The sequence below is a fragment of the Hibiscus syriacus genome, unplaced genomic scaffold, assembly GCF_006381635.1.
Source record: "Hibiscus syriacus cultivar Baekdansim isolate YM2019G1 unplaced genomic scaffold, ASM638163v2 tig00110596_pilon, whole genome shotgun sequence".
NCBI lineage: Eukaryota > Viridiplantae > Streptophyta > Magnoliopsida > Malvales > Malvaceae > Hibiscus > Hibiscus syriacus.
The window spans coordinates 427,269-499,357 of NW_024062794.1; the positions used below are offsets into that span (position 1 = coordinate 427,269).

At 33.4% G+C, this 72,089-nt stretch overlaps 4 protein-coding genes and 1 pseudogene across 4 annotated transcripts; 1 reads left to right on the plus strand and 4 right to left on the minus strand.

The window, feature by feature from the left end:
- The first annotated feature begins 1,201 nt into the window (after positions 1–1,201).
- On the plus strand, positions 1,202–11,390 carry LOC120133787 (annotated as a pseudogene).
- Positions 11,391–22,752: 11,362 nt separating this feature from the next.
- Positions 22,753–23,894, minus strand: LOC120133786 (protein SOMBRERO-like). Its single transcript, XM_039150303.1, has 3 exons — positions 23,726–23,894; positions 23,359–23,630; positions 22,753–23,256 (listed from the first exon to the last, which is right to left on the minus strand). Exons 1-3 carry the CDS (start codon positions 23,892–23,894, stop codon positions 22,753–22,755), a joined length of 945 nt encoding a protein of 314 aa, XP_039006234.1.
- A 23,324-nt stretch (positions 23,895–47,218) lies between these two features.
- On the minus strand, positions 47,219–53,913 carry LOC120133807 (E3 ubiquitin-protein ligase RGLG4-like). The gene is made up of 11 exons (XM_039150325.1): positions 53,649–53,913; positions 51,019–51,103; positions 50,813–50,953; positions 50,606–50,719; positions 50,423–50,520; positions 50,261–50,340; positions 50,075–50,180; positions 49,664–49,791; positions 49,455–49,584; positions 47,467–47,523; positions 47,219–47,378 (listed from the first exon to the last, which is right to left on the minus strand). The coding sequence occupies exons 1-11, from the start codon at positions 53,817–53,819 to the stop codon at positions 47,295–47,297; spliced, it is 1,194 nt and encodes a 397-aa protein (XP_039006256.1). The 5' UTR covers positions 53,820–53,913; the 3' UTR covers positions 47,219–47,294.
- A 7,227-nt stretch (positions 53,914–61,140) lies between these two features.
- On the minus strand, positions 61,141–62,509 carry LOC120133810 (extensin-like). The gene is made up of 2 exons (XM_039150330.1): positions 62,187–62,509; positions 61,141–61,983 (listed from the first exon to the last, which is right to left on the minus strand). The coding sequence occupies exons 1-2, from the start codon at positions 62,472–62,474 to the stop codon at positions 61,246–61,248; spliced, it is 1,026 nt and encodes a 341-aa protein (XP_039006261.1). The 5' UTR covers positions 62,475–62,509; the 3' UTR covers positions 61,141–61,245.
- Positions 62,510–65,737: 3,228 nt separating this feature from the next.
- LOC120133808 (myb family transcription factor IPN2-like) lies at positions 65,738–67,365 on the minus strand. Its single transcript, XM_039150326.1, has 5 exons — positions 67,151–67,365; positions 66,985–67,061; positions 66,749–66,806; positions 66,576–66,630; positions 65,738–66,468 (listed from the first exon to the last, which is right to left on the minus strand). Exons 1-5 carry the CDS (start codon positions 67,317–67,319, stop codon positions 65,823–65,825), a joined length of 1,005 nt encoding a protein of 334 aa, XP_039006257.1. The 5' UTR covers positions 67,320–67,365; the 3' UTR covers positions 65,738–65,822.
- Between the last annotated feature and the right edge of the window lie 4,724 nt (positions 67,366–72,089).

Consider the following 72,089-nt stretch of genomic DNA (forward strand, 5'->3'; position numbering starts at 1 on the left):
TTTCCCTTATTACTATTGAAGATTTCTTGGAACTTAGGTAAATTATTAGTACAAGAATATAGTTGAGGAAGTAAAGTCTAAGATGAACTAATCATTATAAACAAAATAGGATATTATATATTATATGATTAGTTACTAGAAGTTTGGTTTTCCATTTGGCTTAAGTCGGATTATTTGATTATTAAGCTAATATCCGTTAATCATACAATTTGGAAAGTATTTTAAATTATATTAAAATTGTTTAAATTTAATTTCACTATTGAATTGAAAAAATAATAAATATTTATCTCACATCATAGTAAATATTACTTTAATACTATCGATTATATTAAATTCAATCGACCGTATTTCACAAAGTCTAAAAATTGGTGGGCCGTATATGATGTAAAATATTATATCATATGCTTTTCTTCAATGTTTTGAATCAATATATATATATATATATATATATATATATATATATATATATAATATTATCAATAATTACAATTTTTTAATGTATATTATCTTAAATTATTTAAAAAAATTAAATTCATTTGAAGAAGATATTATACATCTTAGTAGAAGTGAAATAAGATATTATATGTATTAGCAGAAGAGTTAAACTGTTTTTAAAATAAAAATATTAATTAAAACATTAATTTTTAATATATTGACGTTATAATTTAATTTATTTTATATTAATATATCATTGACATATAGTAAAGAAGATCATTAGATTATATTATACTGACTTAAAAGGAAATTTTAATATGCGAATTGAGTTTGTGATATAATAATAAAAACGGTTTATGTGATAATATTAAAATTTTAATTTAAATATTATTGATTTGATCCATTTTCCTCCCCTTATCAAAAAAAGTCTTAATGCTTAGGATGATTATGTTTTAAGAACAAATAAAGAGTGAGGAACAAGTGAAGTAAGGAGTGTCAATATCGCCAAAAGAAAAAAGAGAGAGGTACAAGTGACCCAGTTTTATACTCCAAACATCGTTTCGGGTTTAATATATCAACGAGGTGGGGCCTTGTGAGAACCTTACTCATGTCATCATCAACAGAGTCCAAATCCGTAGACCTTTCCAAGCTTCAGAGGACCTTTTCTCATATACCTTTCCACATTACAAATCTCCTTCTCTCTATGAGAAAAGGTGTCCCTTTAAATAGTAATCGGAACGCTCTTCATTGGAGTGCAAGGCTGATGAGCTGAGTTTTTAGGCAAAAGTTATGGGCCATCGCTGCTGCATCAAACTCAAGGTTAAAAGAGGTTTATGGTCTCCTGAAGAAGACGACAAGCTCGTCAAACATATCACTCAACATGGCCATGGAAGTTGGAGCTCTGTGCCTAAACTAGCTGGTATATATTTTTCTCAAGGAATCATTGAAATTTTACCATGTGAGACTGGTTGTCATGCGACTTTTAGGTGTTGTGTTATGTTGCAGGCTTGCACAGGTGTGGGAAGAGCTGCCGATTGAGATGGATTAACTACTTGCGACCAGACTTGAAGAGGGTCTCCTTCACTGCTGAAGAGAACAGATAATCATTCATGTTCATAGAATTTTAGGCAAAAGTGGCTTATTGCGGTGTTTTTTTTTACTTCTAGCGGCGTTTTTAAACGCCGCTAAAAGCGCCGCTAAAAATAGCGCCGCTAAAGTTTGCGGCGTTTTTGAACAAAAAACGCCGCAATAGGTTACAACATATAGCGGCGATTGTTCAACAAACGCCGCAAAAGGTATTGATATTTAGCGGCGTTTATCATTAAAACGCCGCAATAGGTGTTGATATTTAACGGCATTTGGCATACAAACGCCGCAATAGTCGTTGATGTTTAGCGGCGTTTTCTACAAAAACGCCGCAGTATATTTTTATTTTTACCGGCGTTTTCTTACAAACGCTGCGAATATGTATTGAGATTTTGCGGCGTTTTTATCAAAAACGCCGCTAACTGTATGGTATATTGCAGCATTTTTGTTACAAACGCCGCTAAATAACACAGAATTTAACAATTCTAAAAATTATACTTAATACCCCAAATCTGTTTTTTCAACCTGTTCCATTATCTAACAAACAAAACAGCAATAACATCAAATCCAATATAATAAATAAAAGTTTTCATTAACGTAATATAGGTTAAGTTAAACACGGTTCAGTAACATTAACATAATGCTCATAACATAAATGAGGCTACGATGGTGGATTCTGAGGTTGCGTTTTTTGTATCATCAGCATCATATCATTGAGTCGTTTTTCAAATTCTTTACATCTTTGCTGATATATTACTTCTCTCTGTTCTGCCGCTGCCTCTCTCTGTGCTGCCGCTGCTTCTCTCTCTGCTTCCGCTGCTGCTCTAGCTGCTTCCGCTGCTGCTCTCTGTTTCCCTTGCTTCATTTTCCGCTTTCAAGTTAGCCATTTGTTGATCCATCTCAGCCAACTTTTCTTTTAAACGACCAACTTCTAATTGGGAAGATCGAGACTGTGATGACATGTACTGTGATGAACTGGATCCAAAATATTTGGTGGGAGTAACGAATGATCCTTGACAGCGCACCCGACCATATCTTTCAGGACCCAAAACGTCATTAATAGCTTGGTTTTCAATGTCATCATCATTAACAATACCTTGACTCGAAGCAGTAGCATGATACTCTGCCCTTTTCTCCCTCAATTTTTCCTAATAATAAAGTGAATAATTAATTAAAATAAAAAATGTCATGGTACTCCTATAAATAAAGTCAGGTAAATTTAAAACATCTACCCAATAAACGTACCATAATTTCTGCAGCGTCAGCAGTCATAGGAGTGCCATCCTTCTTCGTATGTGTCATGTCGAAGAGTTGGATTCGACCAACTTTAGAACCGGATGTATTTTCCTACAATGTACCATAATGTAATTACTATGAGTTAGTATGTACATGGAATACAAAAAAAATATTTCAATAATCTATAATACCTCCTCATGAGCTATACAAGCAAAGCTCTTCGATCCAGCCGTGTGCGTAAACTTTTGTTGTTGCCTACTAGCAACACCAACATGCTCTCGGTCCTACAATGTCAAACAACCACTTATAATGATGATTTAAATTTTGTTACAAGTATTTATGAAAAATACATCATACCTGTCCTTTTTGAGAACTCCAAAATCTGACTGCATCTTCCCATTGGTACCTGAGCATTCCTGGTGGGACTGTTTGCAACTTCTCTTCAAGGCTGAGATCATTCTTGAAGTATTTCTTCTTTAAGGAGCTCTTGTGATCCCTCCATCTCTTCCCTAACGCTTGCTTCACATAATCGTCAGAGACCTCTAAAACAAATTTCTCCTATACAACAAATAAGTGTGCACCGTAAGTATAAATTAGTATTGAATTTATATAGAGTATCTATTATAATGACATTATTACCTTAACAAAATCCAACGCTTGATTTTTGTTACTATTAGGCATTTTGCGCCATGACTCATAATTGATCGGTAACAGATTCGCATTACGTCCAACTATGCCTAAGTAACCTGCTAGAAGACGTGATTCTGGGCCAATAGGTTGACCGGCATCGTTTCTTGAAACTTTGACACGATGCCCAGGAGGAAGTTGGTATAATTCCTTTAAAGTTGTACGTCCTCGAGTCTTGCGCGTTCCAGCATTTTCAACTATATAAGAAATTATTAAATGTCAGTTTTGAAAATGAACAAAGTAGTAAATAAAGTTTCGAAGATTACCTTGAATTTCTACTTCTTCAACAGTTTCAGGAACTTCGGAAGACTCAGGTGCATTCGTTTCCTCGTTATTTCTTTCTACATGGTCTTCAGAAGCTCGAACAACCCGCAAATCAGATATTTTTCTCCTCGGCATTATATCTGTAATAAACAAACATGAGTAATAAAAAATGATTTAATTAATGAATACATTGAAAGACAACATATTAAGGGTTATAACATTATAAATAAATAAATGAAGATATAAAATCGTACAACAGTCTTATGTAATGTCAGTTGTCATAAATATCTTCATCAACGTCCTCCCGAACCCATTGGATCGTGGCAATAAAATACTTGTTTCACTTGAGAGGAAAATACATATGGTTCATCCATCAAACGTTGACCCGTGTGAATTAATCGAGAGAAATTCACCATTGAAAACCCGAATTTATCTCTTTTTATACATCTGTTTACATCAACCCAGTCACACCGAAACAACACAACCTTTCGTTTTCCATAATAATCTAACTCAATAATGTCCGTAAGATTTCCATAATAATCGACCTCTCCATCCTGCGAATTATTGTCCCTTACAGTAGCATAACTTGTAGTTGATGAAGTAACTACGAGTCCACAATTTTGTGTCCTCCTTAATCTTTCACGAGATTTTGTGTGAAACCTGAACCCATTAATGAGGAAGGCATTATATCTTTTAACTATTCTATTCGGACCTTGAGAAAGCCATTTAACTTCTTCACTAACTTCTCTCCCACTCCAAACCTATTACACATGAATGGTGAATTAATTTGCATTGATGTCGATATAAAAAGCAAGACATATATTATTTATAAGTGTTCCGTAAGATTTAGTTGCTTACCGTCTGGCCTAACCATTCATGAAAAGTTTCTGTGAATAACTTATGTAGCTCTCGCTGATTTAATCTTCGGGAGCGTGCTCGAGATCTCAATACTTCTTTAAACTCACTATAAAGAATATTATGTCGTTAAAAATTGATAAATATAAAAGATAAAGAGATTTCATTAGCATTGGGTCCGAAAGACTTACGTGCGAAAGTGATCTATTGAATCGTGATGGAAAAGAACATATCGGTGTGCTTGTACCCAAGACGTGTCATCTAAATGTGCAATTTCAACTTTCCCTAATGGTTGACCATAACTTCCAAACAAATAATGTTGAGTTAAGTCATCAGTACCTAACTCATCATTTCGATTTGGTCTATTCCATCTTGTTTCAACATGTTCCAAATATCTAGAGCAAAATGTCATACATTCCTCTGCCAAATACCCTTCAGCAATTGATCCTTCCGGATAACGCTTATTACGACAATAAGACTTCAACTTGCCCAAGAACCTATACAGAAAACAACATACTACGTAAATACATTTTATTCAAATGTATAAATAGTAGTAATTTGAAACGTGTAATTCAATTAACACCTCTCTATAGGGTACATCCATCGATAGAAAATGGGACCACCAACCCTTGCTTCGTGAGGAAGATGAATTAACAGATGCATCATAATTGTGAAGAATGAAGGCGGAAATATCTTCTCCAAGTTGCATAAAGTCAAGGCAACTCGATCTTGTAGTTTATCAAGTTCTTCAACCATTAGAACTTTCCCACATATGGCTTTCATTATATTAGAAAGTTCAATGATACAAGACGTCACCTTACTCGACATGCAACCGCGAACAGCTACTGGTAGTAAATCTTGCATTAATATGTGATAATCATGAGACTTTAAACCATAAAGTCTTCGATCTTTAACACTAACACATCGAGAAATGTTTGATGCATACCCATCTGGGACCTTTATATCCTTCAACACCGTGCAAAACACTTCTTTTTCTTTCTTCGAAAGAGAAAAAATAGAAGGCGGCAAGAAATTTCTTCCATTCGGACGTAATTGCGGATGAAGATCATGTCGAATTCCCATGTCCACTAAGTCAAGTCGACTCTTAAGATTATCTTTAGATTTTCTGCCATCATTCAAAATGGTCCCGATAATATTCTCACAGACATTCTTCTCAATATGCATTACATCAAGATTATGTCTCAAAATCTGCTTTTTCCAATAAGGCAACTCGAAGAATATACTCCTCTTTTTCCACAAGTCTACCTCATTTGGATCATCCTCTTCATCATACTCATCATCAGTTTGTTCATCAACTTCAAGCTCTTCATTGACCTGTTTTGCCTTTTTCTTTGATCGTGTACTAGTTGGTTGATTCATCTTTCCATAAGTAAAATTGATATTTTTCAACATTCTGAATATTTCAGAGCCGGTTGTTTGGTCAGGAGCATTTCGAAACTCTTCATCACCATCAAACATATTCTTTTGACATCTAAATCTATGATTATCAGGTAACCACCGACGATGTCCCATATAAGAGAACTTTTTTCCATTAACCAACCACTTCGAACATGTTTGTGCAGCACAACAAGGACAAGCATAACGACCTTTGGTACTCCAACCAGATAAATTTGCATACGCAGGAAAATCATTAATTGTCCATAATAAAGTAGCGCGTAAATTAAAGTTCTCCTTTGTCAACACATCGTACGTTTCGACCCCTTCCCATAACTGTTTCAACTCTGCAATTAGCGGCTGCATGTAAATATCAATATCATTTCCGGGGCCTTTCTCGCCGGGGATTATCATGGATAAGATGAAAGATGATTGTTTCATGCAAATCCAGGGAGGCAAATTGTATGGAACAAGTACAACAGGCCAAGTACTATACGAAGTACTCATGAGTTTGAAAGGATTAAACCCATCAGTTGCAAGACCGAGCCTGACATTTCGAGGATCTCTCGCAAAACTTGGATACTTGTTGTCAAATGACTTCCAAGCTAAAGAATCTGCAGGATGCCGTAATAATCCATCATCGGTTCTGCCATCATGATGCCACCTCATAGACTCAGCAATCTTGGAGGACATAAACAATCTTTGTAGCCTAGGTATGAGAGGAAAATATCGCAGAATCTTGATCGGTTTCTTTCTTGATCGTGCTTGAGCTTCATCCTCAGTAACATTTTCTGCCTCTCTAGTAATCCATCGAGATTTTCCGCATACATGACAAGACTCCTGATTTTTTTGATCACCCCAATATAACATACAATCATTCGGACAACTATGAATTTTGTCATATCCAAGACCCAAATCTTTGATCATTTTCTTCATATCTTTGCATGATTGAGGGATTTTTGCAAAAGGAAACACTTCTCCTAGTAACTCCAACAATTGCGTAAAGGAGTTACCAGTCCACCCTCCCAGGCATTTTAAGTGGAAAAGACGAATGCAGAAAGAAAGCTTTGAAAACTTTGATCCCTCATAAAGTTGTTCATTCATTTCATTCAGCAACTTGTAAAACTTTGCCGCTTCTCCATTTGGCTCTTCATCACATCCACTTCTTCCAATCTCAGTGAAATCATTAACATCATCCTGACAATAATTTTCTGTATCATACGACTGATGATTGTGCATATTAAATGCATCTCGTAACATCCCTTCCATGTCATCTTCTCTAAAAGTTGGATGGGGAGAAGGAGCACGATAAGTCGAGTAACTCGTGGAAGCAGATCTATCTGATACAATCTCTCCATGAAAGATCCATTTTCTATACCCCCGAACAAATCCAAAAATTACTAGATGCTCGTACACAACTTCACGAATGTGCCAATTAATGTTCACACAATTCTTACAAGGGCAAAGAATCATATTTTCTTGGCTTGCATTCAGAAAAGCTAAATTTAGAAAGTTTTCGACTCCATTTCGATATTCGACGCTTACCCTTGAGAAATCCATCCAACTCTTATCCATTTCGTATTTCTGGAGTTTCAATTTCAAATGTTAATTGCTAATAATATAGATAAAATTAGAACCTAAACAGAAGCATTAAATTATCATATTTAGTGCATAATAATATTTGCATAGTATAAAACTAATCACTCATAAATTATACAACTTTTAAATTGATAAAATTGTATGGGAGCAAATGTATCTCAGTTAATTTATAAAAATTATAACGAGAATTATATACAACTGCATACTATATAACTAAATACTTACACATGTTTCATCGAAATGTAGCATTTACATCTAAACAGACTCATGTTTCATTGTTACAGAGAGAGGCATTAAGAACTTAGAACGAAATATAAACCCTTCCCACAACCGTGTTAAGATCTATAAAACTTTTTACTTACATTTTGAGCAAACAAAGTTTATCATGCAACCAAAAAATCTTTGTTAACAACAATGCAACAATAAAATAATTAGACTTTCCAGTTTTCCATGAAACATTAGCTTATTAGCAGCAAAATCCGAAAAGAAGGATGTGTTATGTAGTTTTCAAGCCTACCTTTGCTTACACCAAAAGTCACTCAACAAACGAGCAGCAAAAGCTCATGTACATACTGTTCCCCTATCAGATTTCTATGGTGAAAGGTGGCCTGCCCACTTGCAAAAGTTTTCAAGCCTACCTTTGCATCAAATAAAAATAAAACATTTAATCTTTTATTAAATGAAATAAACTATTTAATATTTACATTCAATGTGATAAAACGTTTGAAGAAAGGAGACGGTAACATCTTACCAAACTTTTGTTTCTATTGTTTTTTTTTAAAAGAGATTCCCAATTATAGCCTTAAATAAAATTAAAAAAAGAAATGGCAATTAGAGAGAAATAAAATCAACTGTTAGAGCAGACAATAGAATGAAATACAACTTGAAAGGAAGAATGAAGAAGACCCAGCTCCAACACTGTAGTTTAAATGAGCCACTGGATTTAAATGGGTCTACACCAAACATTGCTTTGGAGTATCTTTTCGGAAAATTTCTTAACCGATTAATAGCATATTATAAATTGTAGATGGTAAACAAAATTAAATTTATTGTTAATAACTAAATAGTTTAGGCATCATATAACTCTTATCTCTAATAATTAAGTATATTAGATATTCTATAACCCTTATCTCTTAATATGATAGAATTCTATCTGACATGTATTTAATCTATTTAAAGGAAACTTGTAATTTTATTTTTCAATAAGAGAATTATCACGTAGAATCAACTTGATCTTTGTAGCAAACACTTAATTTTACATATATATATATATATATATCCTATAAATACAGTTACTTGAATCTGGATATTTTAAAAAAATGGCACTTAATCAACCTTTCCTCACACTAATCATTACTTTATTATAACCAAGGAAAATGGCATCTTTTGGATGGTACACCCAGTCCTAATTCATGCACAGCCACTATTTTGGATGTACACACCAAAATATATCAGACATTCATTCTGCTATCCCATTTTTCCCCTTTACAAAATCATATGGCTTTACGGTTGTTAGTTCAAGATAATGACCGAGAACTAGACAAAAATAGTATAAAAATACTTCCACCACACATCACCAATTTTATGTGTTTTTTAAATATCTTGAATTTTTTTATAAAAATAAATAAATATATCCCACACAAAACATCAAAATCTGAACAACATAAAGAAAACAATCACATGTAAAGTTCGACATTTATTTAAGTAAAAAAATAAATGTAATTTCATCACTTGGATTAATTACTTGACACCCAATTTTGTTTCTTTTGTAATGGTGGGATCAGTTAAAAGCTCCCAAAAGTGTCGGCTCTCATCTCTCCCTATTCAAAAGCCTGCCATTGTTAACTATCTTTAATTTTATTGTGTTATCTCCTACCATAAAATATTAAACCAAAGCAAATCAATAGCTTCAATGCAGAGACCAATTTGCCAATTGACCATTGGTTTGATGCAAAGGGTTTTACTCAAGGGAAATAAAGAGGGAGTGTGATAAATAAAAAAAGGGGAAGATGCTGATAAAGAAGGCTTGGGATGGAAGCCCTTTGAATGGAACCTTTTTTCTGCCATTGCTTGGATTAGAACCAAAGTCAGGAAATACTTACAGAGACCCTCCAGAGAGAGATATAGAGCTAACTTTCACGTCAACTATCTAACAAAAAAAAAATTCAAACTCCATTTATATTGCAAGCAAGACTAGACTCCCCAACCTACCCAACTTTGAAAGAACTCTCCCGACTAAAAGAGAAGAAGAAGGAGAAGAAAAAACATTCATATTCCTAGAGTAATGAGCAAAACATAAATGCAAAGAAAATTCCATCGTTATTCTAGCTCAAAGAGAGTTGAAGAGTGGTACCTTGTTTGCATTCCAATACCAAGCATGACAAAGAGATCAGATTTTGCCCAGAAGCTGTTAGATGATTTTTCGGTTGCGGAAGAAGCGGATGGCTGCCTCTCAGAACTCAAGGGGTTCAAATCCAAAGGTTGCAGGTGAGAGTTTCCTTAAACTGCAATGGTTGGTCTTCTCCAACCGCAAACAAATGCCTGTAACTCAGTTTCCCTGACCCAGCACCGACTTCCAAAGAACGAGAATCAAAATGGGAAAAGGAAATCTAGAAAGAAAAATAAACAAGTGATAGATCAACTAACCGTTTGTTCACAAAATTATAAATTCGTAATGAATAGATATGGAGAATCAAAATGAAGAGAAGCTGTTGTATATACTAATCGTTTGTTCTCGCACTGCTAATTCGAGGAAGAAGATTTGGGGATAAAACAAATAAGGGGTTCGGGCTGAGCAATTAGGGATATTTGATAAATTAAAGGACAATTGTGGCGTTTATATTAAAAACGCCGCAAAATAACTACTCTATTGCTGCGTTTTTTACTAAAACGCCACTAAGGAACTATTATATTGCGGCGTTTTAGGAACAAACGCCACTTTATGTGTAATATATTGCGGCGTTTTTTGTAAAAACGCCGCCAATTTACCGCTCTATTGCGGCGTTTTTACTCAATCGCTGCAAAATTTATATTCTATTGTGGCGTTTGTGGTAAAAACGCTGCCAGTTTACCACTATATTGCGGCGTTTTGGCTAAATCGCCGCAAAATTTATAATCTATTGAAGCGTTTGTGATATAAACGCCGCTAATTTATCACCCTATTGCGGCGTTTTTATAAAAACGCCGCAATATGTCAATTATATTGCAGCGTTTTTACTAAAAACGCCGCTAAAGTATCAATTAGTGGCGCTACGATTGTAAACGCTGCTATATGTTTAACTTTTGTGGCATTTTCTCTCCAAACGCCGCTAAAAACGACGCTACATATCAGTTTTGCTGTAGTGAGGTACCTACGGATTCAATTTAAGTATTCATTTATGCCTTTGAATACGTCAAATTTTGCATTGGATGTTGTGAACAGATGGGCTCAGATAGCCAAGCATCTTCCTGGAAGAACAGACAATGAAGTGAAGAACTTTTGGAACTCTTGCGTTAAGAAAAAGCTGCTCTCCCAAGGGTTGGACCCCAAAACACACAATCTGCTCTCTTTACGTCAAAGAGCCTCTAACAAAGTTGCATACAAATATCCATCATCATCGCAATCACAACAAAGTTCCTTCACCGTTTTCAACATCAATTCGCAGGCTAGAGATACCAACAACACGGTGATGATGAACGTACATGTTGTTACATTTCCTGATAATCAGACCATGGCAATGCAGATTCCAAGCTTTGAACCCCAAAACCCTAATGCTTCTTACGCTCAAAATCTTAATGAATCCGCCATGTACCCATATGGTTCATCTTTGGACTCTATATTTGTTTCTCCTTAATCTCCTTCGTCCATTCATCAATTACCTGGTCTTGGTAACATGTATGAAAATCCTTGCGTTTGGGATGCTAAAGCTGTCGTTGAAACATTTGAAGAATCAAGAGTTGAAGATCTACAACCACCGCAACAGCAACAACAAAAGAAGGAGAAGATTTGCGAGATAGAAAACGATATGGATGTTTCATTGGTGAGTGATAGCTTACACCTTGGCCTTCTTGAGTCCACTCTCATGTCTGCAGCAATGCATCGTGATTTGAGCGCCATGGATGATTTCGGATGGAACTTTTAGGCCTACTTTATGTGCATATTGTTAAATACCCTTGCATCTTTCCAAGGTTACGCATTCCAGATATTTTGTGGAACTTTTACTACTCACGTTTATAAAATTTATTGGATTAACTGCGGTCATTTTGCTTTTCATCTAAATTAGATTGTGTGTGTATAGTCTGATAAGTTTGTTGCATTTTTAGAGAGTAATGTTGTGAATGTTTACAGAGTTTCAATATCTTTCTATTTAAATGTGAAGAGAGATCTAAGTAATTTAGGTAAAAGATCTTCATACTTTCTATAGATTATTTTGGGATATATTATTTTGGGCAGGGTTGTTTTCTGAACCTGTATATACTCTCTGTTAAGGATTCTCGCCACTTTCCTTTGCCTAGGTTTGTAGTCTTAGACCTATTATTTATATTAATTTTCAGAGAAGTTAGATAGGCAATTTTTTTGTGTCTATATATCATGTGAAGGTGATTGTCTATATATTACGTGAAGGTGACATCGTCTCGATGCTTCGGGATATTTTTTGAAATTCAATTACTAACGGAGTTACCTCCAAACCCCTATGTATGCCCTATAGAGGATTCTCAACACTTATGCTGGGAATTATTTTTCACATTCTCTAGGAGTCAAGGATAAATTTCTTTGATCTTAGCGGAGACATCTATCTCTACTCCATTTGGTCGGTGAGAAAATCATAGTGCAATCAATTCCTTAGGTATCTCAACACCTTTGCCATAGAGGAGGCAACTCGACACCCTCAAAAAAGTTTGATTGATGGGAGGAGGCTTCTTTGTCATGGTAGAAGCAACGAGAAGATATTTGTCCCTCCTTACTAGGGAAAAGGCATCTCTACGCTTAAGTAGCAAGAAAGAAATTCATGCTGCTGAGCGGAAGCATCCCAACACTTTTTTGGAAGATACGTAGAGCTATGTCAGCTAGAGTTTGAGGTGACTAGACCTGGTATAATATCTCGAGTTATGTGAAGGCATCTCAATGCTTTCGACTGAAGGCTTGTTGACGTCTCATAAAATGGAAATGGACTTAATTCCAACTATTAGGACAGGGACGTCTTAACTCTTCTGGTCGGTGTTGGTACGAAAAAACAGAAACAAAGGAATTCCAACCTTCTCCACCAGTAGAAAAGGTAAATTTGACACCCTCGAAGAAGTCTGATCGATAGACAAGGGCATCTTTGCCTTGGTTGGAGTAGTGGGGAGTTCTCTATCCCCTTTTCTAGTGCAAAGAAGTCTCTATACTCGTAGTAGTAACAGAGAAATTCATGTTGCTGAGTGAAGGCGTCCCATACTCTTTGGAGGATTTTCTAAGCTACGACAACCAGAGTATGAGGCAACTTCCCTAAGTACAAAACCAAAAGTTATGTGAAGGCATGTCAACGCTTTCGGGTGGAATCTTCTCTACCTCTTGTGAAATGACAATGAATTGGTCCCTATTTCTAGGACGGAGGTATCCCAATTTTATCGATTGGTATTAGGAAGAGTATACAAAATAGTGGAGGCATCTCAACACTTTTGGTCGGTTAGATGGGGAACCCACTTTGCAGTAATGCACTACAAGTATTGCAAAGGCATCTCCACGCTTTAAGAAAATTGTGTAGGTGTGACTGAGGTATATATATTTTTCTTAGTAGAAACAAAGCATTGGAATACCTCTCATTAGGTCAAAAGACATCTCGATGTTTGTTAAGGAACAATGAAATCAATCATATTCCTAGATGTTAGGAAAATAAACCGAGTACAAGTAATTTCCCTATAACCAGATTAGTGAGAATGCGAAATAAAAGCGGAAAAATAATACCCGAAAATTGATAACGGAGTTCAGCCAATTGTGCTTACGTCTCCGGGCTGCTGCAGATCTTTTACTAAGAGAGAAAATTTACAGGTGTTTACAAAACACTCACTACTCACAAGAAAGCTCTCTAGTATAGGAAGAAAGAAATGTTTTGGGATGATTTTGAAGCTAAATGGGTAAGGGTATTTATAGTAGAAACTTAGGGACCAATCTTTGAAAATACCCTAAAGTGCAATGACTAAAGTGAATTTACCCATTCCTATTTTCAACAAACATCTACCAAAATTTTACCAAACTTTGAAAAACATTTTTCAAAGAAACATTTACCAAACTTTGAAAAAACATTTTCCAAAGTTGGTTGCCAAACTTTGAAACTTTTAACAATCTCCCACTTGAAGACTGATTTTAATATGTCTTCACACCTCGATCAATGCAGCAGCATGTCTGGTCTTGTTATTCTAGCATGCCAACTGAAGCTGAACACAACTTCAGTTTGTCCGTAGTCACCGTCTTTGTCAACATGTCTGCCGGATTTTGAGCTCCACTAATATTTTCAAGTTTCAAAATCCCATCTTCCAGAAGAGACCGGATAAAATGATATCTCAATTGTATGTGCTTTGTCCTGGAATGAAAAGACGGATTCTTTGCTAGATGGATAACACTTTGACTGTCGCAATACAAGATATTGTTTTCTTGTTTCTTGCCTAACTCTTCCAAGAAACTTTGGAGCCAAACCATCTCCTTGCTGGCTTCCGTAACAGCGACATATTCTGCTTCAGTTGTGGAGAGAGCAACTATCTTCTGTAGTTGAGAAACCCAACTCACTGCAGTTCCTCCTAGAGTATAGACATACCCTGTAGTGCTCCTTCTGATGTCGACATTTCCGGCTAAGTCAGCATCTACATAGCCTGTCAGTATCATATCTCCACCTTTGAAACAAAGTGCTTTGTTTGTGGTACCCCGAAGATATCTGAGGATCCATTTGACTGCTTCCCAGTGTACCTTGCCCGGATTATTCATGTACCTGCTAACAGCTCCCACTGCATGAGCAATATCTGGTCTGGTACAAACCATGGCATACATCAGACTTCCAATTGCTGAGGCATACGGCACCTTCACCATGTGTGCACGTTCTTCCTCTGTCTTTGGTGATTGGTCTTTGGAGAGTCTGAAATGAACACCTAAAGGTGTACTTACTGGTTTAGCATCTTGCATGTTGAACCTGGAGAGTACTTTGTTGATGTACTCAGCCTGTGATAACATCAAAGTCCCCGACTTTGTGTCTCTCTTGATCCTCATCCCAAGAATCTGCTTTGCAGCGCCCAGATCCTTCATAGCAAACTGCTTCGACAATTTTTGCTTCAAGTTTATGATCTCTTGCATGTTTGAGCCTGCAACGAGCATGTCATCAACGTACAACAATAAAATAATGAAACTATTGTCGAACCTCTTGATGTAGCAACAATGATCTGCTTGGTATCTGGTAAAACCACTGCTACTCATGAAACTATCGAACTTCTTGTACCACTGTCTAGGAGCTTGTTTTAAACCATATAAGCTCTTCTTCAACCTGCATACCAGGTTTTTCTTGCCTGCCTCTATGAAGCCTTCTGGCTGCCTCATATAGATCTCTTCCTCCAAATCACCATGAAGGAAAGCTGTCTTTACATCTAACTGCTCGAGATGTAAATTCTCCGCAGCTACAATTTTCAACACCAGTCTGATTGTAGACAGTTTTACGACTGGAGAGAAAATTTCATTGTAGTCAATACCTTCTTTTTGCTGAAAACCTTTGACAACCAATCTTGCTTTGTAGCGTTTTCTCCCATCATGTTCTTCTTTGATCCTGTAAATCCACTTGTTATGGAGCGCTTTCTTGCCTGGTGGTAATTCAGCTAATTCCCACGTCTGATTTGACATAAGCGAGTCCATCTCATCTTTCATGGAAGACTCCCACTTGACTGAATCCTCCACCTGCATTGCTTCATCATAGCACTCTGGTTCACCATTGTCAGTCAGCAACAAATAGTGCAAAGAAGGCGAATACCGTTGGGTTGGTTTAGGAATTCTGGAGGAGCGTCTCAGTTCTGGTGTGTGTGGTTCTTCTTGAACTGCTTCAGGATTGATCTGAACATCATTTCCAGAAATATCCTCGAACTCAGCAAATTCCTTTGTTTCAGCTTCGGTATTACTTGATTCTGCGGTTGACCTATCTTTGTACATCACATTTTCATTGAAAATGACGTCTCTACTTCTGATGATCTTTCGATTTTCGTAGTCCCAAAACCGGTAACCGAACTCATCACCATCGTAACCAACAAAGACGCATTTGTTGGACTTGGCATCAAGTTTACTTCTTTCAGCAGAGTTTATGTGTACATAAGAAATACAACCAAACACTCTTAAGTGTGAAAGGTTTATTTCTTTCTTGCTCCAAGCTTCCTCTGGTATTCCGCCATCCAAAGGAACTGAGGGCCCACGGTTGATCAGGTAAGCTGCAGTGTTGATAGCTTCAGCCCATAGAAATTTGGGTAATCCGGCATGTATCCTCATGCTTCTGGCACGTTCATTCAGAGTTCTGTTCATGCGCTCTGCTACGCCATTCTGCTGCGGTGTTATGGGAACTGTTGTCTCCATCTTGATCCCATTGTTTGCGCAGAAATCTCTGAAACTACTGTCTCTGTACTCTCCTCCATTGTCAGACCTCAACCGCTTGACTTTCAAACCAGTCTCATTTTCCACCATGGCCTTCCATTTTCTGAAGGTATCAAAGACTTCTGATTTCTTCTTCAGAAAATAAACCCACACTGTAACACCCCCAACCCGTATCCGACCCGGATACGAGTCCGAAGTGTCACATTGACTTTTCAAACCTTGACTCTTAAGAAAAATCCCGGGAAATTTAAAACTTTATTTAAATCAAAATAAAGACTTTATCAGAGTGCTCGTACTTAATGACTTATTACATGCCAACACTTTATACATAACCAAATACATACTTTGTCAAATATTTCTGATATGATCTTTTGGTAAGGAAAATTGACCTGTCTTGCTCCGCATCACTCCTTACTCTTCTCGAAACCTACGTGTGAAACAATCACACGCTAAGTCGAAGACTTAGTGAGGCATAACAACTTATAATGCACTTTAAAACATATATTGATACATGCATGTTCTATTCTATCATGTTATAGCAATTCCATGCATTTTTCATATCGTATAAAATCATATCAGATTAATTGCAGTAAATACATACATACACATAATTCATCATTTCTATAGCATTTATCATACCACTAACTTATATTTGTTCATATCTCTGGATTAGCCCATGTACATATATGAGAACTATCGATATGTGAGTCTATAGAGGTTGTGCACTATGCTGTCACCACAGCTCGTATAAATGCACCGAAGTGCCCCGTAGAATTGCACCGTAGTGCCATATAATAATGTCCATAAGGACCACATAGAATTATTTAAGAATCATATACATATGCTATGGATCAAGTATGTGTCTTTCCAGACTTCACACATGTTCCAAAGAATATACATATGTCCCGAAGAACCGCGTAGAATTGCACCGTAGTGCCATATAATAATGTCCATAAGGACCACATAGAATTCTTTAAGAATCATATACATATGCTAGGGATCAAGTATGTGTCTTTCCAGACTTCACACATGTTCCAAAGAATATACATATGTCCCGAAGAACCGCGTAGACCCTCGACTCTTGGCATGCCAACTATACCCCTAGCTCTCATGACACATAACATGGGCGTTATCATTTATTTCATTTCAAATATTCACATAAACTTGTAATTCACTTTCACATATCACTTATCACATAGCTTCTTTTCATATGATCACATAGTCACGTAGTTCACTTACACGTAGATCATTTCCATATAATTCACATGTCACATATATCATGTTTTCATATAATTTCTATCATTTCTCACCCAATCACCTTTATTCATGTACACATACTCATCATATCTTGTTCACATATGATCATATACTTCATATAACAGATAGGAACACTTTCACTTAGCTTATAATCATAGGTTTTCTCATAACATATACTTGTTTTCACATATATATTTCATATCAATTCTTATACCATCACATAATACCTTTAACATACATAACATATCATGTAACATTATAATAGAAATACTTATAAGTCATATCACTTAGAGCACATATACTTATAGTTACATTGCTTATATCTTAATCTTATGCCTTCTCTTAGACATATATATATATATATATATATATATATATATATATATATCACATGTTCAGGTAATCCACCATTTCATCACATAATTATGTATTCATATAACTCATTTCATTTTATTTCATATCTATCTATATATATATATATCCTCAAGATTATCCTAATATAAATCATATAGCACTCTTATATTTCGTATTCATATTCATCTAGGGCAGACTTATAAACATATCTCACTTCTATTATTTCTCTATATATAATCTAATCTGTTTACTTAATTCAATTTCATATAACTCCTATAATCTTCTCATATAACTTCATAATTTTCTATCATACAACCCATGTGTTATAGTTTTATTTAAACATATGAATCTTTCCCATCTAGCTTATCTTATATGTTCATCTTATCATTTATGTTCAAATCTCCTAGTTAGTGTACTATTCTCACTTCATCCTATAGATCAATATTATCCAGCTTATTTCACTTATCATATAATAATAATTATATTTTACTATGATCACATAGTTTATATCTCATATAATTCATAACCTTTCTTATGGAATTACTTATAATTTATCATCCAACACATAAAAGAACAGATCAATCCATATAATCAAGCATACATACATGCATATTCCACTCATGCCTTTAATCATGAATTCATGTGTAACACTTTAGGAAATAGACTCATCGCAAGTCTTATTCCCATCGCACATCGTATACTATTGAATATGCACTCACCTGGCCTCACTAGTCAATTCCAATCTCTTATCTTTCCCTTGATCAATCTTACTTGCCAAACGTTCCGGAATTTCTTTATGTGTAGAATCTACATAAATGTACATTTCGAGGTAATCATTAGATACCTACACCTTGTAATTGGATACTAGCAACTTAAACGAACTTATTAAACCCATATTCCCAATTTTCCTTTAGGGGGAATCGGTTCCCTACTGAGGGGGTATCGATTCCCTCATGACATTCTGGAAATTTTGTCGTTTGAAGGGGTATCGATTCCCTCATGACATTCTGGAAATTTTGTCGTTTGATGGGGTATCGGTTCCCCTTGAATGGGTACCGATTCCCCTTGCCCAGAAATCATATTTTAACCCGAAAATTACTTCATTTCCTCTCAAACACTTCATATATCATCCCCTTTTCATTCTTAACTCTAGTACACATACTTAAACCAATCTATATTCATTTATTTCATCTTAAACCTCAAAATCCTATATTCCATACGAGATTCAAAAAATCATACCAAATTTTCAATGTGTTCTAAATCCAATTCTAACACTTTATACTTCTTAATTAGATTGATGACAAGTCAAATTCATCCTTAGAATTTCAAAAACCTTTCTATATCAAAATTTCATTTCTAATCTTTTAATAGAAATTCCTTTCTAATTCTCCCTTCTTGATGTTTTAAGTTTATACAAGCTTTCCTTAAGCTTATATAACCCCCAAAGATTCAAAACCAACTTATAAATTCCAGAAATTAACAGTTAAAAATCAAACTTACCTTTATGCTGGAGCTACGAGAAGAAGAAGAAGAGAGCAAGAAGAAGGCTTCCAGAACTCTCCCAAAACCCACGTATCTCACCTGTATTTAAAGGAAATACAAAATATCCTTTAAGCTGAAAAGACTAAATTGCCCCTTTAATTATCCATCTATGCTATTCAATCCATCATCAAAATTCTTTACTTAAATCCCAACACTTTTAACTTATTTCAAAATTGAGCACACAGTTTCCAAAATTTACATTTTAGTCACTGATCCGGCTTTTGGGGATGTTACACACACCTTCCTTGTTGAATCATCGATGAAGGTGACATAATATAGTGAGCCTGCAAGAGATGGAACAGGGGATGGTCTCCATACATCAGTATGAACCAATTCTAACCTTTCTGCCTTGGGAGTCTTGTCAATCTTTGTAAAACTGACTTTCTTTTGTTTTCCAAAGATGCAATCCTCGCATAGTCCGACATCTACATTCTTTAGATCCGGCAGCTTCCCTTTTGACAGAAGTATCTTCATTCCTTTCTCGCTCATATGGCCAAGCCTTTGGTGCCATAGGTTTGATTTTCCATCAGCATCTGCTACTGCAATAATATTCTCTAAATTTGAGGTTACATAGAGAGTACCGATCTTCTTACCACGAGCAATGACGAGTGCTCCTTTGGTAATCTTCCATTCACAGCCTGAAAAAGTTGTACTATATCCTTCTCCATCAAGCTGCCCAACAGAAATCAGATTTCTTTTGAGGCCAGGAATATGTCTCACTCCTGTCAGCTTCCAGGTGGTCTGGTTTGGCAGCTTTAGTCGGATGTCTTCTTTTCCGACGATCTTCAAGGTTTCATCATCAGCTAGATGAACCTTCCCAAAATCACCACTGACATAGTTCTCCATGATTTCTCGGCATGGGGTGGAGTGGAAAGATGCCCCTGAATCCAAGATCCATGATTCAATCAGACTGTTGACGCTTAAAATCATGGCATCACCTGTCTCCTCCGTATTGTTGGCAGATTCCTGTGCGCCGGTATTTTTCTTCGATGCTCGGCAATCTCTTTTGAAGTGACCCTTTTTGCCGCAATTATAACAGGTAAAATCTTTATTTCCTGTTCTTGATTTGCCCCTTCTAGATTTTGATCTGCCACGATTTGAATTTCTTTCTGAAGTTCTCCCTCTAGACTCCGTGTGTAAGGCTGAGGAGGTTGATGCTTCACCCGATTCTCTTCGTCGAATTTCTTCACTCAATACCAGATCCCGAACATCGTCGAATTTTAATTTGCTGTTTCCCGACGAACTGCTGACTGCTGTAACAGTAGCATTCCAACTGTCTGGTAGAGATGATAAGAGAATTAAAGCTCGAACTTCATCATCGAACTCAATTTCCACTGAACTCAACTGGGTTGTGATTGTGTTGAGTTCATTTAGGTGTTGTGCCACCGATGCCCCTTCCGCCATCCGCAAATTGAATAATCGCCTCATCAAATGAACTTTGTTTGAGGCCGATGGCTTCTCGTACATACTGGAGAGAGCCGCCATAAGACCCGCCGTGGTCTTTTCCTTTGCTATGTTAAAAGCAACATTGCGGAATAACGTCAGTCGGATAACTCCGAGGGCTTGTCTGTCGAGAAGAGCCCAATCTTCATCCTTCATGCCCTCTGGTTGCTTTCCTGAGAGAGGTTGATATAGATTTTTCTGGTACAAAAAATCTTCAATCTGCATCTTCCAAAAGCCAAAGTCCGCACCATCGAACTTTTCAATTTTCACCTTCCCTTCGTCTGCAGCCATCGCTCCCACTCGAATCTGGCTTCGTTTGGATCGTTTCTGACAATTCTTGCGAATCACCGTGTATTAGAACACCACCGTCGACAAACTCGTATCACCGACCGAATTTCACTATTCACGAAATTCACTATTCACGTGAATAGTAATGAATAGTAACATCGCAGAAAATTTGACAAAATTCACAACCAAAAGCTCTGATACCAGTTGTTAGGAAAATAAACCGAGTACAAGTAATTTCCCTATAACCAGATTAGTGAGAATGCGAAATAAAAGCGGAAAAATAATACCCGAAAATTGATAACGGAGTTCAACCAATTGTGCTTACGTCTCCGGGCTGCTGCAGATCTTTTACTAAGAGAGAAAATTTACAGGTGTTTACAAAACACTCACTACTCACAAGAAAGCTCTCTAGTATAGGAAGAAAGAAATGTTTTGGGATGATTTTGAAACTAAATGGGTAAGGGTATTTATAGTAGAAACTTAGGGACTAATCTTTGAAAATACCCTAAAGTGCAATGACTAAAGTGAATTTACCCATTCCTATTTTCAACAAACATCTACCAAAATTTTACCAAACTTTGAAAAACATTTTTCAAATAAACATTTACCAAACTTTGAAAAAACATTTTCCAAAGTTGGTTGCCAAACTTTGAAACTTTTAACACTAGAGTGGAAGCTCTTCATCCCCTTGAGTAAATCCATAAGTCGTAAGATTGGGGTCGATGCATCTCAATTGACAATGGAGACATCTCAACGGAGTTCGAGGGTGGAGGCATCTCCATTTCCCTTGGATAGCGAAGTCATATTAACTTGTCTAGTTGGTTAATATGGAGGACCTTAACACATTCGACCAGAAATAAGCAATCCCCAATATGACAGCACAATGGAAGTGTTTCAACGTCATGACAACATGACGAATGATGTATATATAAACATTTTCTAGGAATTAATAATGAAGGGAGTGGAGGACGTACCTTTTGGGTGATTTGGGGTTTAAAAGGTTGATGTTGGATCAGGTAGGGTTGGGACCAATTTTCATCTTCAGATTTCGAGTCAAATTCGAAATGGATGAGACTTCTTTAAAATCAGATCACACCAACTATCAAGTATTGAGCGTAGTTATAAATTTCTCCAATTAAAATCAAAATGAGAAAAAAATTTACCTTATCCGATCTATACTCATCAATCATCCCTACTTATGCACCACAAGATACATAATAACTCCATTCTCGGCTAAAGAGAAAAAAAAAAGCAACGAAACCAAGTGATAGAAGTCAAGCATGGAGTTCATTATACCATGCCCCTGAAGTTTGCTTTAAGCCGGAGAACTGCCTTGTCAAGCTTGCAAATATATGTAGGGTTTTCGTTGCTTATATGATTGGAGGTTCTTTTCTTCTTTAAAGCGCCATCGGGATTTCACTGAAACTCACACAATTTTCACTCTAAACACCTCAATTTTTGGTGTTGGAATAGTAACCTACGGTTGATTTTAATTTCTCTGCTATGAGAATTAATCTGACCACTACTAATTATTAATCCAATCGGTGCAAATCTAACGGGTCATTGATCTAAGTTGACCCTTAAACAAAGTTGGCAGCACAACTCAAAGTCGATTGTTGACAAAAAAGAAGGAACTTCAATTACTAAAATGGATTTCAAAGAGTGTCTTTGCCTCTGCTTAGGATGATAATAAGCGACATTATATGTGAAATTGGAAGCTAGCTACTTTGAAATTTTCAGAATGGGAATTTTTGCGTAGAACTCCCCACATCAAGTTGAGATGAAGAGAGATATTTGGCTTGAGAGTGGTGATGATGATGATGATGATCCATGCTGAGAGGCTGAGTTGTTAGAAGCTTGTCCAAGAACGACCATTCACCATTGTACCTCATCTGATCTTGCTGCATCAGTCCACAGCCGCCGCCGTTTGTTGTTAGCCTCAGTAAGTTTTGAGAGCATTCTATATCCGTGGAGTTCAAAGACAGTGGTGATATAAAGGAAGAAGCGATGGCCGATGATTCCGGGCTAAATAACTGCGGTAGTTGCATGGAGGCATCAAAGGAATATTGATCATACAGCTTATGCAAATGATTATTGTTATGCCTTGGCTCCATTTGAGATGAAGAAGCAACACTCTTGATGTGACAAAAGTTTTCTTCTTGAGTACTGAAATCTGCCTGAAAATTGCTTCTGATATGATTCTTCTTCTTAAAAACCCTGCAAACGACCCACCCATCTTCCTGCTAGAAAAGCCATTATAAGCTAATGTTACTTATTGGTCTCGGATACATAAAAAGAGTTACAATCATCGACTGTGATCTAATCTCAGTCAAGTCGTTTACCTGAACATCAGAATCATCTTCATCTAAACGATATTCATGCATGATCCAGTTGGTTTTCTGTCCGTGAGGGGCACGTCCTGTGTAGAAAACAAGGGTTTTCCTCATGCCGATTTTCTTGGAGTTGCTGAGGTGGATAGCCTTGTCCCTCCCAGTTGCCTTCCAAAAACCAGCTGTGGTTGCCCTATTTGTTCGAGTCCCCGTTGGATATTTCTTGTCCTTGTGGCTGAAGAAATACCACTCGTTTTGAGGTCCCGATCCGATTCTGCATTTATCTGTTATTCATACAACAAAGCATTAGCAATTTTAATCATAGATCGGTTGGTCTAAGAGGTTTATCACTTGGATATGATCGATAAGATGAACTGACCTTTGAGATCCCAAGGCTCGAGTTTGTTGAGATCCACTTCTCTTATAACATCGAGGTCGATAGCTTCATACGAGACCTTCTTCCTCAGGTAATAGTAGAGAAGCTCTTCATCTGTTGGGTGAAATCGAAAACCTGGTGGAACTGAAAGCTGCCCTTTTCCTGCCATCATTTTATTTCCACGATTCCTCTGCTACAACAAAATACTTCATTGTTAGTATATATATATATATATTATTACAGACAAATTACATGTATATATCATTAAAACTATACAGACAACATACTCTGAACTTTATATGCATGTATGCATAATATTGTTAGATCATAACGAAAACTCTCATTGCTACATGCATAACTAGTTTATTTACCTATGAAAACCAAAATTTTGCAGCCAAAAGGGTTTAAACTGCTGACAGGAGAAGAAAAACCAGACATCTTTGTTGTCTGTTGACAATATATGTTTCTTTTTTATTATTATTACTATTTTGTAAAGAAGTTCTCGACTATCCGGTGAGTTAGTTAAAGTTTAAACCCTAGACTATGAAGAAGCTGGACAACAACGAACAAACCCTAAAATCTAATGAGTAAAGTACAAGCGCATGCATGCATGCATGCAGATGCAGTCAATAACTCCATCTTCAAGCTGAAATGGCTATAGCAAATTAAGGGAAAAGGAGAAAAAGCGAACCTTCTTTTTCGGCTTTGAATGAGTGATAACAGTACAAACGAAACAATACAAAGAGAAGAAGAAGAAGCAGCAGGTAGGCAACGAAGAGAGAGAGAAAAGAGGTCGATTTCTTAGCTTGAAGGGCACGATGTTAGGGCTTTTAAGACAGAGGGATGAGAATGTGGATAAAATATGAGACAACCGAGGATGGGCTGGCTTGGCTTGGTTCAGAAATAAAGACAAATTTAATAAAATAAAAACACATCTTTTATATTTACTTATTTATTTATTAATTAAGAATGAATTATGAGATATTATATATATGAAAGTCGAGTTTGAAGTATGAAATAGAGAGGGTTGGGCATATGTCCGTTGAACGGGAGACCTTATTCCTGAAAATCGCCTCATATAAATAAGTAAAATCTGCACAACTGGCACTTAATCACATTTAATGAAGTATTCATTAGTTAATAATTCTTTGGTATTATTTAATTATTTAATGGACTTACTTACACGTACAGTTCACCTATTCATTACCTGAGCAAAGTTGAAACCCAGGAATGAAACAATCCCCTTCTGCAATTTGACTGCCCCTTTCATTCAAACAAATTTTATTATTCATTGCTTATTGATTTTTAATATAAACATTAATTTTAGCTAAGATATATATAATTGCATTTAAATAAAAGAGAGAAATCATTTTCATTTGTGTACTTTTATGACCCATATATGCATGGAATTAGAAAGTATAATCCTAGAATGTATTTTATGATTGTGAATATCACATGGCATGAAATTCGGTGCAAGGCTTAGAATAAGCCTTTTGAATTATTAAAATCAAACAAATTAATATACTAGTAATTTATGGGGATGCTCACTCATTACGTTGCAAGAATCAATAGGGGATTAACTTTTAATTGCCATCCATCCGTCCATTATTATTTAGGGTAATGTATATAAATAGTACACTGATTATATAACAATGTTTTATTAAGTCCGTCGACTATTAAAAGTTATAAATTTCCCTCAATTATAAGGTGTTGATTTATTAAATTCCCTAATTATTAAAAGTTATAAAATGATCACTTGACTATTTATATGATTCAAACTCATCATTTTCCATTGAAAATTGGTGTTTGTATGAGATGAAAGTTAATCTGCTGACTGGGATATAATAAAATCTGATCCTAGAATCTCAAACAATTATACAATTTAAAAGCTTCTAATATAAGATTTTATCATATCACAATCAATAGATTCGTGTTCAGCTCAAACGACCGTTAATTTTTTTTAATAGAAAATGAGAAGTTTAGAATAGATGAATAGTTGAGTGACTATTTTATAACTTTTAATAGTCATGAGACTAACAAATCAAATCCATATAGTTGAGGAACAATTTTATAACTTTTAATATTCGAGAGACTCAATAAAACACTATCATATAGTCAGGTGACCATTTGTGTAATTTACCCTATTATTTACTATCTCTCGCCTACGCCCATTACTAATTATGAGGCATCGAGTTTGAGTTTAATCCTTAATTAATCTGACTTCAATCCCAAGTTCTAAAAATGTTTATCATATTCCTTTTTTTTTAATGTTTCATTTTAGAATTTATGAGAAATGTTTATGATACCTATTTTTTAAAATAAAAGTACCCATAAATTTAGTGTAACAAAAACCGAATAGTATTATGGATAATTATTATTGTTGAATAATTTATTTAAATTTAATTATACAATATATAAATAATGAAAAATATTTTTTATATATAATATTAAATAAATTTAGAACCCCAATTGGACCCAACCGACTTAGGTATAAATGTAATCAAAAGTGTTAGATGAAGGTAAATTAGATTAGTGTGGAAATGCAGCACACAGTCCAATTGCTTCATGGGTTGACTATACAAATAAAATACAAAAATAAAAGAAAACAAAGGGATTCTCACGCTACCTTTAAAAGTTTTAAGTAAAAATAAGGATTAATTAAAAAATACGTAAATTATACTTTTTTATTTAAATGTATAAATTTATTTTGGTTAATATAAGTATTAATGTTACTAACGTTAATTTTAAGTGTCTCAACTGTTAAAAAATTACATTAAATGATATATGTTTCATTTATATATTTTTTTAGAATTTTATTTTTTAAAATAAAAATATTATTTAATTTTTTTTTTGAAAATATAACCCCCACTCTTCGTCTCCTCCCTCCCCGAAAACTCCAACCATTCGATTTTCAATCAATTGAAACAACAAATGAAAGCAATGGTAGCCGACGATTAAGACCGGAACTCTTATATTCCATATTAAGGGTGGTTGACGATTATTATTAGGATTTAAGGATTGGATATTTGGAGTTTTAGGAGTTAGAGATTTAAGTTTAGGAATTTGGGAATCTTGGAGTTTGAGATGATAGAAAGGGTGATGATCGGTCAGTGGATGAATAACGACAAATAGATGACGTTTCGGCGATGGATGTGTGATCGGTAATAAAGAAGATTAGAATAAGAGATTTTAAGAATTTATGTTTTTTTAGATTTTAAATTTTTTAGGGTTTTTAAATAATAATTTTTATAATTTTTTAAAAAATATTAACATGACACATATCAAATAATAGATTTTTTAACGACTGTAATAGACTAAAAACTTAAAATAATAACGTTTATAATAATAAATATATATTGTTCGAGAAAAATTTAAAGCATAAAATAAAAATGGGAGGAAAAAAGGAGTGAATGGTCAAACACGGTGGCTGAAAATCCTGCTTATAAACGCACCACCATTCTTATTGTTCAGGCCTTATTATTGGGTAAATATCCAAAACATACTGCCCGCGAGTTGCGCTCCGTTGCGTTCACGGACATCACTGCTGCTTATTAATACAGATGCCTTTGGCCTTTGCCTGTGGAATCCTAGGCCTACACCTATTTATGTTTATACATTTCCTTGTTATTATTTAGTACTGTTTAAGATATTTTTTTATATTTTAAAGGGTTTATTATATATATATATATATATATATATATATATTTAAAAAGAACATTATGGATTTAACTAAATTTTTTAGAAAAAATGTATTGAGAACTTTTGGGAGTCAGGCCCCTGACCGGGATTTCAAAAAACGTTTCACGACCGCGATTTCGTCTGTGATATAGCGATTTTGCCGCCGTTCGAGTTACCCACTATACCCGTAATAGCATTTAATAGCGCTCGCGACGACATCAATAGCACCCGCGATGGCCGCAATCACGGTAACTCGAAATGACCGAAAACGCGATCACGATTTAAAACCTTGCCTCTGACCTCACGAGATTTCACCTTTTATTCACTTAATTATTTTTTATGCAATTTTAAAACTATTTAAATTCTTTAAATCTTTAAACTAAAAAATAATATACACTTAGTATACGTTTTTTTTAATGTTACAATCAGGATGGACCAAGAGGCATTTGAGAATCATAAATTTTCATATAATTTAAATATTTTTATAATTATTTTCTATTAATAATTTAATTTCATATTCCATGTAAATTTGTAATTTTATCTTTAAATTTCTAATATAACTTTTAAAGTTTAAATCATTTGATATAAACTTTTGCATCTATCCCTAACTACAATAACAATAAGAACAATTTGAACAAATATCTAATATGTGAGATAGTTAATATCTTAATAAAAGTTTTTTTAAAAAACATTTTCTCAAATTATGTTGTTAAATATAAAAGAGAGAGAAAACCCTTTTTATTATAAATCTAAGATGAATATAAGATAATATATGTTCAAAGACTCTTTATCATTTGACAACGAAGGTTCACACTCTTACGCAATTTCGTAACAAGTGTCAAAAAAAAAATTGCATGGATTTCAAAATGAAAGGTGTCTCCAAAATAATTATGTTTGTGAAGAAATATGGATGGAGATCCTAAAACTGATATCTTCATCAACCCCAAGAAGCATGGAAGGATCCATTCCACACCATATGCTCATTTCAGTTCTATTTTTCAATTATAATATTTTATTTCACTTCTATTTTAATATCTTCATCCAAAAGCTGAGTTTAACTTGTACGTTTTCTACGCGTCGTGGTGGATCCGTGGGAGAACATTAATGCGAAAAGGTTCTTGGGTTAGTGCTGAAACTGACTTGGAACATTGGGTGTAATTTAGTTGGGATTGTCTCAGGAAAGGCGGGTTAATATACGGCTAATATACAGCATTACCGGATACATTAAAATGTATTTAATAAATTCGGTTTAGCGGTACCTATTATGTTGACAACTAATAATGTTTTAGGTAGAAAATATGAAAAACTATTAAAAAATTTGGTAACCGGTAAACTTTGGTTATCGGTAAGTATCTATCCTTTTTATAAAAGTGTCCATACGTTTAACATATCAAGTAAATTTTACCGGTTTTGTCATAATGAATCTGGTTTTGTCATATTTTTACCTGTTATATTGTAAATTATCTATCCTTTTTATAAAAGTGTCCATACTTATTTCACTGTGAAAATATATTTATTATTATCTTTAGTTAATATTGTTAAATTTAAAATCTAAATAATATTTTATAAAATATCAAAACAATCAAATAATTTTTTGTGTAAATGAAATTATTAAATTAATATTGTAGGTGGAAAACATGAAACACTATTAAAAAAATTGAAACATAAATTACATAACTTTCAAAAAAATATATATCATTTTTATAAAAGTGTCCATACTTATTTCACTGTTGAAAACATATTTATTATAATATTTGGTTAATATTGTTAAATTTAAATTCTAAATAATATTTTATAAAATATCAAAACAATCAAATATAATTTTGTGTAAATTAAATTATTAAATTAATATTGTAGGTGGAAAACATGAAACACTATTAAATAAATTGAAACATAAATTACATAACTTTAAAAGCAGTTTTAAATCCTAAAAAGTGTCGATACTTTTAAAAAATATATCGATCCAAAACGATATACCAGGTAAAAATATGATAAAACCGGTAACAAAATGATAAAACCGGTAAATTTAAAAGTGTCGATACGTTATATAAGGATCGACACTTTGTGAATTTAAAAGAGAAGCAGTTATAGCGCCTATAATGTGTCGATACTTTAAAAAATATATCGATCCACAACGATATAACAGGTAAAAATATGATAAAACTGGTAACAAAATGATAAAACCGGTAAAATGATACCGGATATATTGAAAGTGTCGACACTTTCGTAAGTACGTGTAATAAATTATCGACACTTTCAAAGAAATAGGTAATTATCCTTTCGAAAGTATCGACACTGACATAAAAGTATCGACACTTTTGTATTTGTATCGATTAAATATAAATAACATATCCGATGAAAATATAAAGGCCATAGCTAAATATCCTCTGAAAAAAGATAGAACGGACGAGTTTTTGAAATCGAAGAGTAATTGTTGCTGCATTTCAGAAGGCGTTTCTAAAGCGAAGTTTGTTTGTTTGTTGCTGCAGTCGAATCGAAAAGTATGTTGTCGAAACCCTAATTTTTTATTATTACAGTAATCGCGATAGGGTTTTTTATGTGTTGTTTGGGGTTTTGGAGTAAGGAAGCATTTGGGACCGATTGCAGGTAGAAATAGATATTCAAGGAAAAATATAAATGTCGATACTTTTATTAAATATTATAGGTAGAAAATGATATTATAGGTTGTATAAATGTGCCGACACATTTTGGTGTGGCCATTCAAATTCTTTTGAAGAAAACGTTTTACCACAAGAGTAGTTATATATTTGTATATTGAAAAGTGTATGTAACAAAATAATTTGATTTGCGTAAACTGATATATGAAGGAAAAATGGAGTCAATGGGTTGGAAAATTGTTGGTGGAGCAGATGACTTTGAAATTGAGGCCGAGACTCGAAAGCAACCAAAGGGTGGATATATGTACTTCTAGTAAGTATCATGTCTTTTTGTTATTATTGTGAAATGGTAATTGGATTAAAGTATCGATAAACTTTAAATTGATTACAAATTTTAAATGTTAACAGTATGGCCGAATGCAAAAGGATGAAGGGAGATGGCACACAGAGCGGTTCGGTATGTAAAATGAAATTGACATTGAGTAGTATTAGTATTTAGTGTTAATGTATTGATTAAGAAACGTTTATGTTTAATATTAGGTGAAAAAAGATGTGAGGTCCAAATGGAATTCAATGAGTGATGCTGAAAAGGAACCTTACATCACACAGTCAAGGAATGATAGTAAAGAATACAAAGAACGGAGGAAAGCACATGAAAATAAGGTATTCATTAAACTTGTAAATACGTTGATACAAAATATATAAGAACTATAACATTATATATTGTTAAAAAATGTAGGAAGTGTCGACAAGGTGCAGCATTAAAAGGGTGAATTTATTAATTAAACACCTTAAGGAGAAGGGTCAGTTGAATGTGCTGGGAGAAATAGGTTTGGATCGTTGATCGGAGTAAGGGATCGACCTATTCGGAGGGAATTGTGTCGATCCTTGATGGCACAATTTGACGTCAGTCAATGTATGGCTAAGTATGGTGATTATTCATTCCCTCTGGGGGTATCGACTGCTGCAGCCGTATTGGGGGTACAAAACAAAGGCAAAAGTGTTATAGAAGTCTGTAGGAGTAAGAACTGGAAAGCACTTGCCTCCAAATATGGTTTGAATCATAAGGTGACATATACTGAAGTTGAAGAGGATATCAAAAGTGGATCTTACTTGGGGGATGAGCTGAAGGCCCGAGTTCTATTGTACCTTGTCGGGATATTTCTTTGTCCAACGAGTGATACGTCAACGAACAAGGAATATATGAAGCTCATTTGCGATGAAGGCTTGAAGGGTGAATTCAATTGGGCTGAATATATCCATTCGAGATTGATTGAATCAATAATCACCTTTAAAAAGGGCAGCCAGAGATACCTCAAAGGGTGCATAGCAATCTTAGAGGTAAATGAGTTGAATCACTTTTTTGTGTTTTTATATAAAAATATAAATTTTATTATAAATGCAGGTTGCACTGTTCGATTTTTGGTCGGGCTGTGAGGCAGTGCCGGCTTATGAAAGAACCGGAGTGGCACGCATCCGTGCATGGGGGAAGGAAGAGGTGGTTAGAGTGATGGTGAAGTTGAAGTTGGATAGAGAGAAGAAGCAAGAAATGGTAATAAATGTAATTAAATAATATTAAGAATATAATCAATGTCTTAATATTGTAATTTAATTTTTTGAAGGTTATTGGCAAGGATGTAGAGGAGGCAGTGGAGGCAGAGGAGAAGAAAGGAGGGATGGTTGTATTGGGGGATGAAGGTGAGTGGGACGACGGTGAAGCAAAACAGAGTAACTTCGACATTTTGATGTCTGAATTGGCTGATATCAAAAAAATCCAATTTGAAATCATGCAAAGACAATCAAGAGTCGAAGAGAAACTTGATCAAGTCGTAGAGAAACTCGAGAGAGTCGAAGATACACTCGAGAGGAATAAGGGGGTAGTGGAAGGAAAATAGATGGAGTGGTGAAAGAAGTAGAGGTGTTGAGGGGTGAAGTGGTGAAAGAAGTTGGGGTGTTAAGGGGTGATATTAAGATGGTGACGGGAGAAAAATTTGAGGGAGTGGTGAAGGAGGTTGTTGATTTGAGGAGTGAACTTACGGGGGTGAAGGGGGTGGTTGATAAATACTCGGATGAAGGAGCTCAATTGAAGGGTGAAATAAAAGATATGAAGAGCTATGTAGAAAAAAGTACGATGAACTGAAAAGATATGAAGAAGAAAAGAGGGAGGAGGAAGAAGAAGAGATGGAAGAAATGAGGAGGAAGGAAGTCGATGTCATTTATACACCGGAGTGTTATAGCAGCAGTTTTGGATTCGGAATGTCCTGCACCCCAGAAGAAGAAGCAGAAGGTAAGTTTAATAAAAGAATACTTAATTTGATTTTATTATGTTGTTGTGACAAAAATTTGTATGCAAAATTGTAGGTTGAAAAAAGCGGATATTCCAACCGGAATTGATGACATCGAAGCTGCAATTTGTGATTATTTATGGAATAGCGAGTTAGAATCGGGGTAAGTGAAATATATTGTTTTGTGAGTGATATTTAAATTTCATGACAAGATATTAATCCTAATGATTCATACAGATATTCTGTAATATCAATGGGAAATCAATTCGCTACTGTATACGACGTTGCAACGTTGAAGCCTACGGAATGGGTTGGCGGTGTGGTAAGTAGAAAGTAGAAAATAAATAAAACTTATTGAATATGTTCTGATTGTGTAATTAATTTTGTTAGGTTATCGATTTGCTCGCCTGGACCATATGCTACGATTCTCAAAAGTCACACCGGAGGATTGGCTACCTTCCATACCTCTTAGTGGTGAGTTAAATTAATAAATATTGAAAAGTAGTGTTATAGACGGTAAATTAATAATGTTTGTTGCGTAATTACAGCAACAGGCGTTGGAAGCCAACAACAAAGAAAGTGTTGAGAATATTTCTACCTTCTGGGGTGTCATATTGGATAACTATGTGAAATTCACCGACTGTGAGAAGGTAAGACACCATACCAATTGCAAATGATGTTTTCGGATATAGAATGTTGAATTTTGTCAAATTGGGTGTGAAATTTGTTGCAGATAATGATCACAATAAACTACATAATTCACATTGGTATCTGTTGGTGTTGGATATGGTAGATCATGTTGTAACAATATATGATAGTATGTTACAACTGAAGCAGCTAAACAGAGAGTGAAGGATGCTAAGAGATTGGTATGTATGTCTGTATGAAAGGACATTATGTAAATTATAATGCATAATTTTTTTGGTGCATAACTTCTTCTATTTTAATGCAGATTAAAATATTAGATTCTTATAATAAGAAACGCATTTGGGTTGAGTCATGTGGATCTCTAGGAAAGTATCACTTGAAAAATTTCAAATTTGTGGAGCATAAGAAGAATAAGCAATTGAATGGGTATGAGATGTTATCACAATAGAAAGCTTAATTTATGCAGTATTCATCATAATTGACATGTGTGGTTTTCAAATTTTGTAACAGATATGATTGCGGCATGTATGTGATGATGTGGATGGAATCGATCGGTTCTACAGGGGCAACTGGTGATTTGTAAGTGGATAAAAAAAAATTGTTTATGGTAAAATTGTTAAAAGTGTAGATTGAATGCTGTAGTTGACAATACTTAACGTTCTGACAATTTGAATATAGGTTGTTGGAGACTGGGATCGATCGCGAGTATTAAACGATCTCGTAAGCCACAATCAAAATGAACGAAGACAGGAGATAACAAAAGCTGCAATATTACATAAGAATAACAAAAGGATGCAATGATGTAAATGTCGAGTTAATTTTGTATAAGATTTATAATTTTGTATACGATTTATATTTTGTATGTGAATATAATTATGAATGAGATGAGAAAAGTTAGCAGTATGTTGTTGTACATGTTTCTTATACACATTAAGGGTCATGTCGATACTTGGAAGTAAAAGGCAAATTACAATATGGCCAACAGGGTGCACCCATAAAGTGTCGATCCATATAAAAAAAGTGTCAATCCCAAAATCATCGAACCCAAAAGTATAATGTAATATGTAATTTTTCAATCTAACCGGTACAATTATACCGATTTTATGAGAGAATATGTCTAAATAATGTGTCGACACTAATATAGTTTGTGTCGATACTTTTTTCCCAGAATGAATGGAAAACAAGGTGCACCCATAAAGTGTCGATCCATATATAAAAAGTGTCAATCCCAAAATCATCGAACCCAAAATAATGTATATGTATTTTTCAATCTAACGGTACAATTATACCGGTTTTATGAGAGAATATGTCTAAATAATGTGTCGACACTAATATAGTTTGTGTCGATACTTTTTTCCCAGAATGAATGGAAAACAAGGTGCACCCATAAAGTGTCGATCCATATATAAAAAGTGTCGATCCCAAAATCATCGAACCCAAAAGTATAATGTAATATGTAATTTTTCAATCTAACCGGTACAATTATACCGGTTTTATGAGAGAATATGTCTAAATAATGTGTCGACACTAATATAGTTTGTGTCGATACTTTTTTCCATAATGAATGGAAACAAGGTGCACCCATAAAGTGTCGATCCATATATAAAAAGTGTCGATCCCAAAATCATCGAACCCAAAAGTATGTAATATGTAATTTTTCAATCTAACCGGTACAATTATACCGGTTTTATGAGAGAATATGTCTAAATATGTTCGACACTAATATAGTTTGTGTCGATACTTTTTTCCCAGAATGAATGGAAACAGGTGCACCCATAAAGTGTCGATCCATATATAAAAGTGTCGATCCCAAATCATCGAACCCAAAAGTATAATGTAATATGTAATTTTTCAATCCCGGTACAATTATACCGGTTTTATGAGAGAATATGTCTAAATAATGTGTCGACACTAATATTTTGTGTCGATACTTTTTCCCAGAATGAATGGAAAACAAGGTGCACCATAAAGTGTCGATCCATATATAAAAGTGTCGATCCCAAAATCATCCAACCCAAAAGTATAATGTAATATGTATTTTTCAATCTAACCGGTACAATTATACCGGTTTTATGAGAGAATATGTCTAAATAATGTGTCGACACTATATAGTTTGTGTCGATACTAATTTAAATATCAAGTGTTTTCCACCGTTTACGATATATAGTACTCTTAATCGAGAAACCCTAAACATAAATGCAAGCAGGCAGATCTTCCTTTCTTCTACCGTTATCATAAGTGACGATCAGATATTCAGGTAAATTTATCGATATTCTATGGGTTTGATTGATTTCTATATTGGAGTTTTTATCCTGAATGTGTTTGTGTTCCATGTAATAGGGGTAGCATCCAACCAAAATGGCTCCAAAACGTCAGCGTCAGAAGCGAGGTCTTTCTCAAAGCTCTTCAACCCAGTTCTTCTCAACCACCTCCTTCTGTAACAAACGATTCTTCTGAGGAAATCAGGTCCTTCGAAACTCTGAACTTTAGATCCGACATGGAGAAACAAAGATGGCATACGAGTTTTAAAGTAAGGAAGATTCGTCCCGAACGTGTCATTGACCTGGGTTTCTTGTTGATGATAAATATGCATTTAGTTTTAAATCCACATTTACATCTTGGGGTTGGCTTGAATTCCTTGGTGTAGAACAAGATATTATCCCAACCTAGTTAGAGTCTTCTACAACAATGCTTCCTTACAGCACGAGCCTAATAAGACTAATATAATAGGAATTAATACACATGTCATGGGGAAGGATATATATATCTCCAGAAACGATTGCGGAGGGTTTAGGTGTAGCGAATACAGGGGATTCAGATGAAAATGGTGTAGATTGGTCTACAATTAAGCGGGTTACTAGAAATAGCCAATTCACCTCGATGTAGAGTCGAGAGTGTTTCACAAATGCTCACATGGTATCCGGCCTAGTGGGGGAAAACATTCACGCTTCGAGACAGCGATTATTGGTGGATAGCAAAGTATAAATCCAAAACGGCTCCAAACATTGCAAAACTCATATTTAATACAATTGTATATATGGTCACAAGGGAGCAACAATTTCAACTACACTACCATATGGATGTGTCATCACCCATATGTTGAAGAAGAAGGAAGTTGATTTTTCGCATGACGCCTCTTTCGATTAACCGCAGATTGACATGGTATTTATTAAAAAAGCGGGATATGATTTTGTTGAAAAACTCGGTTGGAAGCGTGTCAAGGAGGTCGGATTAGATCAAGAGAGGGAGGAAATGGACCCCGTTGGCCATGAAGAAGAGCAACCAAGTGGAGACGCAATGATGGAAGAAGCTCCAGTTGCAGAGGATGTCACAATTAAGACCGTGATGGATACATGGTCAATTTTCGGGAGCATATTGATTCCCTTGTGAGTGGAATGCGATCCGATATTTCATCATTGCAACGTGAAGTCTCCATGTTGCGTAACGAATTACGTCAACGACATCAAACGAGTTAGGTATTCATTATCTATGTTTCTTAACATTACACGTTCGAACTTTATTTTATTTTCTTTTAACAGATGTGGACAACCAAGCGGTCGCAGAAGATGAAGCTGACGATGATGATGATGATGACGATGAAGCTGGCGATGAAGATGATGACGATGATGATGATGATGAAGATGATGATCCAAACAAGTATATCGTGTCTGCAACGCCGCCTTCAAGAAAACTTTTATTTTTGATCTCAATGGTGTCCTGCCTACCCAAGACTGCCGGCAGGTTTTAATTCTATTCTTTTGTATCCATTATTTAACATATAAGCGTTAGAACTTTAATCTCATTTTCTCATGTGTAGATGTTGTCCTCAGAAGGATTATTTGAATTTATGCAATTTTGTGTCGACAATTTTATTGTTGCCCTTGGTCTTCAAAGATGAGGTTAGAACATGTTTGAGGCAATTGAATTACTGTAGTCAAAATCGTTATATACATTTGAATGTTAACATTCAAACTTGATTACAATCTCAGGCATAACGTCGACCGTGTACTTGAGAACTACCTGTATTTTCCGAGCATTTTCTATTCGTGTGGGTAAGATGAATGTCATTACAAGTTTGCTGACTTTTCGTTGTCTATGATTCCTACATATTATGTTCGACTGTTTGTGAACAGGATCAAAAAAAATGCAAAACATACGATTCTGTTACCTACTGTAAGATCTCAATGATGTTTGGAACGCGTGTCCAGATTTTAACGAGCTAAATAACTTTTGGTCGATGATTCAGCGGAAAAAATGATTATAATCGTAGTTGCATTTATGCAATATGTTTTTCCAGTTGAACAGGTGTTCAGACATTGATTATTTTAACAACTTATGTGTTTATATAGAAATACATTACATATGTCCACATACCTTTGACGCTGCTTCCCATTCGAACGACAAAGATCTAGGTATGACACAAATTTATTCATGCTTATGCGAATTTAATTTATTGTTAGTAAAATTGCACCTCATTAGTTTGATAATTGAAATTATTTATGTATGTCCTCAGAAAAAGGCGGAAACATACGAGAGTATTTGGAAAATTGTTGAAGGCCTCTAATGTTCCGGACTTCGTTAGAAACAACCCTTTTCATCGGATTAATTTTGTTTGTCGGTACATTATTTGAACATTCTTGTGTATTTATAATTTGGTGTGATTATATTGTGTGTATATTTTCATTAATTATTCCATATTCGCTTCTATGTGTACATATACATTTGAGGATTGTTGAAATATCAATACTAATATATTTTACATCTACTTGCAATGTATCGAAACACATGACTATAGCATTGTTTTCGATATCCACAACAAAGTTTTCACTTTTTAATATGTGTCTGTACTTTATGTCCAGAATGAAAGAAAAATGTGTCGATACCATTTAAAAAAGTGTCGATTGAAAAAAACATCGGAACCCAGATTTATAATGTAATAGATAATTTTGTAATATAACCGGTATAAATATACCGGTTTATGAGCGAATAGGTCTACAACCTATATCGACACTTTCTAATATTGTGTCGGTACTTTATGTCCAGATTGGAAGAAAATGTGTCGATACATTTAAAAAGTGTCGACATTTACACATCGGAACCCATATTATAATGTAATAGATAATTTGTAATATAACCGGTATAAAAATACCGGTTTTATGAGCGAATAGGTCTACAACCTTTATCGACACTTTCTAATATTGTGTCGGTACTTTATGTTCAGATTGAAGAAAATGTGTCGATACCATTTAAAAAAGTGTCGACATTACACATCGGAACCCAGATTTATAATGTAATAGATAATTTTGTAATATAACCGGTATAAAAATACCGGTTTTATGAGCGAATAGTCTACAACCTTATCGACACTTTCTAATATTGTGTCGGTACTTTATGTTCAGATTGGAAGAAAAATGTGTCGATACCATTTAAAAAAGTGTCGACATTTACACATCGGAACCCAGATTTATAATGTAATAGATAATTTTGTAATATAACCGGTATAAAATGTGTCGATACCTTTTTATAAAAGTGTCGATACTTTTTTCACTGTGGAAAATTAATTTAAGGTTCTTTTGAGTGAGTTTTAAGATATTAATTAGTAATTATAGGCGTCTAATGATTAATTTTTTACGTTACGGTATATTATTATTAAATTAAAAATTCTTAATATTTTTATAAATATCAAACACTCAACTAATTTTTGTGCAAATGAAATTATTAAATTAATATGTAGGTGGAAAACATGAAACATACTTAAAAAATATTAAAACATAAATACATATCTTTAAAAAAAGTATCGATCCTTTTTATAAAAGTATGGACACTTTCAACATATTATAATAAAATAGGTCATATTGGAAGAAAAATGTGTCGATACGATTTAAAAAAGTGTCGACATTTTACACATCGGAACCCATAATAATGTAATAGATAATTTTGTAATATAACCGGTATAAATATCTGGTTTTATGAGCGAATAGGTCTACAACCTATATCGACACTTTATAATGTTGTGTCGGTACTTTATGTCCAGATTGGAATAAAAAGTGTCGATACCATTTAAAAAAGTGTCGGTAATTTGAATAACGCGGTTTTTCTTCCTTCATTCAAAATATTTATATGTACATACAATAGGAGTGATGTTGATACTTACGATATATTATATGGAGATCGTTGTCATTCCATTCCGTCTTCGAAAAAAATCAGTTGATGTAGGTGTGTGCTTGTCCTCAAACAAGCTTGACTTGAGGACATGTTTTGTTATGCCCTCACCGTTGCAGTACCCAATCGCCTAATTTTCTTCTCGACCTTGTTCTTCGGCACTTCTTTTCGCTTGCGTTGTTTTCGTTGAGGGTCACGAACATTGTTTACTACAATGCTCTGGTGACTGAATGATTCAAACCAAACGAGTTTTCTAATTCTTCTATTAGTTTTTTTCATCTCATCTCTTGCGGTTTTGAAAGACTCGTCTGTCTTTGATGCAATGTAGCATAACCTACTTGACGTTGAACGTAGAGCGAACCTTGCCATTTGCATCACTTCTGGAGACACATTCAAATCAACATAGCTGGGAGCAGAAGCCGCTCGCATCATTAGTCCACCTACTTTGAATCAAACTCCGGGCAAATAGTGTAGTCCAATTGCTTCAAAATGTGAAGTTGATGGCGACACGGAAGTCCAACGGTCTCGAATTTTTGCAGGAGCAAATTAGAGTTTTCGTACGAGAATCAAAACTAATTTCAAATTTCCTATTTTTTCTGCGTACTTTGACAAAATATAATGTTGACATTCATCTGATAAGGACTTAATCTCTGCCTCAATCCGGTACAAGTCTCCCGTATAAGTTCATCTTGGAACACACGAAAAGATTCGCGGGTAAAATCGCAGCGGCATGGCTTTCAAGGTCGACCAGTTTTGTGATCTGGAAGGGCTTCGTATGGGAACTTAAGTAATCCGCTTTCAACTCGTTCATACGCATTCTACTAATTCCATCTTCAATTGCACGAACAACATCTAAATATGTCTTCTGTGTTTCAGTGCAATAGCTAGTGAAGCATTCATAGACTCGCACCTTTGTGTTGAGCGAATATTGGCAAAGAAATGACGGTTAGATATGCTTGTGCCCATAAGTGTCGTGTATTTCCCTTCTCAATCACCCATGGATGCTTTTGGACGTTGAATTCTGAAACAATCGAACGCCATTGAATATCAAATTCCTTGGTTGTCCACCAGGAAGCCATGCATTTTGAGAATGCTGCTGTAAACTTTGGGTCACCAATGTTAGCTTGTGCATTGCGAGAAAGATTCCAAGAACATAATGTGCTTAGCATAAGGGATAAAGATTTGATAGCCCTGCATTGCCCTATCCCCATCGGTTACAACAGAAATAGGTGATTTATTCATCATGGCTTCTAAAAAATTCTGTAGCACCCACTCGAAAGATTGAGACGTTTTGTCAGCGATTATGGCAGTGGCAAACACAATTGTGTTATGGTGATGATTGACACCAACAATAGGCATAATTGGTCGACCATACAAATATCTTTGTACGTTGTGTCAAACGCAATTACATCACCGAAGCATGTGTAATCCGATCTCGATGTAGAATCCGACCAAATAAGATTATACAATGCCCCCGATTCGTCTACCGAGTATGTCATAAAAAACTCGGGATCATCATGTTCTTATAATCAAAGTAGGCAATAAGCGCATTCACATCCCATCGACGATTTCCTTTGCTTTACCTCTTTGAAGTGCATTGTAGAGGTCTTATGTGTAAATCCAACATTATGATAGCCCCCTGCCTGCTGCGTTAAATAGTTCATTACTTGTGACGTGCCAACACCGACCTCTTTCAATGTTGTTGCCTCATCGATATCAGCCTTACTTACAGCTCGATTAGAACGCTAAATGGTGTCATAGCAGATGTGCACAATGCATGATTATGTTTTGATCAGACTTACTTATAACCCACTGATCGTTTGTATTTGTTGCTGTAACTACGACTCTAGCCTTACATCCTGTTCTTGTGATGGCGTATGAGCACGTTGACGATCAACAGTATTGACTTTTGATACTCAAAACCTTCTTTGGAACAACAAATTCTGTGTCTTCACATTCCCTTCCACGTCAAGCCGTGTTGTTCCCTTACGTGCACTAAACCCATGTTCCCGTGCGAATCCTTGTAAAAGTGCCAAGCTTGATCACGTGAACAGAAGAGCTGACCAACCAATCTGTCAGATTCATCAACATTATGTACTCATGGCATTCCTCGGTTGGCTTAACATTGTCTACATCAGTATTATCCATGGCCAAAATTTGTTGTGCAAGTTCAGTGCTCCAGGAGTTGATGGATATGTAACGAAGGTTCATTTGAACATGTTTCTGTCGTGCTGCTTTCAATAGGATGTGGCATTGGTAGTGGTAGTTAAAGGGTGGGTACAACATTAAATTCGCAGTACATATTTAGGTATGTACAATAACTACAAGTATATTATCATTTTAAATTCGCAGTACATGTTAAAAAAATTGAAACATAAATTACATAAGTTTTAAAAAAGTATCGATCCTTTTATAAAAAGTATGGACACTTCAATATAATAGGTAAACATATGATGTAATAGGTAGCCCTTATAATGTAATAGGTATCGTTATATGTAATAGGTAGGGTTATATTGTAAAGTGTCTATCCTTTTTATAAAAGTGTCCATACTTTTTTCACTGTGGAAAACATTAATTTAAGGTTATCTTTTGAGTGGTTTTAAGATATTAATTTAGTAATTATAGGCGTCTAATGATTTATTTTTACGTTACGGTTATATTATTATTAAATTAAAAATTCTAAATAATATTTTATAAAATATAAAAACAATCAAATATTTTTTGTGCAAATGAAATTATTAAATCAAATTGTAGGTGGAAAACATGAAACTGTTAAAAAATTGAAACATAAAACATAAGTTTTAAAAAAAGTATCGATCCTTTTTATAAAAAGTATGGACACTTTCAATATAAAGGTAAACATATGATGTATAGGTAGCCCTATATAATGTAATAGGTATCGTTTATATAATGTAATAGGTAGTGGTTATTGTAAAGTGTCTATCCTTTTTATAAAAGTGTCCATACTTTTTTCACGTGGAAAACATTAATTTAAGGTTATCTTTTGAGTGAGTTTTAAGATATTAATTTAGTAATTATAGGGTATAATGATTTATTTTTTACGTTACGATATATATTATTATTAAATTAAAAATTCTAAATATTATTTTATAAAATATCAAAACAATCAATAATTTTTGTGCAAATGAAATTATTAAATCAAATAATTCAAATTGAAAATTAAACAACAAATCAATTAAACATTGTTGTGGGTACATTAATTGAACATTGTTATGGGTACATTATTTGGATTAATTTCGTTGAGATGGGTTATGATAACAAAACAATCTATCTCGCATGTGAGTACTTATTCCAACCATGTGACAAGTGTGACAACTCATCAACTCACAACTCAGCTTTGAACTCAATCAATATTGTCTTTTAGCTTGATGGTTCATAAAGCATGTTACTTGAACAATATGAATCAATTATGCAATTTTCATGTTCAATTTAACACTGCATTTCAAATTCATTTATATGTAATTGGAGTTTGAATTTAAATTTCAATTTGAGTTTGAATTTCAATATATATTTCGGCTCCACTAAATATTAGCCCAAGCCAATATGCATGTTATCATTGATTATTCCTAATTTCCATTGTTTTTTCCAACGTATAACGCGAGGGAAATCCCGACCATTTATTTTTTGGTCAACTTTAAAGCGTCAGAAACGTTTCGGGCGTATGATCTGGGTGGTATACAAGAAATTTAACAAATAGCAACTAAAATCATAAGTTGAGTACCACCCAAATCATAAGTCTGAAATACTTCCGATGCTCATCAAAATCCAAAGCTCATATGGTGCCAAGCAAAAGGAAATCAAAATCCAAATTCATATGATGCCAAGCAAAGGAAATCAAATCCAAATCTCATATGATGCCAAGCAAAAGGAAATCAAAATCTACAACTTGAGTTTGAACATTGATATGATATGTTAGTGTATCATGTTGGGATTTTCTCGTTTTTGATTGCTTGGATAGTTGTTCTCTTGCTTCTTCAAGTGTTCTTAAGGTTATCCTTTGAGTGAGTTTAAGATATTAATTTAGTAATTATAGGCGTCTAATGATTTATTTCTTACGTTACGTATATATTATTAAATTAAAAATTCTAAATATTATTTTATAATATAAAAACAATCAAATAATTTTTTGTGCAAATTAAATTATTAAATTAATATTGTAGGTGGAAAACATGAAACTGTTAAAAAAATTGAAACATAAATTACATAGTTTTAAAAAAGGTATCGATCCTTTTATAAAAAAGTATGGACACTTTCAATATAATAGGTAAACATATGATGTAATAGGTAGCCCTTATATAATGTAATAGGTATCGTTTATATAATGTAATAGGTAGTGGTTATATTGTAAACTGTCTATCCTTTTTATAAAAGTGTCCATACTTTTTCACTGTGGAAAACATTAATTTAAGGTTATCTTTTGAGTGAGTTTTAAGATATTAATTTAGTAATAGGGTCTAATGATTATTTTTTACGTTACGATATATATTATTATTAAATTAAAAATTCTAAATATTATTTTATAAAATATCAAAACAATCAAATAATTTTTTGTGCAAATGAAATTATTAAATTAATATTGTAGGTGGAAAACATGAAACACTGTTAAAGTATCGATCCTTTATAAAAAGTATGGACACTTTCAATATAATATAATGTAATAGGTAAATTTGCAATGCTATCGGTATAAATATACGGTTTACTTATAAAATAGGTAATATAAGCGCTACCTATTACATATATAAGCGCTACCTAGTATGTTATTGTACTTATAATATTTCGGTTAAATAATAACATAACCGGTCTAAATTTTAACCGGTCACTTGTTTAACCGGTCACGCCGTATATTAGCCGTTTTTTAGGCGCCGCACCGCAGAACCACCCAATTTAGTTGACCCAACAAAAGAATAATTGAGTTAAAAAAACATAAAATATAAAGAAATATGTATATGATCGGACGGTCTAAATAATGGATGGTTTAGAAATATTTTTAATTCTTATTAATCGATGATTAATTAGTATTAATTTTGAATTCATTAAGAGGTTAAAAAAAGTGTTACTTTATCTTGAAGTTTTAAGTTTAAATAATTACATCTATAGGATATATATGTATTATAATTAATTAAAATAATTTTAAACTTATATTATCTCTTTTAAATAAGGTTAGTACGAGCATCGATTGACCATAAGGTAAATGTTTTATCAATTATCACATTTATGTTTTTTTTCGTGTTCGTATAGCATTTTACTGCTAATAAATTTGTTTACTATGTATTAATATACAGGGTGGATGAACTAAGCCCCTTAGGGGTTAAGTGCATCCCATTATTTAGGAAAAAAATGAAATTTAGCATAATATGTTAAAGAAAAATGAAAGAAAATTTTTTGCACCCCATTATTTTTAAGAAAAGAAAATGGAACTTTTGGACCCCATTTATAAATTTTTGGATCCGCCACTGCTAATATCTTATTATGGCAAATCTCAGTTTGAGGCATAGTATCTTGAAAATTTATGTGTCATTTATGTTAGACTAACTATGTAGACGAGTGTAAATGAATTGAGCTTGAAGAAACACAATTATATTTGTATTTGTTTATTTTTTTTAAGGTGTTCGTGTTCATTTATTTATTGTTCGCGAACGTGTTCGTTTAGTGTTCACGAAAGTGTTCATTTAGTGTCCACGAACGTGTTTATTTAACATTTACGAATATGTAAGTTTAGTGTTCGTTCATATGTTCAATTTTTAGTTTTACCCTTTTATTTGCAACCTAAAGAAAAATGGTAAAATTATGCTACTAGTGTTTAAACTCCAAATTTTACCATGTGTTCAATTTAGTTCATACATTCACCAATATTTAAAATGCAAAAAATAAAAGGAAAATGAGGACCGAGTAAAAGAGTTCGTTTATTAACATAAATGAACGAGTCGATAACCGAGTTCATAAACGAGCTTGTATGTAAACATATACGAATCAAACACATCTCTATTTGTGTTTGTTCGTTTATTAAATGAACATTAAAAGAATTTGTTCATAATCATTTATTTAGCTTAATAAATGAACATAAATGAACATTATATAAACGATTCACAAAGAGTTCACCGAACGTTATGTTCATTTACACCTTAACCATGTATTTTTTTTAATCTTTGTAAGTGAATAAATTGTATTCACTGTTGACTAACAACGTATGTTGCATGCCTCATGTCTGTTATCATTATGCCATACTATTAGTATCGTCTCTGCTATATAAGTATGCCAATTGTTACTAGAAAATTATATTGAAAAATCATGCTATTGTACTGTCTTTGGATACAGATACTGGTATACATCATTGTTTTGTACTGTTTACATGAATTAGGGGAGGTAACGACGAAACAAGAAGAAGATTACAAACAAAACAGAACATAAAGAACACCAAAATTTATTTGAAAATTTTTTTCAAAAAAAAAAAATTACGGATAAAAGAAGAGAAATTTCACTAATATAAAAAAATTCCTTAACCATTGTCAATGTTCAAATATGAGACCTCTAGAGAAAATAACAAGTCTCTTAACTATTGAGATCGCCTAATTTGTGCATAGAAACAAATACTTTATTACAAAGTAAACTTGTTTAGTAGAAATCTATTCAAAGTAGGTTTTCTACATTAAAGAAAATATGTTTTCTTCTCCTAATTAAACCAAGTTTCTTACATTCTCTAATTATCTCTTAATTAATTTGTATCAAATTAAATTCGAGTTAAATTTTAACATATTATTTATTGTCTTGAAGACTCAAAGACTATAATTGTTTTTTTCTTATAAAAAACAAAAGCTAAGAAGATAATTCAATAGCTTCTCGAATGATGATTGTGGCCACAGAAGCAGGTGGCTCGATTAAAGTACTTTACTTCGGTGGTAATCCTTGATAGAGTTTGGTCAAAGAATCCACAACCTGATTCTACTTATGGAAGATTTGACAGATTAGAATCTCTCAATTATTATGAGTTAAACAATGGATCGAGTCTATAAACGCATAATCTCGTAGAGTATCCGACCTTCCTTGCACCACCACCTAGATAGCTTTCTTGTTGTCCATTTTTACTTCCATCTTCTGGAGACCCAATTTCTTGGCATGTTGGAGAGCATCGTAAAACACTCACAGTTTCGACATTAAGACTGAGTAGCTGCCAATAGGGATGGACATGAGACCTGATCCCAATGGGTTCTGACTCAATTCAACCCGATCGGATTAGGTTTTTTTAAAATTTTCGGGTTCGGGTCGGGTCAGGTCGAATTTTTTAAAGTTCTTTTTCGGGTAAGGTCGAATTCAAGTGAAAAATAACCGACCAGACTTGACTCGAAAAAAAATAATTTTACCTTATATATTTATGAATAATTATAATAATATTCATTTATATATTATTCTTTTCAATTAAATTACTGTTTTAATTGAATAAAAATAATATTTTATTATTATTTCGGGTTGAATCATGTTCGAATTTTATCTAAAAAATCGGATTGGGTGGAGGGTATATATTTTTCGGATCGGGTTGGGTTAACCGAAACCCGACCCATGCCCATACCTTGCTGCCAATAGTCCTTGAAAAACCAAAGAACCATTGACCTTCTTCATTATGAAATACCTCTCCTATATTAACGTCCAATTGTCTATGAGAGACAATACCATCCGTATTGATTTTCATCAATGTGAAACAACCCCTCCTAGTTAAGGATGTTGAAATGATTAATTCGACCAGCGAGAAAATTGAATTAAACAAAATCAAATTAATTAATTTTTTTAACCATTTACCAAACTGAACAAAATTTAAATATAAAATAACATCTAATTCAAATATAGAATATATATCTAAATCTATTAAATTCTTTCGTGTAAAGGAAAGCATTCAAACTCTCGTGAAATCTTAATTTTGAATAAGCTTGTGTTACTCCTTTTCTCACAAAATATTACATGCATGGATCACATAACATACTTCCATTTGTTCAAAGCATATATAGAATACTATAATACACAAAAGCAAAAGGGAAGAAGAGATCCATCAAACCAATACTTTCAACATTTTGTACAGATTAGTATTTTCAAAATGCAATAACTAGCATGCATAAATCTTCCCTTAACAACGTACGTTGTCTGTACATAAAAGTTATAATAATACGGAAATCAAGCAAACAACCTGAGACGATTAGTAATCCTTTGTCGGCATATTGGACAGTTGGACACCTTTGACCCACATTCTATGCAAGTCTGCAATAATGATAATAATAATCATCGATAAAACTGATGTGATTTTAATTAATAAATCAATCAAAATTACGGATGTAATGTTACTGACCATATGTCCACACCCGAAGGCCAAGTCTTTGGCTTTGGTAAGGCAGATTGGGCATGCCTACAATTACATATGCCCCAACAGTTAAAAAGGATGCAATACCAAATCAATATAAGTATAATGATAAAAAAAGAGAAAATCGCCTCAGTGACCAAAAAAAAGTTATAATATACGATTTTAACCAACTTTTTTTGGATTTGCCAAAATGACCAACAAAATCGCAACGCGAAATAAAAATCGCAACGCGATCCCCAGAATCGCAAATCAGTTTCCAAAATCGCAACGCGATTCTTGAAAATCGCGATGCGATAGTACAAATTCGCATTGCGATTTTCAATAATCGCAACGCGAATATGAAAATCGCAACGCGAACACATAAATCGCAACGCGTATCCGTAAATCGCAACGTGTATCGTAAATCGCAACGCGTATGGGGTAAATCGCAATGCGTATCCGTATATCGCAACGTATCAAATCGCAACGCGTATCCGTAAATCGCAACGTGTATCCGTAAATCGCAACGATAATCTGTAAATCGCAACGATAATCTAAAAATCGCAACGATAATCTAATCGTAAATCAACGAGAATCTGTAAATCTGAAATTGAAATTTTGGGTATATAACACTGAAATCATAAACTAAATCCCTAAATCGCAACTCATTCCATCTCCATCTATCACTCTCTCCGGCGACAGTTCCTATATCCAACGCATCCTTCCCAATCCGGCAACAGGTTTTAGTTTCGCAGCTCGTCTGTTTAGTAAATTAATTTACACCATGAAATCATCTGATCATGTTTGGATAGATTTGTGTTTTGGAGGTCATGGGATAATGTTCATGGTGTTTTACAATATATGCCTTTACCCATGAATCTTCAACTAAAATTGTCTTTACAAAAGTTAACTTATGAAACTCTAATGCTACGTGTTTCAAATAAATTGAATTTAGAGCCCCTAAGTGGATTTAGGCTATCTTATCAGAGAATGGTAAAGTTTATTTGTTAACCGACATGAGATGTTGAACGATTCATTGCTTACATTAGTGTTTCACAAGATGATGTTACATTGTATGTTGTTGAACCTAGAAGTAGTATTGTTGGGTCAGTAGCGGGTAGTAATCACTAAGTTTTTCTCAAAACCCACAACCTTTCTCTAATCCAAATCCCAATCAACTTTCAGCACCAAATTCCGGTTTTCGTATTGACCAGTTAGACGATGATGAGCCAACAGAAAAAATTGTGAGTACTAGTCAGTATTCGAAATTTGGTCTTGGTCAATATCCGGACTTTGATATTGGTCAATACACGGATTTTGATGATGTTTCAGAAGAAGAAACAGACCATGTGTGTAATGATTTTAATATTGGTCAATACCCGATTTTGATGATGAAACACCCGTTGCCGAGGAAGATGTTGTTGATGATAATGAGGAGGAAGTTACGACTGTGAATGAACATGTTGAACATCCATTCTGTAATTCATATAATCCTGAAGAAGAAAAAGAAGAAGAAAAAGTCCCCGAAGAAAAGAAAATGCCACGGGAGTATAACTGGAATATGCCAGAATTACTTCAGTTACCGGAAGAAGAGTTGGCAAAGAAAGCAGTTGATTGTTACACAAAAGTTATTCGTGTCAAGAAAGATGATTGTTTTGATACAAAGGAAGACTTTTTTTAAGCTTTTTGAATTTTAATGTTTTATTTTGGGTAAAATAGTCCGTTTGTATATGAGAATCACCGGTCAACAAACAATCAACTCTCAAATTTGGATCTTTCTATCCTAAAGTGAAACGTTGGGGTCAAAATGCTCTAAAAAAGAAAAAAATGACTAAAATGACTATTTAGTTAAATTTTAGGAGTCTTTTTTGCCTTTAAATGAAATATTAAGACTAAATACTTTAAAAAAAGAAGAGTGAAAATAACTATTTAATCGAATGTTAATGATATTTTTTGGTATTATGCCATCAATAAATTAGTGCAAGGTTTGGGCATACCTGAGTTCGCTCATCTAATGCAGGCGTCGATGAGATATTGGTTGCTACAGGCGCCTCTGGCCGAGGAGCTTGCCGAAAGGAAACCGGAGGAGGACGTGGAATCACTTTCTTTGCTTTCCCAGTTCGTTGTCTAATTTGTTAAACACGTTTAATAAGTTATCACAAGGAATCAAACTCTAATAAAGAAGCTTAGCGCATATAACTCTCACCCAAGAATACCAAGTTCCACCACTGCTTTATATTGGAGAGGGATCTCCATGAGGGCAGCCAGAGCAAAAGCTGCTTCTTTCTCTTCTGGACTTGTATTTTTTGACATAATCTCAGTGAAGTTAACGAACTGCATGCGGTTATAAACCACAGAGAAACAGGGTCGAAGATAGAATTAGACATCGGAAGGAATTAATTTGTTTAATTTTAAAAGAACATGAGAAGTAGAAATACTTGGTTTCATCAATACTTAAAATAATAGAGACCTAAATTGTCATTCGATAAAAAAAAATTGAGAGAAACAAGAATCATTCCCAAACATTACATGGTTCCGTCTATGGAGAGAAACCACTAGTGAAGTTAATCTATGAATTATAATATAGATTGTGGTATGGGTACATATAGCACAAAACCTGGAAATTGTCGAAGTCACGTGCAGGGATCTTATCATCAAATTTCTTCATATCTTCCCAAGGTCCATCACCCACGCCAACCAGAACAATGGACAATGCGTATGAGCTGAATAAAAACTCCTAAACTCAGCTCCAAATAACTTACCACTAAATCCAAAACCTGATAAAAGAAAAAAGTTATCCAACCTTGCATTAACAATTGAATTGATTGTTTTCTCTTCCTGTGGACTCAGTTCTCCTTCACTCGTACTAACACTTCGTGTGACCTTCATAATTGGAAGATAAATGAAGTGAAGGAAAGAGAAAAATGGTAGATACAAGGAGAAAAGCAGGCATTAGATATAGGACCTGGCCATCTGCAATGATAACCAACACATGGAATTGGCCGCCACTGTTTTCCACAATGTCGATGGCAGAATCAATTACCGGTGCGTAGGAAGTTGGTCCTACGAGTATGGGGCAACATATATTCATACTCAAAGCATTAGCTTATGAAAAATGTTATTGGAAATACAAGTTATAGATGGCAACCTGAGAGTCTCAAGTTAGGAACTATCTTCTTGTAACAGTCCAACACTTCTTCAAAACCATGGCAAGATGAGTGATCACTGTGAAAGCTGAACACTTGTGAATCATGCGTGGTTGCTGACACAATTTCAACAAAAAAAAAAACACTTGATAAATAAGATTAAGATATAAAAGGCAGAAAGAAGCAATGCAGATGCACATGTGATATACCATCGCCAAAGCCTAAACAAGGTATCAAATTATCGTCGTCGAATGGAGCCAGGGTCTTCCCGATTATGGAGATGGCTTTCTCATATGGATTTGGTGTATCACCCAGTGCATGCAGACTCCGGCGATTGAAAGATACTTGGCCTTCAATTAAATAAGTGTTAGTCTATAATTAAATCCACGGGAAATTCAGCATAAATAAATATTACCTGTCCATTCATTGCTTTTGGTGAAATCGATTCCAATTATGAGGTTGGATGATTCTAGTCCAGAATCTCTTAAAGCTGCTGTAACCTGGAAAAGAGGAGCAGCTTATTCAGAACATGCTATTCACATACAAGGGTATGTAGTGTTGGTGTATGCCATACGAGACTATTCGGATTAACTATGAGATTATATAATAATATATATTTAATTTTTATTTAATTATTAACAATGTATACACATCATAATACAATCACTCAGATTTAAAACTTTTAAGGGAAAAAAAAACTTTTAAGGAAAATAATACACTATTTTATCACTAAAGACGCTTAATAATTACGTGTATTTGTTTTTTAAGTATTAGTATCATTAATTAGATTAAATTATTCTATGGGTTCTTATGCTATAAGCTTAAATGTAAACTAGTCTCTCTACTATAAATGATACTATTAAGAGTAAATTACCCGCTGTTACAAAGCAATTTAGCCTTTGTATTTTCTTAACTTGAAAATAAATACGCAGATTTATAAATAACACTACGGTTGAAAATTAAATAATACTGACTTATTATAAGAAAAGTTTAGGTAAAGATAGACATAAAACTTTATATTAGAGTATTAAATTTATAAAATTTGAAGAGAAATAAACTTATAAAAAATTTAAGAAACAAAAATAAAATGTTAATAAAAATTTAAAAATTGTAGGTCGAGGGAATTTAGGTGGTAATGTAGAGACCATATGAGATGCAAAGTTAAAGATAGTGAGTAGCAACATCATGAGTCTGGTGGCCTGTGCCTGTCCGTTTCAACCATTGTATCTGTATAAATTTGAATAAAATGTTTTTATTTTAATTTAATTTGAATTAAATTGAAAAATAAAAGTATTTAAATTTAATACAATAATTTTAAATAATCTCAAGTAATGAAGTATTTATAAAATAGTACGCATATATACACTCAATAAATGTTTTTGTTTGAATTGGAGACTTTTTAAAAAAAGAACATTTATTTTTATAATTAATATTACTTGATGAGTTCAAATTTTAAATTAATAACTTAAAAAATATTTCCAAATTAAATTGGAACCTAAGTTTTTGACCTTATCACGTGGTCATATCTCTCTATAAAAATCTTATCCAGCTTTTGGTAAAAGTCACTAAAAGAAAACGCGTTGATGAGGTAAGAAAACGCGTTCTCATGTCCCTCCACTTACACTTCTGTTAAACCATTAAATAAATAATCATGTTGGCTGCCCCACACCAGTTTTAAAGTAATACAAATATTATTTGGGTAAGAAAATCATATATATATATATATATATATATATATATATATATATTATTAATATAATAATAATAATTAAATATAAGATAATTTATATTTAAATATAATTTTTAATTATTTAACATTAAATATTTACACTCTTATTGTTTATAATGTTCGAACTCAAAACTTTAAAAATATTATATATATATATATATATATATTTGAAAATATAAGTAATTTAATTTATAAATAATATCTAATAAATACTAACTTTTTCATATCCATGAGTAGATTAAATAAAAATATTTTATATTTAAAAAATATATTTATAAAAATTATTTTAATAAATGATTATCGATGTAGTAAGAGAATTATTATATATATTTACATTAGTGTTATGTTTCATTTTTAAATTATATTTTTCTTTTATATACAGAAAATTTATGTTAGAAGATTAATATATTAATCCAAATTAATCAATACAAAATTTTAAAATTAAGAGTGTATAAAAAATTATATTTTCTATTATTTTATTTATATATTATGTAAAATATGAAATGATAAAAATATTTTTATACAATATTAATTATATTTTAAAAAATTTAAAATTTTACCCTATTACATATGATAATAAGGATCCACTAATAATTTACTACTAATTCAATCAAAAAATTTATATATAATAGATATAGCCTTAATTTTATACAATATTAACTCAAATTTAAATTCTCTTTAACAATATTTTTTTTATCACACTTTCTCATAGACTTAGGTTTTTTTTTTTAATTCTCTAAATTATTCATTATTGTTAGGTTGAAAATATATTTTCTAAGAATATTTTGTTCAAAATTACTATAGAAGTTTTTATAAAAAACATAATTTGTTAATTTAAATGATTGATAATTCTGTTAAAAAGATAATGTAAGAATTTAAAACGTTTATTCTAAATATACATGAATAAATTTAATTGATTGAAAAAAATGAATAAATTATGACGGTGTCCTAATAATTTTATAGCCAAAAGCAATTAAAAAAAGATTTTTAATTTTTAAGTTTTAATAAAAAAATAATTTTAAAAATATTAGTTTTTATCTAAAATGCTCTTTAAAAATATTTTTAACTTTAAAAATATTTTTTAATCACGATTAAAAAAAATCTACAAATATAATTGCTAGAATTTATAATCTCAAAAGAGAATATTGTTTTGTTAAGATCACTCAACGAGATTCATGAAAATGGTTTGTTATAACTTTAAGCAGGGATAAGCATTAATTATTTAAAAAGATGAAAAACATCTTAATAATTTGTATTAATTGAATATTTTGCAAGGTTAAAACAGAAGAATTACGGCGAAAAAGGAGGAAGAGAACCTGGTGAAGAGTTGAGAAGTTATCAGCGATGAATCCATACTTGTCCTTGGCAGATTGCTTATTAGCAGGCCGTCCTTGCGACATGGCTGAGAAATCGCCTGAACTCGATGACTTATCTAATGAACTTGCTCCCGCCTGCTTCCGCTTCTGATTGGAACTTGAGTTACCCATCTACTCTCATCTTCTTCTTCAGCTCCAGTCTTATTCAAGGAAAAGAACAAGAATATGCGTTTTAAGCATGGATTTGGACGGGATCTTTTAATATACCCAACCTTACCTCATTTTAAATCTTTAAATATTTATTTTCTCAACCCCCAATAGCACCTTTAACTTTACTTGTTTAATGATAAAAGTATCTGTCCAACTTTAAAGGCCCATTTAAAATTTCAAATTATTTAAATAATATTTTTAAATCCGTAAACCAGGTCTGTTTTAAAATTAGAGTTAAACTTGAGCTCCAACGTTCAGGGTTCGAATTTAACCCGCTCTAATTTCTCATTTTCTAATATATTATATTATTTTTATACATTATATATTTCATATCAATTATATATTTCATATCATATAGAAATTAAATTTATAATAATATATAATATTATAATGTAAATATTAAAAAATATTAAGTTGTTCATATATATATATATATAAGAGTAGAAAAATAATTTCAATAATATAAAATTATTAATATTAAATTTAAAAAGTTTAATAAATATTTAGAAAATAATATGAGCAAACCGAAAACGAGCTTGAGTTAGCCCTTAACAAATATAAATAATGATTGGACAAAACTTTACGTCCACATTTTTGGGCCAGGTTTGGATAAGCATGAGATGTGGTAATTCCGTGAATAAGTTTGAGTAAAACTACACTAGACTCGACTCTACAATATAATTTTAATAAAAATTGTCAAAAAATATCTAAAACACCAACATATATCTCAAATATAGAAAGCAATAAACATCCAAATACATAAGTTTTAAATCCAAATAGAAAATACCAAAATATCCAAGGCATAATAGTCGAAGTCACCAAAGTAGTAAAATATAAAAAAGTATCATCATAAAAACATAATAATAATCAAAGCATGAGAATCAAGAGAGGCAATCAAGCATCCGGTGCCAATGAAGGGTCGAAATCCAAAGATGTAGGACGAAAAGATATCCTACTCCACATCGAATCAAGCCCAACATTGACTTCTTCATAAGTCTCCTAAAGTTGGCTTTAGATTTCGTTAAGCCCACCAATATCGCTCGGGTGGAACACGATTAACCAAATCTTCTGTCTTGCATCACATCATATTGCGCACGTTCTTCCCTGGATCCACCAAGTATATCCTTTATTTCCATTGCCATCGGTTGCCCACAAGCAGCTATCAACATGATTTCTTCAAGGATTTAAGGTCAATTTGGGATGACCAACATCAAGAGAGCAATCAATGCCCACCTTAACAAAGAAGTGGCTAAGGAAACAACCGTATCCAATGGATTCAACTAGCTTTAGAGGTTGCATTGTTTACGATTTTTACAAGCTCACTATAAATAATTCAGGCGAGATTGTTGAAACAAAAACAACAAATCCACCATAAATTTAAGACATGAAAAGTAAAATATTTGCCGCCAAATGATCAATATCATCAAGTGCAAGAACATATCGTGAATGTCGAGTTAGGAAACACATCATTAGAATTGAAGACGAAAATACTATTTTTATTTTATTATCAACACCCTCGTTATATAAGTTAAGATAACCGCTAATAATATCAGAGCCGAGTGTAATGTATCACACAACAAAGTAATAGCATATAGAAATGATATGTGATCTAACTTCATTTTATATACAAGTGTTATTTGAGTAAAAAGCTCGAGCTAAAATTTAGTAGACATAATATTAAATTTTAAAAGTATTGTAAAATTTCAATACCTTCAAAATCAAACTTCATGTTTACCAAATCTTAGTTCGAGTTTTTTATTTAAATGTCACTTATATCAAAATGAAATAAAAACTAGAAACTAGTATTATTATATTCCGCTATTTGTGACTCATATGCTATAACTAATTATTATCAACTACCTTAGCTTAAATAATAAAAATACTCATAATGAAAAAGAAATAAGCTGTATATGCTTAAATTATAATGATTATGTTTCATAATTTGACATTAGCTCTTGTACCCAATGATTTTAGGTGATTTGTGGATTCATTATTTTTGTTCCAACATACACATCAAAAATAATTTGAGCTAGTGCCGACGTGATCCACACTTTCAGTTCAACACATCATTCACGAAATCAATACATTATCAAAAAGTGAATATATAGATAAATATAATATAATATTCCAACACACTTAATATCTTTTATTGAACTATCATAACCAAAATACGAATCGGTGAATTTGTTACATGTAAGATATTTGATCGGGGGTTAGGATTTAACTAAATTTAATTAAAAGAATCGGGTTCAAGATTCGGCTTACCAAAACCGAAACGGTAGTGGTAACCGGAAGGTAGGCCTGTAAACGAACCGAACGCACACGAACGGATGTATGTTCATGTTCGTTCATTTAATAAATAAGCGAACATAAACGAACACGAACATAAACGAACAAATTTTTTTTTGTTCATGTTCGTTCATTAAGGAATATAGCTTGTTCATGTTCGTTCATTTAATAAATAAACGAACATAAACGAACACAAACATAAACGAACACGAACATAAATGAACACAAACATAAACGAACATAAACATTGGAGACCCTACCTTCCATTGTTCTTTCATGCAAAATAGTCGACAATGCAAATCAACCAAATCTACAGTGATAATAGCGTAAGAGCTGATTAGCAGTGATGAAATGTTTGAAGATATCAGATATTTCGATCAATCTTTTAAAGATATTAAATGATTCACACAACTTTAGAGTTAATTTGTTCGAACACGACAAAAATATACATAAATCATAAGTAAGCTATATGAATATAATAAAGTCTTAAAGTTAATTTGTTCAACAAAACAATCTTCTTGAAATCCAAACAACTTCAATAATATTCGTAACATATTCAACTTGCATTCATAATCAGTCGTTAATTCATCATCCATCTTGATCAAAATCAAACAAATAAAATTATATTAAATTAAAGGAGTTATAACAAAAGATGAAAAATATACTAAATTAGCGAGGTTATACCAATTCATTCATCCTCATTTTCAAGGAATCTCAACATGTATGATATCTTCGTTTTGCTACAACAAATCAAAAAACCAAAAATATATTAGTCATTGTAAAACCAAATTCAATAAAACTTAAAACATAAAAATACCTTGTTTTTATTTTTCTCCAACCCATAGTATTGACGATACCAATCAGCTCCACAAACAAGCATATCTACCATCTTAGTTCCTAAAGAGGATCGATGCGGATCAATAACCCTCCCACCAGCACTGAAAGCAGATTTAGAAGCAAAAGTAGTGACTGGAATTGCCAATATGTCAGCAGCCATTTTTGACAAAATGTTAAATTTAATATTGTTCTCCTTCCACCATCCCAGTCCACAGTCTTCATCTTTCCCAAGCCCCGAACCTTCCTACCATGCGAGTCCCTCATCTTTATTATGCCCGAGTCTGACTCGTTTCAATTCAAATACCTCGACTCACCTCCTTCCATTCCTCCGCAACATTGCAGCCATATCCAGCAGCGCTCCACTGACCACGCCACTTTCTTCCCCCACTAGAGGATATAAGCGCAAATCTGACTGGGACTCCCTAAGGGCAACTCTAACGCGGATGACTGGGCAACGAGTGGTGGGCTGGAGAAGACCGACTGGTCGAATGCACCGTTCATAGCGGCGTACAAGGGGTTCCACATCGTTCAAGATGCCACAAAAAATCCCTAAATTCACACCCCAAAATTAACAGACCAAAAAAAAATCAAATTATTTACCTTATGAAATCACGTTCAAGAAGGGAAAGAGATAAAGCTCTGTCGAATCGTTGCAGTTGAAGACTTGAAGCTCCGTCGAATTGTTGCAGAAATGAAAATTGTGGAGGGTGGGGAGAGTTGAGAATCAAGAACAGCTGAATGACGGGTTGGAGAAGAGTTGAGAAAATATTGTTTTTAGATTTAGGGTTTTTTGTATTACCGCTTAATCAGGCTGTAAAATTGGGTTAATTATGAAGTTGGTCATCAAAATATCATATTAATTAATATTTTTAAGATACATACAAATTGGTCACCAAAATTGATTTAAGAATATTAGGTTAAACATAAATGAACGCACATAAACGAACATAACTAAACGCATATAAACGAACATAACCGAACGTTCACGAACGTAAATGAACGAACGAGACCTATGTTCATGTTCGTTCATTTAATTAAACGAACACAAAATATTGTTCATGTTCGTTCATTTAATAAATAAACGCACATAAACGAACTTCCCGCCGCACGGTTCATGAACGGTTCGCTGAACGTTCAGTTCATTTACAGGCCTACCGGAAGGCGACAACAGATGTGTGAACAGTGAACCCAAAATGGCAGTAGGTTTACGGTGAATGTCGCTGAGGACAGGCAGAGGCGCGGGGTGTACAAAGGGATGAAATGTCCTGGGGTTTCTTTTAATTCTCAAGGGATGAACGGCGAGCGGCGGTAAATAGAAGGGTAATGGTCAGTCGATATGATTTAGGGAGTTTATATATATATATATATATTATAGAAAGGGAAATTTGGAAGATCATTCTCCGATTTACCTATGCTTCATGAAATGGCCCAAAACTTCTAGTTTTTCTTGAATTTCACTCTAAACACGCATCTTGTTCAATTTAGTCCATGTTTCTAAATTCATTCTTAAAATTTTTAAATTTCAGAATTTGTCATTCATACTTCTGACCTCGAATCTGGGGCTTGATACATTGAAGACCTCATCAATAGCCATTCGAATGACTTCCTTCTCGCTCCCTTTACCGACGATAACTTTTAACGCTGATTGAATTTCAACATGATTTCCAGATTTGACAATATATCATAATACATTTCATGTACAAGTATTTGATAATACCTACCTTCAACTCTCAATTGCACCATTCATTTCATTTGTAATAATCTGAATATCACCTTTCATAAAAAAAGATCAGCAATAAACAATAATCCATGTATATGAATTCTCCCCATTATTTCGCGATCTACTTTCCAAAAACTCTAACACCATCCCATAATACATTGACGAGTGATATTTATTTTACTTCCATCCACCACTCCTTTGATTTCTCTCTCTTTTTTTTAAAAACCTTTTCCCATCACCAGTTCAGCATTTGTTGATACATCAAATGCTCAACCTGCTCATTTCCCTCCTTGCATGATTCACATGTTTGAATCGGACAAAATCAATCTAGGTGGTTACTGAAATTCATTTTTTTATGTTAATTATTTATTTTTACTGATTGTGTCTATTGAGATTTTATTTGTGTTCATCAACAAACAAAAATGTTATGTTGTTAATATATACATGTCTACTCTTAAAAATATTTTTATGCCCATCACTAGATAAAACTGAACTTTCTTTCTCCTTTATTCCTTTTTTTAAGGATGAACACATTAGTAATTTCGTCGTGATAACTAAAACACGCCAACAATCCTTTCCAAGGAATCTTTTCCAACAAGTTATCAACGAGTAGGATAACATGTGTTATCTTTGTTTCTCCTCTTCCAATGGGACGCCATGTTCTCTTAAAGCAAAAATCAAATAATGAAAGATGGTTTATAGAGGGAAAACAAAGTCACAAAATAGAATTGTGGTATTGGAATGACCGACGTACGCAAGGTTTTTTGTTAAAATGTGCGAACATAAAAATTTATATTAAAACTTTAAGGATGCAAAATTACAAAATTTTAAAGGATATATAATTAGATTAGTAATAGAAAATACAAAAAATATTTAAATTATAAGGGAATTTAAATTTTGAAGGGTTGTGACTGCACCTCGCAGTCTATTCCTGAGCAGCGACAACACTGTAAAAAGGTGTAAGGTGTTTTTGCTATAAGGTACAAGTAGTTTTTTTTTTTGCTCTATTTAGAAACTTCTAGTTAATGGTTTTTTTCACAAGTAAAATAAGTGTTATAATAATAAAAAACCTTTAAATATTCGTTTTACTAATTACTACTTATATAACATTTTAATCGATTCGTGTTTCCCGCTTCCCACAAGGCAGCCCACGATAGTGCATGTTGGACGCCATGAAAAAGTCGTACACATGTTGGTATATTTTATTGAAACTAAAAAAGTAACATGCATGCTATATTTATATGTTTACCTCTTGGATTGTTAGATCTCTAGATTGGTTGATGCTTTCATATGCCACGCAACCAGTGAAGGGTCTTTTTTATATGATTTTTCATTATTATTATTATTTTACATTTGATTTTCTATGTACTATGTGGGATTGAGTGGGTTGCTAAATGTGTGCCCTATGAAGGTTAATGTTATTGCTGATCGTTTAGCAAAGGTTGTGAGCGTATAATCCTCTCTTACTTGGACAAGAAAAGCATGTAATTCACTGGAAAATTGAATTGCAAAGATGTACAATTTATTTACAGATAAGTTTTCAAATATTCTACCATCTAAATTATCAAAATAATTGATGTATTCTTAACGAGACTCTCTCTTTAAAAATAAATAAATAAAAATATACTATTAATTAGTTAAAATGTAATATATACCATCACGTATGTATATGTGATGTTTGTCATCAAAATTTGTAAATTTCATGGAAATTAATCAGTTTGATTTTATTTTTTATTAATCTGAGGTAAGTACAAAGTAATATTTGTTCAAAGATAACTCTCAATCATTTGACATTGAATGATCACATCTTTGGCACTCATAGTGTTCGAACCGAGATCTCAAAGAATAACAATAATTCATTTACCATCGAAATCGCTTGATTCGTGCATGCATTAATCAGTTTAATTAGTATAAATGTCCAAATTTGATAATTTTTTTAATAGTCTAAGGTGATTATAAGATAATATATGTTCAAAATATTTCTTAATCATTCATAATGTATACACCCTATAGATACAATTGGTATAATATATAATCTCGAAGGAAAACAACGTTCACTTTTATCACTAAAATCGCTCAATAGATTTAAATTTAATATTGTATAATATGAAAAAAAACACATCCACATGCATACAACCTATAAATAAATATTTTACTGAAAATTATTGCTAATGCTATGGACTCATCAATTAATATCCACATTTATTTATTTTTGCTATGTAACAGTTATTAATTACTAAAGTTAATTAAAGTCCGTAAGAGTTGACTTCTCGAAATTAAAATGATTGTTTCAACAGGCAAGCTTGTGAGTTGCATATGGCATTACTAACGATAAAGTTACTAAATATATCTTTAACTGGAAAAAAAGGGCATCTACTAAGAAAGCAAATCATTGTCTTCGTTATTATGAGAAACGATACATGAGTGACGCATACAAGAGTACAAGAATCTTCATAATAAGATAACAAGCCTAACAGATTTAAGCTACCGAAAATAATGGGGAGCTTCTTATTATAGCTGAATCAAAAGAAATGCATCAACTTAGTAGTGCTTTGGAGGCGGTGGTGATTTGTAAAGATATGGAGGAGATTTGGGGTGGTGTGGAGGAGTATGGTGGCTGTGAGAAGGAGGTGCGGGAGTCTTGGGATGAGGGGGGTGAGGCTTGGGATGTGTTGGTGGTGGTGGGGATTTGTAGACATAATGAGGAGGTGGCGCTTTGTAGGGTTTTGGGTTTGGTGGTGGTGGGGATTTGTAGACATAATGAGGAGGTGGTGCTTTGTAGGGTTTTGGGTGTGGTGGTGGTGGGGATTTGTAGTGATATGGTGGCTGGGAAGATTTTACTGGAGGAGGTGGAGATTTATAGTGATATGTTGGTGGTGGATATTTCACTGGAGGTGGTGGAGATTTGTATTTGTATGGTGGAGGGGGAGATTTTACTGGAGGAGGTGGAGATTTGTAATGATACGGTGGTGGTGGAGATTTGTACTTGTATGGTGGCGGGGGAGATTTCACTGGAGGTGGTGGAGATGTGTAGTGATATGGTGGTGGTGGATATTTCACTAGAGGCGGTGGAGATTTATACTTGTATGGTGGCGGGGAAGATTTCACCGGAGGCGGTGGAGATGTGTAGTGATATGGTGGTGGGGGATATTTCACTGGAGGTGGTGGAGATTTGTACTTGTATGGTGGTGGGGGAGATTTCACGGGAGGTGGTGGAGATGTGTAGTGATATGGTGGTGGGGGATATTTCACTGGAGGCGGTGGAGATTTATAGTTATATGGTGATGGGGGAGATTTTACTGGTGGTGGTGGAGATGTGTAGTGATATGGTGGCGGGGGAGATTTTACTGGAGAAGGCGGAACTTGTATGGTGGTGGTGGATATTTGATCGGAGGAGGTGGAGACTTGTACTTGTATGTTGGAGGTGGTGGAGACTTATACTTGTACGGTGAAGGAGGAGAATGCTTTGGTGGTGGAGACTTGTATGGAGCTGGATGTTTCACCGGAGGAGGAGGTGACTTATAATGGTAAGGAGGAGGGTGCAAAGGGTGTTTTGGAAGTGGAGGCGACTTATAATGACCTGGCGGGTGGTATGGACGCTTTGGAGACGGGGGTGGTGGTGATTTGTAGTGACCCGGTGGATGATAGGGACGCTTGGGTGGTGGAGGAGATGCATACTTGTAAGGTGGCGAATTAGCTGTCACAATGGTGACAACAAAACATAACACGAGAACAAAAACATGTTGAGGCAATAGCCCCGGCTGCCCCATTTGGTAGAAACTAGTAGATCGTGTTTTTACTTTTGCTTGAATCACAGTATTGTTGGAGGGGACCTTTTATAGGGAGTTGAGGCTTAATTTAAGAAATAAAACTAGTGTTGTCAAAAGAATCAAAACATTTTTAGGTATTAACAAATTCATCTAGGGATTCGTTTTTCCGCTTTCCACAAGGCAACCCATGCTAGTCCATGTCGGTCGCCATGAAAAATGTCAAAAACATGTGTGAATATATATACAAGTCCTTGAACCTTCTTTTAACATTATTATTTTACTTATTCTATCATATATCGAGATGTATGTGAGACATACAAAATTTAAATTTGCTCTGCAATTTAATGTACAGATCATGTTGACAAAAAAATGCACACAACACAGTGAAAAAAATTATGACATGATAAATAAGTGGACATGTTAGATTATATGATTAAATGTTAATTTAGCTTCATATTTTATGTAAAAAAAAGTCGTTTATATTTATTTTTAACTTAATATAATAATGAGTATTCAAATTATATTATTTTTTATATAAGTGTCTAAATTATTTTTTGATTAATTCAAGTATTTAACTTTATGTGTTACGGTCGTAACAGATGTTAAAAAAATTCGTTAAATGATACATGTCACATTTATAATTTTTTTGAAAAATATTTTTAAAATAAATTAAAAATATTGTTATATCCGCTAATCCCCCGTCTTCCCCCTCCCTCTCACCCATTGAATGCAAATTTTGTGACGTTTAAAAATAATTAATAAGACCTTTCCATGGACTTATGAATGAATTGATAAGGCTGCAGTTGAATCTGAAAAAGATCGTGGATTAATGAGCTTTTGCTTCTGAATATTTTTAGCTAAAATGATTACTTTATATGAACAAGATAAATTAAGAGAAAATTAGCAGCCTTCTGACTGCAAATTCCAAGCTTAAAAGACAAAGTAATTGGCAATGGCAGCAGCTCCGACAATTGCCGACGATACTCCAACGGTGGTTGCACCATTACCGTTAGGAGGTTGAACAACCACTATTCATAGAGGCAACAGCTGCACCAGTACCCGCACCCACACCGCAAACAAGGTTTTCAACGATACTAGAATTATCGATTAAATTTAACAGACGTTATAACATAGACACTTAAAAGTGTAACGTTGTACACTTATTTTTAATAAAAAAAAATCTTTAGACATTTAAAGTTAACTTTGACGCTTATTTTTGCATTAAGCCTTAAAATAAGTAAGTAATCTAATTGACATAAAATCATGTATCCATCCTTGATCAAAACAGTCCGAAACCTAGCAGACAACATGAGTTTACTTGTAGTGGACCAATCTTGTGTGTTGGTGGCAATGAACTCCAGCTTATGAAAACTTGTGATGCTTTGAGAGAACATAAGAGCCACAAAAGTGTTGATTGCTGAAGTCGGTGTTTGTCAATCCTTGGTGTTTATTCTCTGTATTTGTTTGATTTCATTTGAATTAAAATTAACTCTAATATACATTATTAATTAAAAGTACATAGAATTTATTTGTCTAATAACTGACAAAATCTAGTACCATTAACAATGGAGTTATATTAAAACAGCAAATGTGGTATATAGCTAAATTGGACATCCTATCTTCCGTTATGGTGCATTGTACCATTAACTTTGTCTTCAAAATTTGAGAATAAAGATTGCAGAAAAAAGGAAAAGAGATTAAAAGAGAGACACTCTTTTGTCGACGAATTCATGCCCTAACAAATTAAGGGAAAGAGTTTCCCTCATTTTATCTGCTTTTGCTGCACCCTTCATCTTTTGATTTATTGCAATCATGGCTTCTGTGTTTTGTTTTCTTTCTTTCTAAAATTAGTGGTGAGTTTCGTTCCTCCAGATGATCTTGTCTGTAATGATATCAAATAGGATAAATTATATTAATAGTCATTAAGCTTTTAGAATATTTGCAATTTAATTAATAAAATAATGTTTGAATTTTTGTTAAGCCTATTAAATTTAAAAAATGGTTTTATTTCGATCACCTTGGTTGATATAAGCTAATGTGACATTAAAGGCAATGACCGAAATGAAAATATATGTTTGGTTCAATGACTCCAATAAAAATTCAGGATCATTAGTGTAATTTGTCATAAAAAAGTATTTTTTATAATACTTCATAATTTATTATGTAATTAATATATTTTTATAAATTAAATTTAAACTCGGTTGAATGTTGTGATTAAATTGTAAAATATTTTCGTCAACCATCTTATTAGGCAATAGCACGAACCAACTGATTAAGTGATTAAAGAAATAATTGTTGTTCATATATGTCACGGGTTCGTACACCAGCAACTGCAAGAGTGATTGAACATCATTATTAAATGATTAGAAGTACTTAGGATATATATTGCTTTATAATCAACTTTAGCTTAATAAAAAAACATTATCATACAATAAAAATGAGAAAAATATTTTTTTGAAGAAGAGTTCAAACCCCTAGACCCTATAGAAAGGTGTTCTATTTAACCACTGCACTTAACTGTGTAGTTGTTATATAATTAATAAAAAATAATATTTAGGTTAAATTATATTATTTAAATTCGTATAATTACCTAATTGATCAATAATAACAAAACAAAGATTTTGCTAAAGAAAGGTTCAAATATAGGATATTTATAAAATGGTTTAATGCATCTAATTATATAATTAACAAAATTAATTATATTTATTTTAGGATAAACTATACTAATTGACATCAAACTTTTAGAGTTTTTACACTCTGGTCATTAAAATCGAAATATATTATTGGAGTTATTGAACTTAAAATACTTTTATTTCGATAGCTGCCGTTAACCACAATTGATTGTAACGATCGGAACGAAAATTTGCATAAGTTTAGTGTCTCCAATGAAAATTTCCAATTTTAATGACAAAAATACAAATATAACCTAAAGTCCAGTAACTAGTAGTATAGTTTACCCTCATAAGTAGCTAACCTAAAAGTAAAGGTTTTTAAAAGTTCGTTACTTCAATGGAACATGAGTCCAATCAGACCCACATCGACCAAAACATGGCCGTGACACGAAGTTACACACATATGCAACATAATTAGTAAAAGGTGTTACATATAAATTTCATCATTAATTCTTAACCTTATATGATTATTCCTTTAAGTATTCTTTATATTTATTTTACTGTCATTCGATTAATTTAAAGGAAAAAAAAGGTCATGCTTGGCATGCGTTATCATATATCTGAGACGAAAGACTATTGTTATCACAATTTACCATAACCCTAGTGAAATATCAAACTCATCCGAGCATAATTAATTGTCACTTAAGGTCTAATAAATCATTTTTTTTACAAATGATTATCCAAATGTTGAATTCCTCCCTTGTGCTATATTATGGTTCATCCTCTCTGTTTGGAATGGTGCTCTTCTCGGCGATGGCCTTTCTGACTTCGACGATTTCTTCTCACCTCCTATGTCATTGCCAGAAAGAACCGACTTTGCGACGTAAATGTCAGCACTAGTATCAATAGAAGGTGGTCCGATTTGAATCATTTCAGCTTTGAAAGGGTCATCTTGAGGTCCTATACACGATGATGGAGCTGTTCCCAGGTCTTGCAGTTGGAGGAGCTCGTCAGACCAAATCAAAGGACTCTTCCCGCTTCCGCTGTAAGGGCTATGCCTCTTCTTTCCAAGGCAAATGTCGTCACTATTCGGCATGAAGTGTCCATCAAGTGATGCTGATCTTTCCATGTTGTGTTGAAGATCAAGCTGATCGTCTCCGTATATATTGAGGTCTTGAAATGGTGGGAAGTTGAAATCTTTCATCGCTCCCACAGTAGTACCCTTATAGTCTCCTGCTGCAGCCATGGTTTCGCCAGCTAGGGATTGGCAAGCTTTTTCCAATATGGACTGCATATACTTTCCTTGAGCCTCAATCCTCAGTTGAAGGTGCCTTTGAACCTCCGGTTGCTCATGAAGTCTTCTCTGCACTTCCATTTGCATCCTGAGGGCACATGTGTGAGATACTGCTTTTATATACACTTAAAAACATACATGAAGATAAGAGAGGGAGAGAAACCCTTAAATCAATAGAAATCAATCAGTACTTACTCGTTCATGCTACGAGCCATCATGCCAGATGAAGATGCAGTATTTCTTTGAAGATCTAGCCACGAAAATAGGAAAAGAAACAATAAACTATTTAACTAAAAAAGTTGCAAAGTAGATGTTTAATCGTTGATTAAAGAAAACCCTATAGAAAGAAGAGTCCAGCAGGTCTTTACCATCTTGTATAGAGTGATCATTGAATTCCTTGTGCGGTTGCTTTCCAAGCCTGAATTTTTGATCCAGAAACAAGAATATAACAAAAAAGAAGCAAAGGAAAAAAGAGAAACCAGATAAGAAGAAAAGAAAAGTGAAATCAAGGCAACCCTACATAGAGAAGAGAAGATCTCAAAAAGTGCTCTAGAAGAAGAGAAAAAGCAAGAACGAAACGATATGCAGATGGTTGCATTCAAACCTGGAGATGGCTCTTGAGGTGGTAAAGTGTAAGACCCTTCACACCCATAACTCTCATGATTGCTTTGGGAGTGGCCTCTGTGTGTCAAAGTTATGCAATTGATCATATATATTAAGAAATGGATAGAATTGTATTGAAGGATGAAAAAGGGAAGTGGTGTGCCTACTGTCAGGTCCTCCGAGCTGAGTAACGGCGTCGACGAAACGTTCATGGAGCTCCACGGTCCAACGCAGGCGGGGTTTGGGGTCGGTGGTTAGCACGAGACCAGAATCGGGTTGAACACACATGGTTCTGTCGTGGGAACTCATAGTTGAGGGCTTCTTTGGTTGGAACATTCTCTCACAAGAGATTGAGATTCCAGAAGAAATGCGATATGCAAATATGGAGATTTTTTTTAGGGTTGAAGAAGAAGAAGATAAGAGGGGTTTTGGGAACAGCTCTCCTCATAGAAAAGAAAATCCAAATTTATAAGACTATCATTTTCATTAAACATATATGTCTATATATTAAACGTGCCGCCTATTCTAACATGCACCAGCCTTTTTTTTTTCTATCGGTTCTATTTTGTTCTAATTAATTTAGATTGATCCTTATTGCACACTTAATTTTAACGAATAAATTTCTCAACAAATATTAAGTAATGTTTTTAAGTAATATAATAAAAATAATGATATCGTTAATAACTAATGTTTTTAAGTAATCTATCTTCCATTGTCATCATCTTCATGAAAAGAAGAGCATAACTTTACGGAGTTATTCTTCAATTGCATGTGAAAGTTCTTTGAGTAATAGGATATGAGTGAGACACCTCATGCAATCATCATGAGGACCATACAAAATGTAATAAGCATCCGTCTCTCATTAACTATTATTAACTAAAATCTTCTCACATGCTATGTGGATGACCCATTTTGTTGGTCTTATGGTACAATTCCCCTTTTTAGGTTAGAATGAAATTGAAATGTACATGGAGAAACAAAGACATGTACTTTATGTCATTGCCAAGGAAAAAAGATTATCATCACTCTTAACTGCAAAATCTTATGATTAACAGATTCTTAGCCAAAGCTTTACTAAGTAATCAAGCATTAAATCATAGTTTTGCTGCTCTTTAATCAAGCTCATTTTTTTTCTTTCCATTTCTTGTCTCTTCTGTGTTTTCGTTTTCATTTCTTTTGCCTCTGTACTTAAATATCTAAAGAAACTGACAAGTTTGAAGTAATCCACCCCCATCCCTCTTAATTTAATAACATCATGCACCAATTTACATCTTGGACCCTTCAACTTTTCTTCCAGGTTATCTTAAAAGAATAAGACTTAAAAAGTGCTAAAATGATATTTTTTTTATTTAGATGTTTAAACCTTTTTTGATCAATTTAGGTGTTTGGTGTTACCAACGTTATTATTTAGGTATCTACGTGGTAATGGTTGTTAACAAAATCCATTAAATGACACTTATCATGTTTATATAATTTTAAAATTTTATTTAAACTAAAAAAATTAAAATTGTACTTTTTGGAGAAAAAAAACCTTAATTTTTTCTTAAATATAAAAAAACCCTAAAAATTTTAAAAACTCTAATTCCAAACTCCTCCTCTACCCATACTGATTGCCTCCGCCTCCGATCATCTAGGTCACTGCCGTCATCGCCGAGCACCCATGTACCCATCGTCGACCACCCCTAATCGGCCATCACCCTAATCCCCTAAAATCTTTAAAATTCCCAATATTCAATGAAAATGCAAAGGAAATCGAGACTTATGGATGCAAAAATATTTTACTACATTTCAACTAAATTATCTTATAAACCTTTTTTTCATAGATGAGATCAAAACATTTAAGAAAAAAAATTACATGATAATCCTCAAAAACTTTGAAACACTACACCATCATATTTCAAAGCCCAAACCCCTCCCAAAATTGTAAAAGAAATTATAAAAAAATGACTATACATGACTGATGTGTAGAGAGTCCTTTTTTTTTTTAACAAAATGAGAAATGCTTATGTTAAAATGCATTTTCCAAATAGTCAGAGAATCTCTATTTTCTAATTTTCGAGGTAATAAAAGGGTTTTGTACTATGATTAAGGCGAGCAATTTTCACACTTTTGAATGCTTATAAAAGAGGCTCTTGGAGTTTTTGTTCTCTTTATTCCATATTTTCTTTACCTTACCGAATCATTTTGCTAACGTTATGCTTTTTCTCCATGGTTGATAAGTCAATTTTAGGTGATCTTCCAATTGACATAATTTTTAAGATCATAAAATATGTTGTTGAGCATTCTGTTCTTGATTTCATGCGTCTTTGATTGGCCTATCTAGCATTTTAGGATGATGCTAATAGTGATGTTATATTCCAGATAGTAAACATGCACATTTACGATTGCCACCCTTGGTCTCAGACCAACACTTTTATCGGGTTATGTTTAACCTTAACATCTTATACGTTGATTCAGGATTATATATTGTTATGTACTGTTGAGAGGTACCGGAAGATTTATGGATAAAAGTGAACCTCAAGCCACCAGAACATACGCTTTGTATGTGTAACGACACTTACAATCGATATCTAAATTATTATTGGGTAACTGAGGCACACAATCTCTGTCAAGTACTTAATTATCGCATCCAATAATGCAAAATGTATGTGATGTAGTCGATTGCTTCTGTATGACTCATATTGATAGTTTCTATTTCTCTAAGTATCTTCACGTCGATTTCCATTGTATGTTATTAATCTCTGATGCATTATAATGAATATTATGGATTTATGTGTTTTCCTTTTCATCATTCCATTTTTATTAATAATTCTCTCTAAATCTTTTATAAAATACTTAATTTAATTGATAGTAATGGAAAATATTTCTAAAGTTGGATGTTTTACATCCGAACTTAAACCTAGTCATTCCCCATAAACCCTTAATTTAAGAGGATCTAATCCTAAACCCCAGAACTCTAAAACCTTACCTCTATTCTTCGTACACAAATGAATACTATTTTTATAAATAATCTTCAGAATGTGTTATTTTAATAAATAGTTTATGAAAAGGGTATATATAGATAAATTAGGTAAAGAAGTAATAAATTTTTAAAATGAGAGTGTAATATCCCAAAATCAGGGTCAGTGACTAAATTGCAATTTTTTAAAATTATGTGCTCGATTTTGAAACAAGTTAAAAGTTTAATGACTTAAATAGGAATATTTCAATATGATTAGATGGTAATTATGGAAAGTTTGAAGGGTATAATGGTAATTTGATAAGAAAGATTTTTATTTTCCCTTTATATAGGATGATAAACGTGGGAAATGGAGAAAAATGAAAGAAGAGTCTGGAGAGTGGGTTCTCTTCTTCTCCATCGTGGCCATGAGCTCCAAGCAAAGGTGAGTTTTCCAGATAGTTAATTTCTTGTTGAATTTTTGAGTTGGTTATGATCATTAGAGTATACTTAAGCTTAAAGAAAGCTTAACTCAAATTTAAATCAAAAGATGACAGAGTTAGGATAGATTAAGTAAAAGGAGTTTTTAAGTGAATTATTGAGATAAAAGGAGTTAATAGATTTTGAGGTTGAATTTGACTTGTCAAGGGTTTAATTAAAAAGTTAGAAGCAATAGAATTGAATTTGGAACAAGTTGAAAATCGAGTGTAATTCTTGAATTATATATGGAGGATAGGATTTTGAGGTTAAAGATGTGATAAAGGAGTATAGGTAAGTTTACGCATGTGTATGTAAATTAAGAATATAAAAGGGAATGATATATGAAGTGATTGAGCTGAAATGAAGTAATTTTCATAATGAAAATGTGATTTTTGGGCTAGGGGTATCGGTACCCATTCAACAGGTACCGATACCCTCTCAAACGAAAAATTCCAGAATGCAATGAGGGTACCGATACCCTAAGGAGGGTATCGATACCCCCTAAAGGAAAAAGTGAATATTGGTTTATTAAGTTTGTTTAAGTTGTTAGTATCGAATTACAAGGTGTAGACATCTAATAATTGCCTTAAATTGTGTAATTATGTAGATACATAGCCTAAACGAGTTCCGGAACCATTGACAAGTAAGACCGATCAAGGGAAAAGATAAGAGATCGGTATTGACTAGTGAGGCCAGGTGAGTGCGTATTATTAGAATATACGTATTGTATATGGAAATTGGACTTGTGACAAGTCTGTTTCCAATATGTTGAATATATGATTGTATGATTAGAAGTATGATTATGTTTGATATTACGTGAATATGCTTTGTTCGTATTACATGTTATGTGGTATGAATTTATATGATAAGTGTTATATGGCAATGATTTATGTATTATAGGAAAAATGCTATATGAGCTATATGAACATGGGATATAAGTTATAGGATCGTGAATTATGCAAAATACCAATGACTTATGTGATAACAAGAGAAAGTGACATAAAATATGAAACAAGATATAAATTACTTGATTTAGAAATAAGGGAATTAGTATATTCAACTTAAGGGATTAAATAAAAAGTGAGATAAGTTAAATAGCATTGACCTATAGAACAATATGAGAATAATATATATATTAGGAAACATTGATAGAAGTGATTATATGAACATGTAAGATAAATTATATGGGAAAGATGTATATGCTTAAATAAACTTATAATAAATAAGATATATGGTAAAGATCTATAAAACCATAGGAAGACGTTATAGGAGCTTTTGATGATAATTTATTAGAAGACTTGTATAGGTGATAAGTTATGTGAAACTGAACTAGGTAAACATGTGTAAATGTTATATAAATAATAGAAACATAGGCAAGTACATAGCAATATGAGTAATTATGAGAATTAGTGCATTAAAGTTATATGATTTATAGAGAATTGAAGAAAACTAGATAAGATTGAATTATAGAATGAACTGAGAATAATATATCACTTAAGAAATTTGAATATAAAATGATGATATGCACATATAGTATAAGATATATGTTTATAAATATGACATATGTTATGTGTTATATGATAAATATGAACATATGAGAACAAGGGATAAAATAAGTGAATTTGTGATGGAAGTTATATGACCATGAATGATGTAAATAGGAATAATTTAAGTACTATGTAACTATG

Bases quoted from the DNA above. Each gene is read 5' to 3' on its own strand.
- LOC120133810 (XM_039150330.1), bottom strand. From the start codon at position 62,474: ATGGGGCAGCCGGGGCTATTGCCTCAACATGTTTTTGTTCTCGTGTTA. The intron at 61,984-62,186 runs AAGTCTCCACCA...CCCCCATCACCA, and splicing joins TGAAACATCCAGCTCCATAC to TATAACTATAAATCTCCACC.
- LOC120133808 (XM_039150326.1), bottom strand. From the start codon at position 67,319: ATGTTCCAACCAAAGAAGCCCTCAACTATGAGTTCCCACGACAGAACC. The intron at 67,062-67,150 runs GTAGGCACACCA...TTTGACACACAG, and splicing joins TCAGCTCGGAGGACCTGACA to AGGCCACTCCCAAAGCAATC. The intron at 66,469-66,575 runs GTAAGTACTGAT...ATGTGCCCTCAG, and splicing joins ATGGCTCGTAGCATGAACGA to GATGCAAATGGAAGTGCAGA.
- LOC120133786 (XM_039150303.1), bottom strand. From the start codon at position 23,894: ATGATGGCAGGAAAAGGGCAGCTTTCAGTTCCACCAGGTTTTCGATTT. The intron at 23,631-23,725 runs GTCAGTTCATCT...TATGAATAACAG, and splicing joins CGAGCCTTGGGATCTCAAAG to ATAAATGCAGAATCGGATCG. The intron at 23,257-23,358 runs GTAAACGACTTG...CTTTTCTAGCAG, and splicing joins AAGATGATTCTGATGTTCAG to GAAGATGGGTGGGTCGTTTG.
- LOC120133807 (XM_039150325.1), bottom strand. From the start codon at position 53,819: ATGGGTAACTCAAGTTCCAATCAGAAGCGGAAGCAGGCGGGAGCAAGT. The intron at 51,104-53,648 runs GTTCTCTTCCTC...CCTCTTTTCCAG, and splicing joins ACTTCTCAACTCTTCACCAG to GTTACAGCAGCTTTAAGAGA. The intron at 47,379-47,466 runs GTCAGTAACATT...TCATTATTGCAG, and splicing joins CCTTCGGGTGTGGACATATG to ACTTGCATAGAATGTGGGTC.